This window comes from Sturnira hondurensis, unplaced genomic scaffold (genome assembly GCF_014824575.4).
Source record: "Sturnira hondurensis isolate 20B ecotype Veracruz unplaced genomic scaffold, ASM1482457v3 Scaffold0021354, whole genome shotgun sequence".
In the NCBI taxonomy this organism is placed as follows: Eukaryota; Metazoa; Chordata; class Mammalia; order Chiroptera; family Phyllostomidae; genus Sturnira; species Sturnira hondurensis.
The window spans coordinates 27684374-27756462 of NW_028093985.1; the positions used below are offsets into that span (position 1 = coordinate 27684374).

The 72089-nt window shown below is 34.1% G+C and overlaps 1 long non-coding RNA gene across 1 annotated transcript; it reads right to left on the minus strand.

Annotated features, from left to right (window-relative positions):
* Positions 1 to 6506: 6506 nt before the first annotated feature.
* Positions 6507 to 29734, minus strand: LOC118977415 (uncharacterized). Its single transcript, XR_005064528.1, has 4 exons — positions 29723 to 29734; positions 28497 to 28499; positions 21796 to 21800; positions 6507 to 6590 (listed from the first exon to the last, which is right to left on the minus strand). It is a non-coding gene; the product is annotated as an uncharacterized LOC118977415 (long non-coding RNA).
* Between the last annotated feature and the right edge of the window lie 42355 nt (positions 29735 to 72089).

Genomic DNA, 72089 nt, shown 5'->3' on the forward strand with positions numbered 1-72089 from the left:
CTCTGAGACTAGCTGCTACACCATATATGGAACAAAATGATTGATTATGTCTCCCTTGATGAGGTTGTATAATGTGATAGTGGTAATGAGCTACCACTCCTATGATCACTACTAGTTACATTATGACTGTTTTGCTAGCATATTCCGAGCAAAATTTTTGTTGGCTTAAAGAAGTAAGCTGCTACATGAGAGAGCCCACAGAGGCAACCATATGGCAAGAAACTGCTCCTAGTCAACAGCCATCACAAACACACAAACAAACCAACCAAGACCTGAGTTGTACCACCACAAATAAATGAATTCTGCTAACATGTGTGGGCTTGGAATGTTTTCCCAGTTGTGCCTCTGATGTGAGCACAGACCCAGACAGCACCTAGATTGTAGACTATCAAGACCTTGAAGCAGACAACCCATATCCACACCTCTCCTGTACAGAAACTATGGTATAATAAAGAGTGGGTTGTGTTTGCTTGCCTCTGCCTGTTCATGCTGATGCAGAAGGTAAGATCCTCTTCTTTTTTTTTAATTTTTTAAATTTATCTTTAGAGGGGAGGGGGAGGAGAGAGGGAGAGAAATATCAATGTATGGTTGCCTCTTGTGCATCCCCTGCTGGGGACTGCCCTGCAACCCAGGCATGTGCCCTGACTGGGAATCGAACCTCGATCATGTGGTTCGCAGGCCCACGCTCAATCCACTGACCTACACCAGCCAGGCCCATTCTTTTGTATAGCCACATAGTATTTCACTGTATAAATGTACTAGTTTTGTTTGTTTGTTTGTTTTTACCTACTAATCTACTGATGAATGCTTTAGCTGTTTCCAGTTCTTGGCTTTTGTAAATAACACTACTGTAAACATAGGGGTGTATATATTCTTTCAAACTAATGTTTTGGGATTCTTAGGATATAATTTCATCAGTAGGATCACTGGGTCAAAAGGCAGTTACATCAGAAGATTTTTGAGGAAACTCCATATTGTTTTTCAAAGTGGATGCACCAATCTGCATTCTCACTGACAATGGGAACATCTGTAATAGTGTCAACACTAGATTATTTATAAAATAGAGAAATAAAAAGTCAAAGGACTACTTATGATCTCCCTTGATATACATACTAAATGGTTTCAAGAAATCCCTGGGTAGTTGAGAAAATAGCAAATACCTATTATAATTTTTTTTAAGTTAAAAAAAAGAGTGTACTGAGTTAAGATGCTGTTTGTGGTGATTTGTTTTGCCGCAAAAGAAAAGAAATATATCAAGTCTTGTTTTAATTTTCATTTTTACTTATAACTTTATTGATTTGAGTATTTTGAATATGTTGGCTATCTCTTGCTATTGGCTTCTAGTGATTAATATACCAAGTCTTAATCATCCATTGGATGTCATTCAGTCCATGGCAAATACCACATTGCTGTCAGAATAAACAAAGAACAGTTTAGACAAACTCCCCTTAAGTACTCTGTTGAGAACAAAGAGTTGATTCAATTATTCATACTGAACTGAGAATGTGAAGACTCACCAGCAGGAAGGAAGATGTATCATCGACAATAGAGGCATTACCAGCACCACCAACATGACCTCTGCCTAATATAGGTCCTATTTACAGGGCCCCAGCAATTCTAAGTAACACCTACTTTCTAGGGGCAACATGTGCATTCTTGAGATTGTACTTTTTGTGTGGATGCCAGGCACTAACTCGACTTCCTCCCTAAAACACTAATGGGCACATTATGGCGGTCGTAACAGTCCTGCAATTGTTTAAGGAACACCATCTGTGGAGACAAGCAATCTACTAGATGCAGAGTTCAAAACACTGCTTATAAGAATGCCCGAGAAAATTAGTGAGAACCTCAACAGCATAAAAAAGAACTGGTCAGAAATGAAGGACGTATCATCTGTGGATCATGTACACCTCAGATAACTGAAAAGATTTCTTTTAAATTTGGTAATTCGTGGTCACTTAGTGGAATTTCTGGGGGAGGAGACTGACTTGTTATCCATACACCCAGTGCAGGCAATTGTCTCTACAGTGGGAGTGAGACAATTAGAAAAGGTGTTATGAACTGTGTCCACAACAACGTTAGCTAACAAAATCAATGCTGCCACCTCAGCCCTGGGAGGTACTCAACTCAGACTCAGCTCACTAACCAGGGCAGTTCTAGATAATAGAATTGCCTTAGGTGTCCTCTTTGCAGACCAAGTGAAATCTGTGCGACTACTAATACAGCATACTGTAGACGAATGAATGCTTTAGCCAAGAGGAAAGGTTAATACACACATGCCAATTAGACGGATAAAGCCACCTGTATTTTAAGTTAGATCCTGATGGTTTATGGTATTTTTGAGTGTTTCACTCTGTGGCCCTTCTAGGCATGGTTGAAAAATAAATGCTGGTCGGTCCCATTCTGCAGCTTGAAGTCCCATCGGTGTAGGCTTAATTAAATGCTGAATGAGACTGTTGAATGAATGTGGCCCCAGTCTCTGCCTGTGAGGTTAATTAGAGTGCCTGACAAAATTGTGTAGTCATGGAAAAGTGTTCTAGTCCCATGACAGTGCAGTAGCTAGGGGTAGATACTGTTGGAAAATAATCACAACAGATTTTTCACATTTCTGCACATCTAGCAAATAGAAGCATGTACAGAGATATTGATTAGCAAACAATCTTGGAAGACAAAGAGTCTGTCTCCTTTTAGAGCAAATAGGCATGTTTATTGCTCATTATAAAATATTTGGATTTCCTAAGTTCAAAGCTTTTGTCCTATAACGTAACATGAGTGCAGGCATATATGAAGGTCCCTAACCTCATAGGACTTCAGGTGCAAATATAATGTTCATACTACTTGCTGTGATGTGAAGAACAAATTCTTTCCTCCCATCTAGAGGTCTTGTGCCTTCTGAGAGCATACTTTAAAAACTGTGGCAGGCTAAACAACTAACTTCTAAATAGGGCACAATCTTAAAACTGCTATTATCCTTAACAGATTTTCCAAATACTTTATCCATCACCGAATTAAATAATGCTCATATTCAGGGAAAATTTTTAATATTCAAATTTTAAATAAGTTATCTGTACTAAAGAAATAGGAAAAATGATATTATTTGCATTTGTATTATATCAGAATTTAAATCAGATTTTCCAGCCCTGGCTGGTGTAGCTCAGTGGATTGAGCACAGGCCTGCAAACCAAAGGATCGTGGTTTAATTCCCAGTCAGGGCACATACCTGGGTTGCAGGTCAGTTCCCAGCAGGGGACCCAGGAGAGGCAACTATACATTGGTATTTCTCTCCTCTCTCCTTCCCTTCCTCTCTAAAGATAAATAAACAAAATCTTGAAAAAATCCCATTTTCCAGCTGACTATGTGCTAATCTATGCTGTTTGAGATTCTTTCCTCAATGAAAGAATTTATTCAACTATAAATTTTACAATAACTAACAATTGTAAATATATCAATATATATATATCAATATATATACCGTTAATTTCTCCATTTTTAATTTAAAAAGAATTTCAAAATATTATATGATCACCAGGAAAAATTGTTTATATTATACAAGTTAAAGAGTATAATATTTCTTTCAATACTATTCTTTAGGATGTGATTAAGATGAACAATTTGGAGATTAGGTGTAAACATTTACCTGTAGTAAGGAGATCATAAAATGCATACCATTTTTCAACTCATTTTTCCTATAATATGATCTATCAACACTTTTACATCATTAATTTTATCAACAGCATAACATTCTGGTGTACAGCTTTATTACAACATATTTAACCATCCTCTTATGTTGAATAATTTGGTAGTTGACAGGTTCTTTTTTTAACTAATAAAAACAATACTAAAATTAATATCCTCTTTATTTATATTCTCTGGGATTAATTCCTAACACTGAAATTTCAGGATCAACATACTTTAACTTTTTTTCTCTAATAATTTTTAAATTTATGGTAACTTTTTTTGCATCTAAAAATGTTCTTTCCTTAACTTAAAAAAGCCAATAGCTGTAACTAATGTATGTTTCTGACATAAAGAAATAAACTGAGATGTGGAAATGCACCATAACTTGTAAAAATATACTAAAAATTGAACTAAGTATGAAATATCTTTACAATTAGAAACAATGAACAAATTTCAATCAAAATAATAAAGGGCTCTACCATAATCAGGAATAAGATGACATGACCTTACCAAAACAGTAATTTTCTAAATCCATCTACAAATTCCATGCAATCTTAATTAAAATAAACTATCAAACTAATCAAAGCAAAAATGGCTATTGCACAAGATTTCCTGTTATAAAGTGTTTTAATGAACAAAAATAAACTAATGATCTAAATAGAACCAAAGGTGTGGAAACATGCAACAGATTGACAGCAACCAGAGGGGTGGAGGAAGGGGGATAACGGTGGAGAAGAAGGGAAAGGACTAGTCAAATAATGTGCACAAATGATCCATGGACATGGACAATGGTGTGGGGACTGACTGCAGGAGTTGGGTGTGGGCTGGGCTGAGGAGGGCAAAGGGGGAAAAATTGAGACAACTGTAATAGAATAACAATTTAAAAAAAGAAATGTAAAAACTACTGAGGCATTTTCAAATTCAGGATTATGATAAACATTATATTATTGAAAAAATAGTGAATATATTTTATGTAAAGATAAATAGGTAAAATATTTTTAATTGTATTAGAAAGTAATATGGAAACACATACAATGTTATTGTGTTCCTCAGATTCTTGTTATAAATAGAACAATAACACTGTACATATTTTTGCAGTTGACATGTTTCTGCTCTACTTTATGTCCTATACTTAAAAAGTAGAGGAACTACTCTTTACTGAAGACTTACAATGAGTCATACCCTTTGTTGCTAGCTTTATAAATATTATATTGAGCCTTCAATAGATCAAATGAACTTCATGAGTTAGCCACGTTCAAGATTCTAGCTACTTTACATTGCTGTCTTTTAGGGATTGGCTTGGAGTGCAGAGAGAGGTGGGGCTGGGTGATGGTAGAAAAAAGGAGAAAAAGTATGAAGAACTGTGACAGCACAAATAATATTTTTTTATTATTTGTCAAAAAACTTATTATTGGGTCTTTAGGATAATGTTTTCCTGAAATTCTGATTCTATTTTTCTTTTGATACCAAATGCTGACTCAATGTCTTATTCACTATCTTTACTTGAGAATATTAATTAAATGCTTTGACAACTCGCTGACTATCTCGCTGAACCAGTTACCATCATTTTAACTAATATTCTGCTATGTGCAGCTGCATTCTAGACCAGATTTTCATACCTAAAATAATCTTATTGAGATCTTCACTAATTCATGAAACCAATTTAGAAGTTTAAATTTATCCTCAAGTATTGTTTGTTTAATGCATCTAGAATATTCAAATAGATTAATTTAGTGACCAATGATATTTACTTTGTGTCATATAATAATATTACGAGGAATAATCTGATTTTCCCCAAAATGATACATTCCACTAAGTACATTGATAGAATCTTAAGTATAATCTATGTAAATGTTAACTTCTTAACATAAGCCAAATCTTGTACTGATGCAGGAATTAATTAGTTGACTTTTTTAAAGTACCAGATGAAGATAGTTTTTGAAGTGCATTGATATTTTACATTCATTTTTAAGATTTACAGCTAATAGGGGAATTCATTAATCTGTGAAAATATCACCTAGTTGATAAGCAAAAGCTTAAATGAAAGATGCCTCCTTTGAATTCAACTTGTATAGATTTCCATTTCACATCTAGTATTGATAGAACCTGGTATCTTACTGCCTTTAGTCACCTCTCATTAACTATATCAGTCCATCTCAATACCGTGTATCACATATCACAAGGAAGTGGTACAATGGTGAAAAGAAAAAGAAGGACCCTATCTGAATTGGCATTAAACATTCACTTCAGATTGAGATACTATTTCATCAATATCCAAGAAAAGCATGAAGAGGAAAATGAAACAGGTCTCCATCAATATTGTCTTTTGAAGTGATTCAAAAATGTAATAATTTATATTATGAGTGGATTCCAGTCATATTAAACAACAAATATTTCTGATACCTACTTCACTACAGCAATCTTAATACTCTTTTCTATGTGATTTCAGAGTTGCATGAGACATATTTACTATAAGCCCCTATTAACCAAAGTTTTCTTACTAATTACATTATATCACCCAGATATTGTGTTGTCCAAAAAATCTGTTCTTTTATTTTTCTGTATGATAGCTCTAGTAGTAGTTAGTTGTCTTTAACTTCATTCAAAATAATTTTGTTAGCTTGTATTGTGACAGCTGTCATATCAGCATGCACTAAAAAAACATCAAAATTGGTATATTTTTGTGTAGCCACGTTAATACTGAAGATGTAAGAAAATACACATTTTAGCATGTTATGCCTTATTATTTCAAGAAAGATAAAAATGCAACTGAAATATTAAAAAAATGCAGTGTATGAAGAAGTTGCTGTGACTTGGTTGGTTGAATGTGTCAAAAGTGGTTTGCAAAGTTTCATGCTGGAGATACCTTGCTGAACAATGCTCCATGATCAGGTAGACCAGTTGAAGTTGGTCTACCAACTTCAAATTTACAATCACCAAGGTATGGAACAGCCCGAATGTCCATCAGTGGATGAGTGGGTAAAACAAACTATGGGACATTTACAAAATGGAATGCTATTCAGAGGTTAAAAAAATAGAAGAAAATTTTCTCTTTTGGGATAGTACAAATGGACATGGAGAACATTATGCTAAGTGAAATAAGCCAGTCACAGAAAGACAAGCACTATATTATCTCACTCATATGTGGAACCTAATGAACAAACTGAACTAACACGCAAAATAGAGACAGATTCATAGATAGAGAGCAGGACAACATCTAAGAGGGGATGGGTGGAGAGACTGAGCAAAAAGAAAAAAAGGACTCATGGACACAGACAACAGTGTGGTGATTGTGGGTAGAAACGGGATTATAAAGAGAACAAATCGTAATGGAAAAAATACAATTAATAAAAAAATCGAGGTATTAATTGAGAACAATCAATGTTATATCACAGGAGATAGCCAACATACTCGAAACAGCTAAATCAAGTGTCGAAAACTATTTGACCCCCTTGCTTATGATAATCACTTTGATGATTGAGTTCCACACAAGTTTAACAAATACAACCTTCTTGACAAAGTTTCTACATGCTTTTCTCTATTTAAACATAATGAAAATGTTCCATTTTTAAAACAAATTGTGACAGGCAATGAAAAGTGGATAGTTTACAATAATGTGGAGTAGAAGAGACCACGAGGCAAGTGAAATGAACGCCCACCAACCACACCAAAGTCCAGTCTTCATCCGAAGTAGGTGATATGTGTGTGGTTGTATTGGAAGGGGATCTTCCATTATGAGCTCGTTCCAGAAAACCAAACTGCTACTATTTAGACAGCAACCAGAGGGGTGGGGGAAGGGGGATAATGGTGGAAAAGAAGGGAAGGGGCTAGTCAAAGAACGTGCACAAATGACCATGGTCATGGACAATGGTGTGGGGACCATTGTCCATTATAGGTGAGATCATATAATCACATTATTTGTTTTTGTTTTCTATTGAGTTGTATGAGTTCCTTACATATTTTAGATATTTCCTTTATCAGACAGATGGTTTGATGGTGCAACTGAAAGCAGCACTTGATGAAAAGCATCTAGCGTTAGTCAACCAAAAACACATAATCTTCCATCAGGATAATGCAAGGTCACATGTTTCTTTGATGACCAGGAAAAAATTGTTACAACTTGGCTTGGAAATTCTGATTCATTCAGCGGATTCACCAGACTTCACACCTTTGGATTTTTACTTTTTTGGGTCTTGACAGAATTCTCTTAATGAAAAAAATTTCAATGCCCTGGAAGACTGCAAAAACACCTGGAACAATTCTTTGTTCAAAAAGATAAAAAGTTTGGGGAAGATGATGCCCTGGCTGGTGTAGCTCAGTGGATTGAGCACAGGCCTGCAAACCAGAGGATTGTGGGTCAATTCCCAGTTAGGGCACATGCCTGGGTTGCAGGCCAGTTCCCTGCAGGCCAACTCCCAGCAGGGGACGCACGAAAGGCAACCTTACATTGATGTTTCTCTCCCTCTCTCTCCTTCCCTTCCCCTCTAAAGATAAATAAATAAAATCTTAAAAAAATGAAACTATGAAGCTGCCCGGAATATGAAAAGAAGTCGTGGAACAAAACAGTGAATATGTTGTTGAATAAAGTTATTTTTGAAAAAAAAATGTATCTTTTAATTATACTTAAAAGCTGAATAAACACAATAAATTAAAGTAGAAGAACTAAAATTAAAGGTAATTATTTTTCAGTAATTTGAACATTAAGATCAGGCCATTTTTTTCAATTAAAGTGTATTCAACATATAATATTCTTATTTAAAAGTGAAAATAAAGCTCAATGACTAAATATATAAATAGCATGAAATTCCCTAACTTTGGAAAAGTAATTAAAATGCCTTTGGCATTTTTGTATCATACATAATTGTTTTATTTGGTCACAAGCTTAAATTGAAATTAGCTTCTCTAGGCAGTCTGCCCCAAATTATAATTTTCTAAAACTTATTTACTGATACAACCTATGTTTTAGATAATTATGTTTTGTTTTCTGTTTTGCTTTTCTATTTAGTCAGGGTCACAAGCTCTTTGAGGAGAAACTGATAAAATGAAATTGCACCTCAGAATAATGTCAAAATGTTTTTTTGAACAAAAATAGATTATTTCGTTAGTATTCAACACAAATTGTTCACCTACACCTCTCTTCCATATTAATTTGGAAAAAGTAAATTAAGATTCATCTTCAATTAAATTAATGATTCAAATAAAATTATTTGATATTTTTAAATGAACAAGACTTAGATGCTGGCAAAATTCATCGTCCAGGTCTATTTTGAGGAATGGTGGGAGACTGCTCAAAACATAATATATGAATACCTGGAACAAGCTCTAAAATGGGAAGACTGTCCTACCAGAGTTTTACTTGCCATAGGAACTAAGCCCATTTGATCTAAGTGAATGCCACACAAGAGCAGAATAACTGTGCATGAAAAATAAAATCCATGGAAATGCTTTATCAAAATAAAAATATTCATATTTTTGGACTGCTTGGAGAAAGCAGAAGTTGAATAGAATGTTTAGATATATAATGCTTGAAGCATAAGACCTAATAAAGTTTCTTCACTAATTAAATAAATATTTCATAACTATGTAGTAAAATTTATAACATCTTTACTTGATGGAAGGCAGTATTTGTTTTGTTTTTAAACAAAATCAGGAAATAGGTATAATAATGTATGTATTCTTGGCATTTTTTTAATACGGTTGAAAAATTTTTGCAGTTGTTTTTCAAAGATATTGTTTTTACTTAGCTAAAAACTGGAAAATCTCTGTATGTTTGTTAAACTAACAGGAAAACTAATTATTTATAAAATAATAATAAAAATGAGTTTGCCCTATTTTCTTTTTTTAAGTACAGTTGTCTCCATTTCCCCCACCACCACTCCGCTGCACCCCTGCCACCCACTTTGTTTCGTCCATGTGTCCTTTAGAGACGTCCCTGAAAACCCTTCTCCCTTCCCCCACATCATTATTCCTCCCTCTGGTTACTGTCAGTTTGTTCTTAACTTCAATGTCTCTGGTTATATTTTGCTTGCTTGTTTGTTTTGTTGATTAGGTTTGATTTATAGGTGAGATCATATAATCACATTATTTGTTTTTGTTTTCTATTGAGTTGTATGAGTTCCTTACATAGTTTAGATATTTCTTTTATCAGACAGATGGTTTGCAAATAATTTATTTAATTCCATAGGGTGCCTTTTCACTCTATTTCTGGTTTCCTCTTATGTGCCAAGGTTTTAGTTTGATTCAACTCCAGTCATTTATTTTTCCTCTTTGGTGCTTCTGGTTTTGATGTCATAAAAAAAAATCATTGCAAGGCCAGTGCCGAGGAGTTTCTACTCCATACATTTTTCTGGGAGTTTTGCACCTTCAGAATTTATGTTTAAATCTTTATTTTATTTCCAGTTAGTTATTGTGGGAAGTATAGGATAGTGGTCTAATCTTATTCTTCTGTATATTTTCTCCAGTTTTCCTACCATCATTTATTGAAGAGACTATCCTTTCCAGCTTGAATATTTTTTGTTTCTTTCTCAAGTATTAGTTGACCATTTACTTAGAGGTTTATTTCTGGCCTTTCTATTCTGTTCCATTGGTCAATGTGTCCACTTTTATGCCAGTATCACACTGATTTTTTTTTTAGTTGCCATTTTAAACTTACATTATTAAGAGTTAGCAAGAAGCTGAAAGTAGAAAGAAGTTTCCCCTTAATGTTCCTTTCTTTTAAACAGCTTTATTTGAAATATAATTGACATACCATAAAATTTACATATATTTTATTTTATTTATTTATTTTTAAAGAGAGGGGAAGGGAAGGAGAAAGAGAGGGAGAGAAACATGAATGTGCAGTTGCCTCTCTTGCACCCCCTACTGGGGATCTGGCCCAAAACCCAGGCATGTGCCCTAACTGGGAATCGAACTGGTGACCCTTTGGTTCACAGACCTGCACTCAATCCACTGAGCTACACCAGTCAAGGAAAAATGTACATATTTAAAGTATATAATTTGTTAAGTTTTTATAGATATAGAGACCTGTCCAGAAAGTATCCAGGGGGCAGAGTATAAAGAGACTATATGGTAATAGAAAAATATTAAATAAAGTTTAAATTAAAAAGAAATAGAAAAATAGAGACATTTATTGAAGAAGATACAAGATATAAGAAACATTATACATAAAACAATGACCTTAGTTCCCTTCAGGGTAGGCACCTTGGGACCCTATACAGTTCTCCAATCACCATCAGCTGTCCCATCTCATTTTCCTGAATCTCATCAACAGTCCGAAATTTCTTCCCTTTCAAAGGCGATTTTAGTTTTGGGAAAAGCCTGGAGGCTCAGGGTGTCAAATCTGGGCTATTGAAGGGCTGAGTCACCTGAGTGATTTGATGTCTTGCCAAAAAATTCTTCATGAGACGTGATGCTGAACTGGCACATTGTTATGATGAAGCTGCCAATCACCAGTTGCCCTTATCTATAGCCTTCTGAATCATCTGAATATGTTCCAAGAAAGAATGTTCAAGCTTAATGAAAAAATTGATTCAGATTAATTGCTGTACTCATTCAGTCATTTTAAATGCAACACCCGCACAGTATACATTCTCACTCAACAGTATCTACCACCCCCATTGACTACTACAGTGAAGTCATCATTGTTCATGTATGTGCATTCCAGTCCACTCTTCTTGGCTACCAAGTTACACTGATGTTGTGCAAACCATTCTCATTATATTAACAATGCAAGCAAGAAAAATACAATGAGAGACATTGGAATTAAGAGCAAACAGATGGTAACCAGAAGGGAGATGGGAGGGGATAAAGGGGAAAAAAGAGTGAAGGTTTTGCAGGAACAACTGTAAAGGACACATGGACAAAACCAAGGGTGGGTGGAATCAGGGGAGGGAAGTAGGGATGGCTGGGATGGGAGGGAGAAGTGGGGGAAAAGGCAGAAAACAGTACTTGAACAACAATAAAATTTTAAAGTATTGAAAAAAACCATGGCTGGACTTTTTCCAGACAGATCTCATGTACATCTGTAAAACCACCAATGCAATCAAGATAATGAACATAACCATCACTAAAGAAAATCTGTTTTGTGCCTCTCTGTAATCCCTCCCTACCAATATTCTCCACTCACACCCCAGCAAACACTGATCTGTCATAAGAAAAAATTCATTGTATAGAATTTCCTATAAATAGAACATACAATTTTTGTCTGGCTTCTTTCACTCAGAATATTTTTTTTCTTTTTTAAGATTTATCAGCATTATAACTTATACTGTAGCTTCATGGTTTTTTATTGCTTAGTTATTCCATTTTATGTAAATTCCACAGTCCATTTAACCATTTACCTATGAATGGATATTTCACTTATATCCAGATTTTGGTTATGCATACTGGTGTTCAAATCTCTGTAGAATATATTATTTTATTTTCTTCAGTAAACACCTATGAGTCAAGTAGATAGATCATATGCTGCATATTTGTTTAAATTTTAGAAGAGAAAACTTTTCTAAAGTAGTTCCATCATTAACACTTCCACCCATAGTACACAAGACTCCCAGCTCTTCCACATCCTCACCAACACCTTCTCATTTCTTTTTTTTCCCAATTTTTTTATTTATTTATTTTTCAAGTACTGTTTTCTGTCTATTACTCCCATCCCATCCCACCCCCCATCCTCCCCCCTCCCTCCCATTTCCCCCCTTCTCAGTTGTTGTCCATGTATCCTTTATATAGGTTCCTCTAAATCCCTCCCTTATTTCCCCTGAAATTCCCTCCCCTCTCCCCTCTGGTCACTGTCAGCCTGTTCTCTATTTCAGTGTCTTTGGTTATATTTTGCTTGCTTGTTTGCTTTGTTGTTTAGCTTCCTGTTAGAGGTGAGATCATATGGTATTTGTCCTTCAACACCTGGCTTATTTCACTCAGCATAACACCTTCTCATTTCAATCTTTCTAATAGCCGTATAGTGGTAGTGTCTTGTGTTTTTAATTTATACTTCCTTAATGACAAACAATGCCAAATACCTTTCCATGTGCTTATTTACTCCCCATACATTTTCCTCAGTGAAGTGTTTTTCATATCTTTTCTCCATTGCTTAGGTGGGTTGTTTGTTTTCTCATTACTGAGTGTTGTGTTTTTTAAATATTCTGCATGTAAGTCCTTTATCAGATACAGATTTGCACATGATTTTTCCCTAGTCTATAGCTTGTTTTTCACACTTTTAAGTCTTCACAATTTTAATGAAAAATTGTCATAGTGTTTTAATTATTATAACTTTGTAATATAGTTTCAAATGAGAAAGTGTAATGTTTACAGCTTTGTTTTTCTAAGGACTTCTTTGGTTATTCAGAGTCTATCACAGTTCCATACAAGTATCAGGATTGTTTTGTTTCATTTATTGTTTTTTATATTTCTGTAAAAAATACCATTAAAACATTTAGAAATTATATTGAATATAGTGATTACTATTTATAATATGGACATTTAAATACATTAATTCTTCTAATTATTGAACACATTAATTTTCATTTATTTGTGTTTTCTATTTTCATCAAAGTCATAATTTTCAGTGTACAGATTTTTCATCTCTTTGGTTAAATAATTTCTAAGTAATTATCACTTTGGATGCTATTATAAATGGGGTTGTTTTCTTTGTCAGATGTTTATTGTTAGTGTATAGATAAACAACTGACTTCTTTATGTTCATTTTTGTATCCTAGAATTGTACTATGCTTATTTATAAGATGTTAACAGATTTTAGTGGAGTTGCTTGGATGTTCTGTGGATAAAATTGTATCAGGAAAGAAAAAAATTTACTTCTTTATTTATGATTCAAATGCCTTTTATTTGTTTTTCTTTCCTGTTTTGCCTCAGACATTTAGTAGTATGTTATGTAGGAATGGTAACAGTAGGCATCTTTGATTTATTTCTGATATCAGAGGAAAAGTTTCAACATCTCAAGTATGATGTTAGTGGTGGATGTGTCACATATAGCCTCTAACATGCAGAACCATATGCTCCTTCTACACTGAATTTGTTGAGCTTTTATCATGAAAGGATATTAAATTTTGTAAAATGCTTTTTCTGCACCTATTGAGATGATCATGTAAATGCTACTCTGTAAGTGTGGTGTGTCACACCTACTGATTTGCATATGTTAAACCACCCTTGAATTTTAGAAATAAGCACCACTTGACCATGGTGAATAATGCTTTTAAAGTTCTATTGAGTTTGGTTTGCTAATATATTGTTGAGAATTTTTGCACCTATATTCATCAAGGATATTGACCTTTAGTTTGTTGTTGTTGTAGTGAGATTAGCTGAATTGTATCAGGGAAGCACTGCATTATAAAATGAGCTTTGCAGCATTTTCCCCATTCAAATTTTTGGAATAGTTTGAGAAATACTGGCACTGGTTTTTCTTTAAATATTCTGCAGAATAGACCAGTGAAGTCATCTAGTTCTGGGCTTTGTACATTTGGGAGGTTTTTGAAAAATGACTCAATCTTTTTAATTATTGTTGTTCTGTTCAGATTTTTTGTTTCTTCCAGATTTGGTTTTATAAGTCATATGTTTTTGAGAATTTACCTATTTCTTCTAGGTTATTCAATTTGTTGGCATATACTTGTTCATTATAGTTTCTTATAACTCTTTATTTCTGTGGTATCAGTTGTAATGGCTCCTCTTTTACTTCTGATTTTATTTGAGTATTCTCTCTTGTTTCTTAGTCTATATAGAGATGTGTCATTTTTGTTTATCTTTTTGAAAAGCAGCTCTTGTTTTCATTGATCTTTTCTATTGTTTTCTAGTTGCTATTGCATTATTGCTGCTATTTATTTCCTTCTGCTAAATATGGGCTTTGCCTTCTTTTGTATTTACTTGAAGTATAAAGTTAGGTTAAGATCTCTCTTTTTGCCATTAAAATGTGTTGAAGAAGACAGAATTTGGGCCTGGCCAGATAGCTCAGCTGGTTAGTGTCATCCCCGTGTGCCAAGGTTGTGGGTTCAGCCTCTAGTCAGAGTACATACAAGACGCTACCAGTGACTGCATCCGTAAGTGGAAGAATAAATTGATGTTTCTCTGTCTCTGGCTCTCTTGCTCCCACTCCTTATCTCCAAAAATATAAAATAAAAGATAGATTTTAAACTCTCAATGCAGAGAAAGTCTTACTATCTGGGTGGTTATTATTCTCATGTACAATAAGCACATCCTAATAATATCCACATTAGCATCTAGGGAAAGTGTCTTTACAAAAATCACATCATTAAAAAATACTATGTGAACAACATTAAGACTGCTATGCAGGCTACTGTACAAAAAGAAAATTATCTGCTTTTGTGATTCATTTCACAAAGATTTTAATAGTATATTTGGCCAATAAATGCTAAAATTATATTTATCCAAAACTTACAATTTGAAACAAATAAAAATTTGTATATTCTGTAGTTAGTAATAACTGCAATAATTCTGACACTTCTTTAGTTTCTTCTCTTCTTAATCTGTTTTTGTTTTTGTTTTTTTGGTGAGTGTCAGATTTCTTTTAGAACTTGAGTATTATTGAGAAATTTGTAAAGCTAACATCAAAAAATATATAAAAGTGTGTTTATTGATATAACTATATCCCTTGCTTCTACCATCTAAAGGGAATGTAAGAGAATAACCTTTTTTCAGAAGGAAAAAACTTGCTATTATTTAGCAAGAATTTTTTTAATTATACTATTTTATCTCCCAATTGTGTTTCTCACCTACTGAAAGACTACATTCATTGTTTCTACTACACATTAATGACTGATCTGTAATGTTTATTGATCATGCATAAATAATAGCATTCTCTGAAAGCATAATCCATCAACATAGACTCAGAATATATTATTTATAAACTGATGTATGACAAATATTGCATTTATAGGAAACTTTTTAAAGGTATACTTCATTGATTATGTGCTCACAGTTCTCCCAATTTTTCCTGTTTTGCTCCTTTCCACCTGGTACCCCCTTTCCCTCCAGCAACCCTCACACTTAGTCCATGTTGCTGGGTTGTGCATATAAATTCTTTGGCTTCTCCATTTTCTTTATTATTCTTGAAATCCCCCTAGTTATTTTGTACCTACCAATTATGCTTCTTAATCTCTGAACCTTTTCCCCCATTTTCTCCCTTCCCCTTCCCAGGTGATAACCTTCCAAATTATCTCCATATTTTATTATTCTGTTTCTTTTTTGCTTGCTTGCTTAGTTCAGTTCGTGTTTTAGATTCAGTTTTGATAGTTGTGAATTTATTGTCATTTGAGTGTTCATAGTTTTGATCTTCTTCTTTTTCTTACATAACTCTCTTTAGCATTTCATATAATGATGGTTTGGTGATGATGACCTCTTTTAGCTTTCTTGACTTTGTCTGGGAAGCAGTTGATTTGCCCTTCCATGCTAAATGATAGCTTTGCTGGGTAGAGTAATCTTGATTTCAACACTTTGAATGCTTCTTGACAGTCGCTTCTTGCCTGCAAGGATTCTTTTGAGAAATTAGGTAACAATCTTATGGGAATTCTCTTGTGGGTAACTCTCTGCTTTTCTCTTGCTGCTTTCGTTTCTCTTTTTGTCTTTAACCTTTGGCGTTTTAATTATGATGTGTCCTGGTGTGTTTATCTTGCATCCATCTTTTTGGGGGACTCTCTGTGCTTCTTGGATTTGTATGTGTCATTCCTTCACCAAGTAAGAGAATTTTTCTTCCATTATTTTCTCAAATATGTTATCAATTTCTTGCTCTTTCTCTTCTTTCAACACCCCTATGATTCAAATGTTGGTACATTTGAAGTTGTCCCAGAGGCTCCTTAATCTATCCTGGTTTTTCTGGATTCTTTTTCCTGCTTGATTTTCTGATTGAATGTTTTTTCTTCCTTGTTTCCAAATCATTGATTCAATACTTGGCTTCATCCACTCCACTGTTGGCTCTCTGTAAATTTTTATTTATTTCACTTAACATAACCCTCATTTCTTTCTGTTTTTTTTTTAATGCTATCAAAGTACCTGAGTTTTTTTAGCATTCTAATAACCAGTGTTTTGAACTTTGCATTTGTCAGATTGTTTATCTCCATTTTGTTTAATCCTTTTTATGGAGTTCTGCTCTTTTCTTTCATTTGGGCCATATTTCTTTGTCTCCTCATGGAAGCCTCCCTGTGTTTGTTTCTATGTATTAGGTAGAGCTACTTTAACTCCCTATTTTTGTAGCATAGTCTATCGAAGGAAAGCCCACCCATATTTTACATGGGGTGGAGCCTTAAGTAATCACCTTGGTGGGGCAGCCCATGTGAACCAGGTTGGTGGAGTCTCCAATATGTTGTCACCACTCTGTGGTTTTGTGTGGGGGAGGGTTCAGAAAAGGGACAATGCTGCTGTCTGGCCTCTAGAGTTCTGTCTGAGAGGAAGCTGTTCCCCAGCACTTGCACTGTGCTAGACCCTTCAGTTTCTCTCTGCATGCCACTGCCCCCTTCCAGCTGCTGCCCCCGTGCTGGAGCCCAACAGGAATAAGTCTGTGTAAGTCCTAAATCCACTGTGGATCTTTTAAGAGGATCCTGAGAATCCCTCAGTATCTTCTGCTGCCACAACCCCCACTATTTTTATATCCAGAAATTATGAGGACTTCTCTTTCTGTCACTGGGAACCTGGTCTGGGAGGACTGGTGTGGGATTGGGATCGCTCCCTCCTGAGGTACTCCTCCTGATTTTTTTTTACCACACATGGGTGTGGAACCACCTGTTTTGTGTCTCCAGACATCTCAGCCTCTCCACACATCTCCACCTCTCCACCCCTCCTACTCATCTTGATAAATATGACTTAATTCCTTGGTTGTAGTACTTCCATAGAGCTTGATTTTCTGACAATCCTGGGTGATAGTTGTTTTGTGATCTAGTTGTGATTTTTGCTGTCATTGTGCAAGGAGGTGAGCGCCATTCACCTACGCCTCCATCTTGACCAGAAGTTGGTTTTTAATTTTCTTGCTGTATGCTAGACTGAGATTTATTTCATAAGAAAATAAAGGTCTGTCAGAGAACTCAATACTTACTATTGCCCCTAAGTATACAGTTGTACATTTTACAAAAATAAACAGTATTGCTCAATTATAAGTATAAATGGCCCCATGGTGTGAGAAAACTTGGTTAACTGTCAGACCACAGTAGTTACCTTAAAGCCTGCTGAGTCCTTTTTAAAAAGCACTGTGAACAAGTATGTGAACAACAAAGGCAGAACTGTTTCAAGGGCAGTAAGAACATACCATTTAGTTTAAACATCCCTCTTTCAAGCATGAGAGTCTGAGCAAGAAACCCTTTCTCTTTCCCTTCAGATTCACTCTCCAGTATTAGGCAAAGCCTGATAAAAGGATAATGCACAATATTGTAGACTATCACATTTTACCAGGGTTTGTTATAAGAAAAAATTTTGCGTGTATTTGCTATGAAGCTGTATATAAAGATACATTTTACTACATTATTCAATGCCCTTTATACAAAACCGAAAGCTTTCTCAAATTTCAAAGTGTGATGGGGAAAACTCTTGCAAATAATCTGTTGGCTTTTAAATGATCATACCTGGTATATAACCCCTCCCATGGTCAGTGCTTATAGTTTTAAGGTGAGAGAGCAGGAGGAGAGGAGGGAAGGAGGAAAAGAAGGAAGAATGGAGAGAGAGAGAGAGAGAGAGAGAGACACTCTCCACACCTGACCAGCTTGGCTACATCTTCATCATAACTGTATAATTTAGAACTTTTAAAAAACTACAACATCACAAACCAAAAAGATCAGAAAAACTCAGTACTTCTGTGTCTATTTGTCCATCTGTCTGTCTGTCTCATCATGTAATTTAAAAAGGAAATACTGGTTTGGTTTCAAAGTTGGATATATTGTAATGAGTGAGGAGGCTATAAAAATTTCAGAGAAGCAAAAATATATAAGGAAAATGTGCCAATAAAACTTTGTGGGTGTGAATATTTCTAAAAATATTGAGATGCAAAATTTAGTGGCTAAGAGGTTGGCTTATACTCAACAGGCCTGCCAGGGTTATTTATATTAGTAATGCAATCTTAAACAGATTACTTAACCTTTGAGGTCAATGTCCTCCTGTGTTAATTGAGGATAACTGTTTCTGGCTTACAGTGTCATTGTGAGGAATGAATGGGATCATATCTATAAAACACCAATCCCAGTGCAAGCACTTAAGAAGTAACTGGTATTATAGGAGTGTTTCATCATTTATCTCATACAAACAAGAAAAAAGTATAGCAAACATATGCAAATCCTGAAATAAAATGAAATATAAGCACATACCAAAATAATATCTACTACTGTTTTCAAGTTTTACAGGTAAAATCAGCATGCATCAGTATAAAATTTAGTAAATTGCATAAATATTGAAGATATCATCATTAAGGGGCAAGAAGATCTAAGCAATATTATTTTCATATAACATTATACATGAAACACAAACTAGAGGAAAATTCGTGTAAAGGAAAATATTAATTTTTTAATAAAAAGAAGGAAGGCAAGAGAAATTAGCTGCATTAAGTTTTCAAAAAGCTACTTTGAAGTGTTTAGATGTCAGATGGGCCAAAAGATGTCACAGGTCCTGCTTTAACGTTAAGAGGAACCGGGAACATGTAGGTCCCTTGGGACAAAGTTTAAAGCATCGCAAATGTAAACGGTAATATCCATGATGTTTCATCAGCATCCACTCATTCACTGACATACTTCAAAGTGTGGATTTATTTACAGAGAGAGAACAGCATGTACTATTTAACAAAAGGCCAAATAACATGGTACGTTTGAGAATCTGAAAAGACAACAAAGCTAAAATATAGAGAATGGAGCTATTTATAAAGATATAGAGTAAGCCACACTACAAATTTGGGTTTTATTACCAAGTGATAGAGCATCTTGATATCCCCCCAAACATGAGAAAATAACCACATACCTCACTCAGTACGTGCTGATGAGATTAGGAAGAGTGAGGCATCAGTGTCTAAGTGCTGTGAGTCTAATTTTTGTAATTGGTTTCAGACTCACATAACTTTCAAATTAGGGGTAGGCAGGATTTTGCAATTTTGTTCGTTGCCAAGCAAGTGATCCACTTTTCCCTGTATTAAAATCTCAGAGTGGGAGGAAGTACAGGAGGATTTTCATGGAAGACCAAAGACATTAGACACCTTCACACTCTTTCAAGGCCCTTAAGATAAATCATCTCCAACATTTTTAGATTTTAATACTCTATACTTGCTAGCCTCTTCATTTGTTTACTATATAAATTGATTTCTGTGTCAGATTTACTTCCTCTATTAAATTAAAATGTATACTATATGAAATAGGCTCCTTAAGGATTTTCAATTTCTTGTACAATAACAAAGATTGGCTAGGATGCCAAGCAAAGAGGACAGTCACACACTGCTGTGGGGAATGTTTGTACACCCACTCTGGAAAACAACATAGTATGTGATAATACTGTGAAAATGCGGAAATGATGATAGATATGAAATATAGGCTATTAGTTACCTACAAAGTAATTCAGTGATGGTTACCCTCTGAAGCTTCAAAGGCAAGGCTACAATCCTGAATTTATTCATTGTTTCTCAGGCATTTGCTTTATTAACACTCTTGATATCAAGTGCATATATTTCATAATTAAACAGAAAAATACTTTTTAAGAATGAAGTAATCATTCCAAGCTAAAATTGTTTATCTGCATTTTATACAAATATTCCAGACAAAAGTGCCTCAAAGCAGTGTTTTTTATGGCTTCTGGTAAATTTCTAATTTAAAACTGAACAGTTAAAATACTAGTATAATTATTTTCTAAAATTAATTAATTTTAGTAATTTAATTAGTAATTTAGTAAATTAGTAAATTAGTAATTTAATTTGGTACTTGCTAAATTAGTAAATTAATATGGTAAATTTATTTTCTATATAAATATGAGAACATTTTCTTATTTAAATGAGGGAAAATATAACTGACACTATGCAATGCCCCCAAAGTATACACATTTCTATGTGTATAGCAAAAAAGCTATGAATACAAACTTGTTTTCTTCTCTGAGTCTTCAGAAATATTTATTTCCAGTCTCTAAGTTGTATGAGTTTAAAATTTGGGAGAAAATTAAGAGACAATTTAGGAGAAACCAAATTTCCCTCTCCTGTGACTTTTATATAAAGCACTACTGCTAGATGCAATGATTAACTATACCTAAACGTTATTGGGTTGGCCAAAAAGTTTGCTTGGTTTTTTTTTTTCTGTAAAATGGCTCTGATAGCACTTAATTGTCTTTAACTTCATTCAGAACAATTCTGAACAAAAAACAAAATTGGTGAACCTTTGTGTAGCCATTTCATATTGAAGATGGAAGAAAATAAGCAACATCTTCAGCATATTATGCTTTATTATTTCAAGAAAGGTAAAAACACAACTGAAATGCAAAAAAGAGATTTGTGTACTATATGGAAAAGGTTCTGTGACTGATTGAATGTGTCAAAAGTGGTTTGCGAAGTTTCTTGCTGGAGGTTTCTAGCTGGACGATGCTCCATTGTTGGGTAGACCAGTGGGAGTTGATAGCTATCAAATCAAGACATTGATTGAGAATAATCAGTGTTACACCCTGTGGGAGATAGCTGATATACTCAAAATATCCCAATCAATGAAGTTATTGATGAAAATTATAAATGTGCCTTTTATTTTATAGGGAAAAAAAGACACATGAAATTTGAGGCCAATCCAAAGATTCCCCTAGGGGGAAAATATTAAATCCCAATGACTAGGGCCCTACCTTCAGAGACTGAGATGTAATTGGTTGGGTAGAGCTGATGCATCTGTATTTTCTAAAAGACCTTCCAGATGATTCTAATGCACTATCAGTGTGGTTCTTCAACTTTGATTATATACCAGCAGCATCAGTGTCACCTGGGAGCTCTGAGACCTCCTTCAGCTCCACCCCAGACCTGTGGAATCGGAACCTCTGGTGCTGGAGTCCAGCAGTCTGTGTTTTAACAAGCTCTCCAGATGATTTTGTTGCTCCCTGAAGTTTGTGAACCACAACATTATGCAATAAGGTATATCTTTCAGCTTTCCTTTCCTAATTCACCCTAAGTAGGACAAGAGCTTTTCCAGACTGGCAAATTTGAGAAAAGGAACTGAGCCTTCTGAGCTCAGCTAATTCTGATTTATCTTTCCAGTGGCTGGCCTGTTCACAGGAGTCTGCACTGTGGTCTTTCTTCTCTTTGGCTACTCAGTACATTCAGTATGACCAGCTCTGTTGCCTTCAGTGCAATTTCTAGCTGTTGCAGTGTCTGGCAGCATAAATCTCACTCTGGGGTGAAATATTAGCAAACATCTGTGGTGACAGATCTAAAATTTTCTAATTAGTGTTGTCAAATTTACTGGTATTTTTTTTTTTGCTATGTACCTGACTGTGTCTTAATTATAAATAGACTCAAATAGAAAGGGAATGAGGAGAGTAGTGTTACATTTGTTGTCTCCTGTAAATCATGTCAAAAAGAGAATCCTTTACCAAATAATAAGATGAGGGACAGAATCGAAACCATTGGGGAAGAGTTATGTGGTAGAAGTTGGAAACGATTTCTCATCAAGCTGATATGGTAGAAAAGCTGGATGGGGGGAGACTAGAACAAATCTGAAACAAAAGAAGGTGCTGGAAAATGTAAGCGGCTGGTTTTGAGAGTAATTCCTTGTGAGCATGATGACTCTGAAGGTGGTAGGCTTGTTTAAATAATTTCTTTTGGTCTGTTTCTGGATAGTGAGTACAGAGGACTCTTCCATATCTGGTTGGAAATCCAGGTCTGACCTTTCCTGGGCAATCATTTCCTAACCAGGTGGCAAAGCTTGTCCTATTTTCATTCTTGCGTTAATACTATGTCTTAATGAGTATGTTGTGGATATTTTAATATGCATTTCCTTGGTGACTAATATGGTTAAGATTTAGTCATTTTATTTTGTCATTTTCATTCTTGTATGGAGAAGAGCATTTTGTCCAATTTTCTATTGTCTCATCTACTACTTTGTAATATTTTTAAGCCCATTAAAGTATATGGATATTTTTCTTAAAATAATAGAACAAAATATTTTTAATACTGGTTCCCATCCTTGTTATTATTTTATATATATTTTGCAGACCCTTTATATATATAAATGTATTCATAGAAATACATAGTTTCATTTTAACTTTGTGATTTCACACATATTGTATCATTCTTTTTGCACTGATTTGTAACTTGCTTTTCCCATTCAACAATATGCCCTGATCTTTCCATACCAGTGCATGTAGCCATATAACTTCATTACTGTATGATATTCTAGTGCATAGAGGGCTATTTTAGAAACATGTAAGATTTATAACATTTTGTTATTACAAGCAATAAATGTCGCCTTGCCCACCCCACTTAACATGCTAGAATATAAGGGTTCAGGTCTGTTCTATTCATCCATGGTATCCCTGAGGCCTGGAGTGGTCCTTGGTGCACAGTTGAAACTAGATGATGATTAGCTAACTAAATGACAAACGAATGTACACACCACTTGGCCCCTAGTACTTAGAAAGACTTAAATTATGGGTTTAATTCTTCAGGATCCTATAATATCTACACAGCAAACCAAGAGATCCGTATAGTATTTCACAGTTTCCCAAAGTAATTTTTCCCCAGTCATAGTATAAGAACTATTATTCTTTATGGCCATGGTTCTCAAATTGTCACTGCAGGACCAGCAGCAAGAACATCACCAGGGAACTTGTTAAGAATGTAAATTCTCTTGCTCCAACTGTAGCTATGGAATAAGAAACTTTGCAGCTGGGACCAAGCAAGCTCTGATTTAACAAGCCTCTGCATGATGCAAATTTCCAAGAATCACTGCTTTAATGAATAGCTGGTCTTTCATTGAAGACAGTTGTTTTTAACTAGCTACAGTAGTAATAAAAATTAGCAATACTTTTTCCACTAGGTTAAACACTAAAACATAAAATAAATTGTTGGTCATAATCTACTAAATTATGCCAGTTGAAAAAGATAAGAAATTAGACTGGATTTCATGTGAAGTCTACAAAACAACCACATTAATTTGAATCACAGCTTGATCAGTGCTAGAAATCAATACTGTTCACTCCAATAGAAAACGTTTTTTTTTCCTTATAATGTTTTTATTCTTTTTAAAAATGTGTGTGTTTAGTTTATGGCGGAGTATGTAATAAAAATGTACAAAATACATGGAAGTATTTTTTTCTTAAGAGATTTGGTTTCCAGCACAGCTAATGGAAATATATTTTATAATTAGGGTGGTTATTGTCTCCTTAGTTCCTTTTCATCACTATATTTATAAAAATAATGGAGGATATCAGGAGGTTTAAGGATTTTCCTCCCATTTTCTTTCTAGTCATAGACTCTTTCAGTGTGTTACAATGCAATTTCTCTCTCTAAACGATGGCTACAACTCATTTCTCTTTATAATCTAAATCCAGTGCTGAGAGTGTTTCAGAGGGCCCCAGCGCAGGACTTTAACAGGAGACTGAGAGGGTTGCTAAGTATAGTGGAACGCTAGTTCCAGAAGCCAAATTGACTCAGCTTGCTCTTATAATAATAATTATAGCCTTTCTTAAGTGAGGCCTGTGAAATCTGCCAGAGAGTTAACTCCTTTTTTCTTTACAGATTTAATAAAAGGTCAAATTCTTTCAAAATGAGAACTTATCACTTTTCTTTATTGCTGCCTGCCCTATGTAAATCCACTGGTGTGCCATTAATTATTACTTGATTGCAATTCAGGCCAGGAGTCTACCTATTAGGATATGTAAGAAATACAATGAAAAATATTTCATTTAACAATATTTCCCTTAATCTCTCCTGAAAATGTATCGGCAACTGTTTATATCACCTTGAAGGAATTAATACTTTTTAAAGGAAAAACTTGTTGCTTTCAAATGGTCAGTTAGAATTTGTCTTTATAGTAAATGAAAATGTATTTTTCTAGTACCCAGAACAATTTCACCAGGTTACTTAAAGTCACTGTTTTACTTGAGGCATTGCCAACTTAAATATCTTAAATATTTTACTGAATTACCTCAAATGAAGAAAAGTACATTCAACATTTGCAACAATCATTTATGGTATATTTTTATGTTAAAGTATTGTAAGTCCCTTTAATTAAAGAAGAACTTATGATACCCATGGAGGAAAAAATTTTAATATGAATGCTAAGACATTTTCTCTTCTGCATTCCTTATAGAAAATTTTATTTTAGAACATAAATGTACATGTATTTAATTTAACAAGTACTATTTAGTTATGCACATGTTTAAAATATAGGGAAATAACAAATAACTTAAAGGGTTTCTGCTCTAAGTGCTTTACTCTAGTAACTATTATTAAGGATACTCAAATTTTAGACATTAATATGTTTAAGAGCTTTGTCCAAATAAATATGAGACTTACAGATTTACATACAAAAATTACTTTTGGAGGTTTCTAATAATATGAAAAACTGTTCTCCTGTGGAAATACCTTCCCTGCTTCCCACCTGATATCAGCACCCATATGTATTTTTAAATATTTATTGTTTATGCTGTTATAGTTGCCCCACTTTTTGCCCCTTTACTCCCCTCCACCCAGCCCATGCCCCACTTCCATACGCAGTCCGTGGGTCTTTATATATGTTCTTTGACTAATCTCTTCACTTTCTTGCAGTCAGTTCTGCCCTCTCCTTCCCCACTTACAGCAATCTGTCTATTCCATGATTCTTTGCTCTGGTTCTATTTTGCTCGTTAGTTTCTTTTGTTCACTAGATCCCCCTTATAAGCCAGGTCACATGGTATTGGTCTTTCACCTACTGACTTATTTCAGTTAGCACAATAGTCTCCAGTTCCATCCATGCTGTCACAAAAGTAGGAATTCCTTCTTTCTTAGCTTCCCATATAATTTTTTAAAAAAATACATATAACCAGACTTGACTATATACAAGTAAGTGTTGAGAAATTAAAAGCAGAGAATTAAGTAATGATTCAGATAGGGGCACCCATGTGTGTTCTAGTTCCAGATATATTTCCTAAATGCTGAGCCTGGGGTTCTAACAAGTACACTAGGATGGATGACACAGCCATTGGGTAGGTGATAAGGAGTTTGGAATTGTCTGTTCTATCTCTTGAAAGGAGGGGAATTAAAGCCATCTATGAACACCTGAAATCTCATTCCTGGGCTGCTTCAGCTTGAGGGTTATGAAGTCTAAATATCTGAAAAGTGAGAAAACACAAAATTAATACACAAAGAATTAGTCAGTTTCATAGAAATCTATAAGGTCCACAAAGAAATGTCAGAAATCCATCTGCATCAAGACTACTTTTATGACTAAGGCATATGAAACTCCCATAGACAAAGAATCACCACTAAAAATGACATTGCAATTAAAATACTTATAAAACAAAAAAAGGGAGAAATTTCATGTGAGAATCCACATAACCAATAAACACAAAGATCTTCATATAAAGAAAACAACAATAATCTGAAGTAAGTATGTTTAAAATGACTAAATACATAGAAGATGAGTCAGGAACTCAGAATATGAACAAAAATAAATGGAAATAGTTGAAAAAATAAAATAAAACTCCTAAAAATCAACATAACCATTCAAATTAATAACTAACATAATATTAAATAACAGATTAGGCTTTTAGAATGTTAAAATCTAGAAGGTAGATTTAAGTGAAATTCAAAATGCAAACATAGAATTAAAGTGGTAAAAATTTAAAAGATAGGTCAAAATATTCATAATAGGAAATGAGAAAGGTTGTTGTACATCTAATAAGAGTGTCATAAAGGAAGATATAGCAGGGGAAAGAAGACAATTAGATATGGCTGAAATGTTGCAGGGTTGAAGAAAGACGTGATTCTTTAGGCCCCGGCTGGTGTAGCTCAGTGGATTGAGCGCGGGCCTGTGAACTACACGATCGCGGTTCGATTCCCAGTCAGGGCACATGCCTCGATTGCAGGCCAGTTCCCAGCAGGGGACTCACGAGAGGCAACCATGCATTGATATTTCTCTCCTTCCCTCCTTCCCTTCCCCTCTAAAGATAAATAAATAAAAAATATTTTAAGAAAAGACATGATTCTTTAGGTAAGAAGACAATGGACGTTCAACGAGCCATAAAATGACAAAGCACAAAGACAAAAAGAAAATCCAAAAAAAAATTTGTCCACAATTGTAAAAGTGATGAGATTGACAGTAGAGTTTTTATCAGCAGTAATGAATTCTAGAAAACATGGAATAATATCTTTAGAATGGAAGGGGAGAATAAACACAAAAACAGATTTTTTTATTTACTTAAATATCTATCCAGAACTAAAACATTGTCTGTATCTTATACAAGGGGTATCAAGCCTACTTGCAAAAATATGTGTAAGAAAAATATCCTACTTCTTTAAGATGTATATTGTATTTCACTCAGCATTATTCAGTTTAATGGGAAAAGAATTACATTTAAATTCTGAGTGAATGATTAGAATTAATAAATTAATTAATTAAATGTAAGAAATATATATATTTTATTTTTAGTTATGTAATTATTTACATAAAATTCCAAAATGATTTTATGTGTTAGATTATAGACTTTGGCCACTATTCTGGATGTAAAATCAACAAGCCTAATTAAAAGCATACTTGCATAGTAGTAATAAGCAAACAAGTAATTGATCTAGAAATATTCTGTTGGCACTGTCAATTAAACTATAAGATTCTTGGTCTTAATAAAAATGAGTAAGAATTTTATGGAAAAAATTCTAAAAATTTATTGACAAGGCCTTTTCTCTCTTTAATCTTTGTTTTTCAAACTCAAACACATTGTATGCCCATTTTAAAAGACCAAATAATTTAAATGATTTATTTCTAAACACAAAGATTACAGTTCCCATAGCATCCACCATTCTCAGCTCTATTAACTATTTGTGTTTGCTTTCTCACAGTAAAAGAATTCATGAATGACATATGTAAGTTTTAGGGCATCATACAAAGCAATAATTGTAAACTATTAACAATACTCTTCATAGTTTCCCAGCAATGTAAAGTTACTCACTGCTCTAAACCTTTTATCATTAAAAGAAATTATCTTAAGAACTGAAAAATTAATAAAAGAGCAGTCAATATACCATGTTCATGGCTGGGAAAAAAAGCTATATGGTCGATAGCTTATTTCCATTCATATATGACAGAACATATATGTGTGTGGGTGTTCATATAGAGGTGGGCAAAATTAGATTTACAATGTGTTTGTGAGGAAAAAGACATGTAGGTTATAATTATTACAATAGCTTTATTAATTCACAGAATGTAACAATGGCACTTACAAGATAGTACCTACGTGCCCTGTGCCATTGTGACATCTTGTTGAGTTAATAAAGCCATTGTAATAATCATAATCTTCATGTCTTTTTCTGTGTAAACAGCTGTGCACCTACTTTTTCCCACCCCTGTATTATAGGGAACCTATCCACATGGAATGGCAAATGTAGCACTATTGGAAATCCAATAAGCGTGTGTCAGCACACAGGAAGCCAAATCCACAGATTGGCTTTCCCATGGGAAACCAGGCCTGCATTATACATACACTGCTTTGATTCTCGCTTTTGCTAAAACTCCCTTACCCCGGGTTGAAGCAGCAAATGCTTACTGCATATCTTTTAAGTAACTTCCTGAAGCCTGTGCTTTTTTTCCCAAGGACAGAGTATAACCAGACCAATCACTCTCATCCTTCCCTTGCACTTGCAACATTTTTTTCTTGTTAATCTGTAAGAAATAATCAGTAACATCCTTTCCTTTGTTGTCTGTAAAAGTAATCACCTAAAGCAAACCTGAGCATAATGAATGAGCACCTTCTTTGATGTGTGCTATTAGAAAGCCAATAAAAGCCTGTCAAAGCAAGGGTGCTCTCCTCTTGAGAGTGGCCAAGCTATCCCTTTTTCTCCACAGGACTTGGGTAGTCCATGTGAATCTGTACCATCTCATCCACAACACCACAGACACTGCTGGCCAGAGTCCACATCACTGTATATGATGTTTTGAATTAAAATTATGATACTTTCTGATAACTTGGCAACATGTTCAGAAAAATTTTTAAAAAGTAGAGCAACCAATAGGTAATAAATCAATAAAGAAGATGCTATATTAGAGAAGAGAAATATTTACTCATAGAAATATATAAGATATTAAGCCATATTTTATAACCATAGAGATTGAAAAGTTGTATATTGGTATAGGCAGGGTATATGAATAGAATAAGGAACCCAGAAAGAAATCAAAATAATTTTAAGACCTAGTACATAATAGCAGTGGTTTGAACAATGTTTACTATCCAATTGTTTATTTAATCTTCATATGTTCTCAAATACATACCTAAAAGATTGAAGTTACACAATTGCTGCAATATGCAAAGAAATTGTATAAAATAAATTTTCTTTTTAAAATTCTTAGTTAAAAATTAAATAGTTAATATTTTAAAATTGAAAATAGAATAAAATATTAAGTAAGCACAAGTTGCTTAAATGTTGCAAAAAGAACAAACCACAAAAATAAATATGTCTTGATAAATTAAAAAATAATGAATAACATACTGATAAATTTATAATATGATAAGTCAATTAATACATTTAATATATACATTTCTTAAAATAAAACCATAAAGATAATTAAATGCAATATATTGGGAATGATATCTGTAAACATATTACTAACAAAGAAATAGTTTTCAGTTTCATTGTTATTGACAAAACTCACTCCTAAAATAAATTTTGAAAAAGAAAAGTGAAATGAAATAAAAATGGGCAAATTATATACTCAGGCAATTTAAAGATGAACCAAACTGAAAAGTGACTAAATATATGAAGTGACATTCAATGTCATTTGTAATTTGGGTAATGTGTATTTAAACAACAAGATGTAATTAGACATCTGTCAAACTGAAAATATTGACATGTAAATGATATCCTTTATTTAAATTATATATACATATATATATTAAATTATATATATATAACAAATGGACACATATATATGTAGTAAAGTGTTAAACTGATATAAAGAACAGTAAGGGGTCTGAGATCTTAATCTTCTTGCAGCTAACAATTTATTATGTTCCAATTTTATGGATGCTGGAAGAAAATACTATACTTAGGGTCAGAGAAAAAATACTTTATTAGTAATGACACAGTAGGTAGCTTGAAATTTATATCTGGTGCAACACTTCTTACGCAGATGAATTTTACATACACAATGAGTCTCCCTCACAGCAAAGAGCCCAGATTTTAGGAAATTAGTGTCGACATAAGAACCATTCAAACCTATAAGAATTTCAGAGTTTATTTGAGCTGAACTGATGACAATTACTAGGAAGCGAAATCTCAATAGACAGAAAATGCTCCAGAGAACAGTAGTTTTGCACCTTATTTTATACCTTAGAATCGAAGGAGAAGGGGTTACATGAAATGCATTGGTGGTAGATTAGGGAGGCAGGAGAAAGTAAAGCAGAGAATCTCTGAGACTGGACAAAATGCAAAAGGGAGAGACATATTCCTCTTTCACATTAGTGAGTACTGGGTAGTTAATGATTAACATTTGCAGCACATAGAGATGGTACATGGGGGACAAGTAACAATGAGGGCTTATGTGATCTCTGTCCTGGTGGGAGATTGTGCACTGAGGGGGATAGAAAAAGAGATTGCTCTTGACATCTCAAGATAATATTATAATATCCTAGATGCAAAAGGACAATAGACAGGCTCAGTTCAGATAAAGACTGACCTGTGTCAAGGATGATACTGGCCTAGGACATGACTACCAGCCATGACTCACTTTTAGTTAGGAAGTTTTAATTTCAGATCACATTTGTGTGGCCACTTTAGGTCTCTGAGTGTGTAAGGTCCACGGAGCAGGCCTCCTCTGAGCTCTTCAGGTTTAGTATGTCTCCTGTTTTCATCCACGCTAGTAAACCTGCCCAGCATTTACCCCAAAAGGAGACATTATTTTTATTACTAGGCAGCAAATAGGTCTGTCCTATGCCTTGGAAGTGGACTTTATCTCTACCTTCTCAGACTGTTCATTGCAGAAACATCCTCAAAAAGAAAGATGGACTAAAAACTTAGGCAAGATATGCTGAGAAGCTGTGGAAAATTATCTCTCAACAAAAATGGGAAAGACCACAAAAGTTTCTAGAGCGATGATCTCAAATGGAATAAAAAGCCCAAATATATCAGATTTCTCAAAGGATTTCAAAAATAACACTAATATATTATTTATTTAAAAAACAACTGTGGGAGTTCCACCTCCAGAAAGGAAGGAGTAGCTATTGATAAAATCAAGCAGAAAAGGTAGATTAAGAAACAAAAACTGCCCTGGCTGGTGTGGCTCAGTGGATTGAGCACTGGCCTGTGACCAAAAGGTTGCTGATACGATTGCTAGTCATGGCACGTGCCTGGGTTGCAGGCCAGGTCCCTGTTTGCGGCTAGGAAGAGGCAACAGATAGGTGTTTCTCCCATCCAAGTACTAACCAGGCCTGAGCCTGCTTAGCTTCTGAGATCAGATGAGATCATGCATGTTCAGGGTAGTATGGCTGGAGACAAATCGATCTTTCTCTCCCTTTCTTTCTCCCTCCTTTCCCTTCTCTCTAAAAATAAATAAATAAAATCTTTTAAAAAATACAAACTAATAAAAGATTTCAATGAGCTACTGAAAGGACATCAATGAAGCAATGAGGGGCTAGAAGACACAAGAGTCCAGAGATGGGAGAACAGCGGAGAGGATTTTCTGTAGCTGATTTTTCCCTAGGAGTATCTACTGATTTAGATGTTGGCAGCGAGCTAAGAATCTGAGCTTTGCCCATTAGGAGTGCTACTACTAATGCTAAAAAAAAGCCAAGATTTTGGTGGTTTTGCAAAATTTGAGAGTTGAACTTGGAAATCTACCCAATCTCAAACATAAGGATTGTCTTCTCAAGGCATTTCCCAAATCCCTTTAGAGAGTATCTGACACACATCAAGATCGGAACATATTCAAAGTAGTCGATGTCCCTCGGCCTGAAGTTGAAATATTTGTAATGTATCAAATTAGCTAGATCCCACAGTCAATACCCAGACCCAAAAGCACTGAAGCAATACTAAATAAGATATGCCACAGATATTTGTGGTATATTTTAGGTAATATTACTATGACAATAGATAACTAATAGTAAAATTGGTACTTAGGTGAAAATTTTTATGTAGCACTAGCTTTAGGGCAATGTGCTGAACAGTGAGTAGACCTTTTATAAAATGCTGGAATCAGAGTAATCCACCTTTAGATAGTGGTAAAAATCCTTATTAAACTACAACAATCTGAAAAGAAAATGTATTCCATGATCTGGTATAGTTGGGCGAGGGACTTAAGGAGACACACGGGTTGAAAGGTGAGCTGTCTGCTTCTACTGTAGACCACATATATCTATATACAGAAAACTTAAAATAATATACAAAAACTGTTAAAATTCATGAGAAAATTTATGAAGTAAATATCGTACAAGGTTAAAATATAGTACTTTGTATACATGTAGAAAAGCAAAAACATAATAAAGATGAAATTTAAAAATATTACTATATAAAATAACATTAATAAATTAAATGCATAGAAAAGAGCCAATAGATAGTACACAGATGTGTACACTGAAAACTAAATTACTGAGAATAGTTTAAGACATAAATATTTCATAACACTATAGCAATCACCCCCAAAATTGATCTATACTGTAAGCACAACTCTAATAAAAATTACAACCAGTTTTGATTTCTGAGAGGAAGAAAGTACATCAGGTTTCTAAAATTTATAGTCCAAAGGCCAAGGATAACCCCTTTTGAAAACACAAGTATAAGTGATAAACAGATCCAAAAAGGTGATACATATAAATACAAAATTGTAAATGCTTTACAAACTGGAAATAGTAAAGCATTATGTTTGTAAATATATGTATATATAACAAATATAACAACCATAATATCTAAGGAAAAAAGAAAAACATCTACATTCTACTATATTGCTTTTAAAAATTGAATTGATTATTAAAATCTTCTCACAATGGAAATGCCAGGCTTAAACCATTTTGGTGGTGAATTCTTCCAAATATACTAGAAATAACATCAATTACATAAAGTCATCCAGAGAATAAAGAAAAATAGTTTCCAACTTCTTATATAAGCCTACATATCCTTGATCATTGCCACAACAAAAACTTCACAAAATGATAAAAACTATTAAAATGGGTAAAAATTCTAAAAACAAGATGGCAGATCAAACCAGAGAAATATCAAAAGTATATATACTATATCATGCCTAGGTGACATTTATTCCAGGAATGCAAGGCTGATAGGAAATCAATCAAGATAGTTAAACATACTAACCAAAAAAGAAGAGGTAAATCCTATGATCATCCCCATAGATGAAGGAAAACACTAAATACATCTGAGTGTGAAATCATGACAATGACAAAAGCCGTTTGCATACTGGGAAAAAAAGTGACTCCTTTGATATAATACAGAGTATCTACCAGAAACCTACACAAATATCCTGTTTAATGGCAAATTATTAAAACCCCTCTTCTAAATACAAAATAAGAATACTTGCTTTTAACACTTGCTATTATGTAATTACTCTTGATACTATACTGAATATTTAGGCCAAAGCATTAAAATATTGAAAATAAGCACTGCAATTAGTATAACAATAGAAAAGGAATTAATAACACACTATTTACTAACAAAATTATTATATAAAAATAATTAATGGTAAATAATGTGAATGGTTAAACAAACTGTGATTCATAAGGATTATGAACACTACTTAGCAAAAAAATTATTGGTACACAGCAACTATTTAGATTAATTGCCGGGGAAATTTTGTTGAGTGGAAAAAATAGCCAATCCACAAAGGTTACATATTGTATTATTGCTCAATATAACATTTTGAAAAGACAAAATTTCAGAGAAACATGTGAGAAATTGCCATGGCCTAGGGCTAGGGGTAGGTGGTGTCGGAGGAAAGGCAGGGTGGTCTTGAGAGACAAGCTCTCCTTGTGGTGATGCCCCTGAAACTACCTGGCCCACAGTGTTGGATGCACAGACCTGCACATGTGATAATGTTGTAGAAAGCTAATTAAACTCACAAACTGGCTCTAACAAAGGGCTCCATGTAAAACTGCTGAATTCCAAATAAGATTTGTGGATTATTACTATGAATATCATGGTTGTGGTATACAGTTTTATAACATTACTATTGATGAGAAATGTGGTAAAGTATACAAAATATTTCTCTGTAGTACATCTTAAGAGTATATGTATCCTTACCATGATTTCAAAAATGTCAATTAAAAGAGTTATATGAATAATTGTATGTATAGAACCCTCTATAGAATTTAAAGTTGAGAATTCACTCCTTGGGTTCTGTAGACATTTGGCAATGCTTCCATACCCTAACGCATCTGTTTCACTCAAAAGCCTGCAGATTATTGACATCACATTATCCTACCAACTTTTTCCTGCGAGTATTACCAGTACATCTATTACTCCTTTTATACTCATATTCTACTGAATTTTTCACTTTCTTTAAACTATCACACACCTCATTTTTAACTACTTAATGTATGGATACTATTCTCAATTACTGTTTTTCAAATGTACCAAACTCCTCATCAATGCATTGTCTATATTTAACTCACACTGGATTTATATTAAATGGTCAAACACAGTATTGCCAGTTTCAAAAAGCCCTTTATCCATTTCACTTTTATCACCCTAATTAAGGAAGCTAAATGAAATCTTTGTGACAGCTTACAGATTGGTGAAAAAATATTCACATCTCTACTTATACCATGAAGTAATGATTACTAAACTTAATTGCACCCAAAAATGACTTCTGAAAATCCACTCAATTTCTCTAATTAGCTTTCTCTTTATCTTTCTAAAAATATATTAAGATGTTCTCTTCCTTAGATTCTCTAACATCACACTTCTGATTTACTTACATTAATTGACCTCACTCTTTGAAACATAAAAGATATTCTACGAGAACTAACTTATCTTCTTTCTACATCACCTGCAAATTAAATGCATTTGGAATTTTCCTTTCTTCCTACCCATCTAATACAATTTGACAGTCTCTTCTGCTCACCAAAGGCAAATCTTCACATTCAGGCCCTGCCTTCTTTTAATTGATCACTCACTCAACGGTACGAAGAAGGGCTGACCACTCGGTTTAATTTCTCCAACTGGTTTTCATAACTCTACAATAGTTCTCCTAGTATTCCTTCTGCTTTTCCACTCAAAGTAGTTTAGAACCTTTTGTCATCTTCAAGTACTCTATTAATGCTTAATATGATTAATTGCTTCAGGGCTTGAGTCTATGTGATTTTTGAAGTCAGTACTCTTTTCTAAAATGCCCTAAATTGCCAACTATATGCCAAACACTTCCAAAGGTGTAACTAAGTCTCAGCTAACTCCCCATGTAGAATCTCCTCTTGAATGTAAAACTCCGATTGTCTGAAACCGATGGCAGCATTCCTACTCTAGTGTTCCCTGTGTTAGCAAATAGCACACCGACTCCCTATTCAGGAGAGTTTCCCCCACACATGTTTCCAGGTCTAATAAAATCGTTCTCCCAGATGTATTTAAATAATCACCACATCAGTATATCCTATTGGTACCAGTTCCAAAAGATATGTAAAATACTACAACTTCCTATCTTCAATACTACTAACCAATTCTAAGAAGGTGTCATAACTGACATGTGCTGTGGACAAGTGTCCAACCCATTTCCCTAATTTAATTATTCTTTGCTTATATTACTGCACACTTCCCCATTTGCTCATTTTCTACTGATTGGCCAAAGTGATCTTTTTAAAAAAACTTATCAAATATTATATCTCTGTTAAAACCTTCCCTTCCTAGACTAAAATCCAGACTCCTGGGATCATGGCTTACAGGGATTTATCTGATCTACCTAGGAAATTAAAGATCATTTGACTTCTGCTTTTTAATTCCCATTTACATACCTCTAGCTTTTTATTCACTTAACTCCAGACACTCTGGCCCTCTTTTTATACCAGAATGATCCACAAAATTTATATATTTGATATCCCAAATTTCTGAAAAGTTCTTTATAAATTCTTAACATTTCAGATTTTGGAAACTGAATCTCAGATCAAAAGCCATCTTTTCAAAAATCTTTTTCTGACTTCACTGCATAAACTACCCTATACAAAGGTGTTACACTTGATTATAATATATATATATACATATATATATATATATACACATACACACAATGTTGAATATGTGTTACAGAAAATGTATAGATTTTCTACATATATGTGTGTATGAATATGTGTGTGTGTGTTAGAAAATAGAATTGACTGCTCTGTTTCATACTGACTATTTTGGAGCACTAGAATGTGAGTATTATGAGCATGTACACTATTTATCATATTCACCTCACCTTCAAGTACACAAAACAGGATCTGGAACAGAAGCACTCAATAAATATTTTGAACATATACTAATATCAATAGCTTGTTACTCTTCAGTTATTGCCACTTTTTCATCTGAGTTCTAAGAGTAGAAAGATATAAAGACTATTTATATATCCTCTTAGAATCTTCTAACCAACCATTGACATATAATAGTAATAATTTTAAAAACAAGTTTGAATAAAGCAACTCATTTCTTAAGTATTTTCATCAGCTTCCTATTACTGTTAGGATAAAAACCAACAACTGTTGTCTTTGTGACAAGATTTTGAAAAGATTGTATTTTGCCTTTCTTCTCTAATTTCTCTTCATCATCCTAACCTTATCATTATGTTCATTTCAAAACCAGCTGAATTTTGTTTTCCTCATTTTTAAATGTCCTAAATTGATTAGCTTTATAAAAGCTCAACTTATGTTTATATAAGTGATAAAAATAAAGTATAGCATAATAATTTACAAATAAGATGGAAAATTAAAGTGAGTGCAGCCCTAATAGTATTTTAAAGCATTTACTTTGGAAATTAAACATGATTTTCAAAATATTCTCACTATTTCAAATTAAGAGATTTGAAATGTGCTAAAATGTACACAGATAGAAGAGTTATCCAGCGGGATATTGTTTTAATATCTGTTAACTAAAGACAGAGATGTAAAGTAACTTTTCTTAAAATATTACCTTTTTAATCTATATAATTTTTATGTAGACCATAGTTCTATAACATGGTATAAAATTATTAGTTCTTAATAGAATCAAAATAATATTATTTCAGTATTATGCTAACCCTTTTGGCATGTGCCATCCATGAATCAATTTTATATTGTAATTTAAGAGCTTTTTAACTAATTTAATCCAGCAATTCCCTTAATTTTAATAATGTAATAAATGCACAAAATTTATCACTTAAACATTGGATTAGGGTTTTTTTAAAAATACAGTGTGAATCAATTGAATAATGGCAATGGTTTTAGTAAAGAGATTCAAGGTTAAGTTATGAAATTTGATATGATATTACTGACATGCACTGTATTGCTTATTTTTCCCCTTGGATCTAAATGAGCAAAATATGTTGCATCTCCTGAGGCCAATATTATGAAGAAAACATCATAATGAAAAAAAATGCTTTAGCAAGAGCCCTAATTTCTAAACTCAAGTTGATGAAGATGTAAGCAATATATTTTGGAATTCAAATAGAAAGTAGTAAGTTGCTGGAATGTGGTTTGCAAAGGAGTCTGATTGACTACAGCTACATATTGCGTGACAGAGAAGGCAAACAATCTGGTAAGAGCAAATAGATAGGGAAGCAAAGTTTCAGCTTGTGTATCTTAGATCTGAGGGAGAAATTTCAGAAAAGGAGGAAGAAATTTCTCTAGACTCATCTACAGATTCATGACACTTCCATGTCAAAATGAGATATGCTTAGGCCCTAGACCTTAGGAGTCTCACGAAGTATTATTTCACATTCTCTCATCTTTTACTATTAAAAAGTTGATTCTTTGAGTCTGTTGTTTTGTTTTTTTAAAGATAAATGGTTCCATCTTAGGCAAGAAACAGACTGAGAGAAATTTGAAAAAGGACACCAGTGCTAGATTTGCCCCCAAATTCAATAAAGACTATAATTAAAAATATAATTTCAAAGCTTCAGATGTTTTTTCTCTAAAATAATAAACAACATATTGCATATAGTAATTGTACTATATATATTCATTTGAATGTATTCATTTGAATGTTATATATATTTATATATTATATATTCATTAATTCATCATTCGTTATATATATGCATTGGTATATATTTATATACCAATGCAGATATATTCAAATGAAGTAGTAACAATAGTATGCTACATGCACAGATGGACAGAAGAAGGTTTATGGTTTTGTGTAAGGAAATTACAGAGTTTATTCTTATTTGTTTGTATTACAATTACAAACCTATTTTTGCCAACGCTTGTATTTTTAAGTGCTTTCTATGGATTAAAGTTGATTCTAAGCCAGTTCTATGTGTATATGCATGTGTTTAATTCTTAAACTCTGTTAAATTGGTACCATCGTTATCTATGTCCACAAAAGAGAACAGTGAAGTATAGTAATTTGCCTACAGTCATACAGCTGGTGAGTGGCTGACACAAGTCACACTAGATACTGTAAAAACAGATGGAAAAGTCACTTTTATAAGATATTGTTATGAAACTTGTGAGAAGTCAGTTTGTTTCACTTCTCTTAAAGTCTTTAGGGAAATCTCTCTGTCATTGGGATTCTCAGAGTCTGAAATCCCTGTCCTAGAATGAGGCAGCTTTAGAATTTCATGATTATATTTTAAGAGAACTATGTCATCCTGAAATTCTAAGCCAAGTTACTTTGAAATAATATGTGTGTTTGTTGAATGAATATCATATGGAGACTGGAAGTATTCTTATGATGTGTATAAAATTTCTCAACCCAATCCTCATGTACTCCTGAAGGTTTTGAAGTCTAGGAAATAAGGCTGCTACCGAGTGTTTCCCTTGACTTGGCATCTTTGCTTTTCAAAATATCGGTGTTGCTTTATTTTTACCTATGAACAATTGAATTTTCATATTATTTTGAATAAATTTTGAAGTTATTGCCTTCATCAAATAAACTAAAATGAACCTGAAAGGAGTTTTAAGCATTGTGTTCTTTCAAATTCTATTGCTCTGTAGTCTCAGAGGTGTGTTTGTTTCTAACATGAAGAAATCAGTCTATCATTGCATGGTTCTATTTTATTATGCTGTGTTAAATGATCCTGAGCTGACTAATTTCCTTAGTCATGGCTCTTCTGTCAAATAAATATCTACTGAGAAATGTGCTATGTACAAAGCTTTCTCCTTAGGAAAGGGCAGCAGCTAATTAATTTAGTTCCTAGAAAAACTATAATTATCCACTTATCCAAAAGCCATTTTGCTGGTGGTAGCCATTGTTTTTAATGTTTTAGAATTCACAGAGCATTTCTGAAATTAAAGTCATTTTCCAAAAATTACTTTAAAGCCAAAATTACTTTACCAGCCAAGATGGTAAGCAGATTAGGTGCCTAATTCAGTTTAAAACTATTGCCACTGAGAAATAGAGCCTTATTTGTAGTTATTCCAGTGCACTTCTAAATTAGCTAATAAAAGAGGAATTGTTAGTGATATAATAGGTATAAGAAGTTCAATGTATGAGGTCTGTCTGGAAGGTATCCTGCCATGTAATATGAAAAATAGAGACATCTACTGAGGAAGATACAAGAAACATTGTGCAAAGTGTAATGACACCTGAGTCCCCTGCAAAGTAACCACCTTGGGATCTCACACAGTTCTCCCAATCACCATCAGCAACCCCATCATATTTCCTTGAATCTCATTGACAGTCTGAAATCTCTTCCATTTCAAAGGTGATTTTAGTTTTGGAAAAAGATGGAAGTCTCAGGATGTCAGATCTAGGCTTTTGGCAGTGGGGGATGAATCACCTGGGTGAGCTGGTGTTTCACCAAAACTCTCTGCACAAGACTTGATGCATTAATGGGTATACTGTCCTGGTGAAGCTGCCAATCACCAGTTGCTTACACCTGCAGCCTTCTGAATCATCCAATAATTTCCCCATAGGAAAGTTCAAGTTTAACACAAAATTTGATACACATTTTTTGCTCTACTTGCTCAGTCATTGTGAATAAGATGATCCCATAGTACACATGCTCACTCAACAGTGCCTACCACCCCTACTGACTAGTACAGTGAAGCTGTCATTGTTCACGCATGTCCATTCCAGTCGACTCCCCTTGTCCGCCAGGTTACATTGATGTCCCACAAGCCAATCTCTTTATATTAACAATGGTTGGACTTTCCCCAGACAGACCTCACATTGTACCTAACATCTATTTTAACTATGAGACTCTCTAGTGAAGAGATAGTCATAGTGAGCCAGATTATAATAACCCTCTCTGTCTCTCATCCTTGAAACATAATAATTAGCAGCTGCCTGGCTAGGATCCTCTAGAAAGAAAAAATACAAGAAACTGAATCCTGCTTTTATTCTTAATTTGTGTCCAACAAAGTAATATACTTTTCTCTTTATAAATCTAATCAAAAGCAGGCCTGACAGAGTCATCAAGGCATCAAAACAGAAGTGAATGATTCTGTTCTGAGGAAGCATTTGGGGGGGAGATGTAAGTCTGTTGCACACATTGAGAAGCTCCCTTTCATACTGTTTTACTAAACAGGCTTATTACTAGATTATATAGAAAACCTGTTGTAGCCACTTTCTGTTTAATATGCCCACCATTTTTCTTATCACATAAAAATCTCATAAAATATTTAGAAGTTTACAGGGCTATAAGTTCCCCCCAAGTTATTGTCAATTTTTCTTTTCAGACTTAACAATAGAAAAATTTGAAGACATGTTTTTTTCAAGAAATTCCAAGCCTAACTGTTAAATCAAAAACAGTTTAGAAGTTAAAAAATGGGTATGGCCTTAATGTATTATAGCGTGGTGTCAAAGAAACTCATGTGCAAATTTTCCATGACCATTCTTGTGATTGTTTTTAAGGATAGAGGAAACTCAATATCCAAACACACATGAATAGTTTTTGACTTCTTGTTCTCATTTTTATTAATGTTATGGAAATAAGTTTTGTGCCTTCACATGTTTAATAACAAAACAAACTTCTTTCTCACAAGAAGGGGAAAATTACTGAATGCAAATTATCTTAAGATTTTATTTATTTATGTATGGAGAGAGGGGAAGGAAGGAAGAGAGGGAGGGAAGCATTGATGTGTGGTTGCCTCACCTATGCCCCCATCTGGGGACCTGTCCTGCAACCCAAGCATGTGTCCTCACTGGGACTCAAACCAGTGACCCTTTGGCCTTTGGTTTGCAGGCCATCACTCAATCCACTGAGCCACATCAGCCAGAGCCATACAAATTATTTCAAAAGAGGCTTTGACAGCTTTTAGAATAACATATATTTATGTTAAAATATGCCTTGATAAAACAGGAATAGATATTGCTGTTATCTCTGATTCATCTATGATCCATTGTTTATTGTCAATCAAATGTGTCTAGTATTAAATAGAAGGTACGTATGGCTTTGTGTCCTGAAAAAGAGTTACCAATCTTCTTCAACTATGGTGCATGTTTTTCCAAAAACAAAAAGTATATTCCAAGAGAACAGGCAAGTAATATTTTATGTACAAATGACTGGGGCATATTTGAAATTGTTGGTTTATACATTCAGGTTACTCAATTCAGCATTTCTCAAACTTTTGGTATCTGTAGGCCATTGAATAGACCATTGGAAAACACATGGACCGTAACATTTAGGTAAATTAAGAAAAAGAGACTTATTGCAGTGGAACACAAAACATTATAAAATTGTTAATAATAATAGTTTCAGTAATAGTAATGTCAGTATAGTAATAATGTTGTTTCCAGCTTATGATAACTCATACAGTTCTAATTTAATTATAAATAGGTGTAGTTGTAGGGAAATTTCAACATCCAGATAGTTTCTTGCCCTACAAGATCCTGACAATTACATGTCTTATCTTTTACTTGAAATGGAAACACATATTCAGTGCTTCTGTCAAATAGTTATATATAGGGGGTCCAAATGTGGATAGGGGTATTATGGAGAGATTTCTCCTTTAGGGAAACTTTCAGCACTTTGTCAGAGAGGGTGATGTCAAAGGATTGTCTTAAATTCCCAGTTTGCTGCCTTGTATCTGTAATGGTGTTTTTCACTAAAATAGGGAATAAAAAAATTGAGAAACAGGTCTTGTTCTTCTTTACAAAGGGAGGGAAGCATATAAATTGCACTCCATGTGGAATGCAATCTATATGCTAACTAATTTATTTATGTATTCATTCAATGGGCACATATTAGGGAATCCTTAAAAAGTTTTCCTCTTGCCTCCTGGTTGCCCCTCCTAAATTGCTTTTATGGTATCTTCTTTATTCACTGTCTGTCTGCGCTTTATGTGTGATGGCATCTAGTCCCATGACTTAAAATATTATTTAATATTTACTGCCAAATTTAGACTTCTAATTTCAGCCTTATTCCTGAGCTCTATAGAGATATGCGTGGTGCATGTCAATGTATTTGAACTTAGCATTTTTAATATAAAAATTATTGAAACTTTCCCAAACTATGTTTTTATTCTCATCTCAAGAAACTGTACAATAATTCACCTGATTGCTCTTTAAAAATTTGTACAATTATCTTTGCCTCCTCTCCTTCAATCATAGCACACACCTAATACAGCAGTAAATGCTGTGCATTCTACTGCCAAAATGTGTATATTCTGAATCGACTCACCATTTTACCTCCTCCATTGCTCCAACCTATGTCACATATGTATCTTCTCAAGTTGGATTATTGCATACTCTCTGAACTTGCTTCACTGTTTTTATTCTTATGTTCCTATAATTTTTTATCTACAAAGGGTCCAAAAGACAGCTTAAAAATATCAACAACAAATTGCTGCTCCCTATTCTCAACCAATTAGGGTTTCACACTGCACTGGGTTGAAATACTGTCCTTAAAACAAACAAACTAACTAACTAACTAACTAAACCTGCATGATTTTTAACCCTTCTACCATCCTTTTCTCTCCCTCTATGACCTAAACTCCTATTATGTTATTTCGTAGTTTTTTTCCCTCCTGCCTGAGGTATTCTTCCTTATTGTCTTTTCACTTTCATGTCACTCTTCTCAAAGTTTTCCTTAACTGTAGCCCACAGAAATTCAATAGCATCACTACTTACTCTTTTTCCACCTGCTTTGCCTCAGTATTTTCAAAACATACACTGCCACCTGACATTTCATTTTATATTTACTTCTTGATATTCTATGTCTTCCTTTACAGAATGTAAGCTCTGTTAAATTGAGATGTTTTAAAAGTGTGCTCACCTCTGTGCTCTTTGTACCTATGAAATGACTGCATGTATCTGGCACTCAATAAATACCTGTTAGATAAATGAAGAAAAGGGCTAAGCAGGAAAAAAGACAGTAGTATGCACAGATTTAGTTTGAGACTACTACTCTGTAATGTGGAGAGTGTGCTTTGGCAGGGAAAGAATGTCCGTGAGGACAGAGTTAAGTAGGTACTGTATAAGCCTGGCAGGAGAATTTCATAGTTTGAGCTGTGAAGAAGCAGAATTGAAGAAAAACAAAAATGGGAGAGCAATTTATGACATAAATTACAGACCACAGTGATAAATTAGATATTGGGCTGTGAAAGAGGAAATATATGGGGTACCTCTTAGATTCTCTATCGTAATAACACAGATAGTATTTCTCGTCACTATCATAAGAAATAAAGGAAAATGACTGTATGGGGTGGGGGTTCTCATGGATTCATTTTGAGGTATGATGATTTACCACCTAAAAAATGTAAGAAGCTATTGCTCTGGAGCATGTGGAGCAGGACATGAAGTATGGGCTAGATACTTTTTAGTTTCTGTATGTAAGTCACAGTTGAGGCTATGATCTTAGACAATATGTCTTAGACAGTCCAAGTAGAAAAAAGGGGTGATAATTTAAGAGAAATCTTGATGAACTAAAATATATAAGAGGTGAGTGGAGAATGATGCATTTGTCAACAAAAAAGCCAGGACATAGCAAAAGATAAAAATAGAAGATAAAGGTAATATCTAGTATCAGGTAAAGGTAGTATCATGGAAGTCAATTTTTAATAAAGGAATTTTAAAAAGGATAAATGATTAACTTTAGTGAATAACAGTGAGACCACTGTTTTAAGGAACAGCAGGTTAGTTGATATTTCTCTAAAAAGAGAAAATATTGCTAAATTAAAAAATCAAAAGTATTGAAATATGATAATGTAAAAAATTTGAGGTGAAAGATTTTCAGAGAACAAATGAATGTTATTTAAAGAGGTAATGGCTGAGTATTTTCAAATGCTATTGTGAACTCAAATATTTAAGTGCTAGAGAAGCCCTGACAGGTTTAGAGGAATACACATTACTGGTTTCCTTATAAGAATTGTTGCAGAAGCAATACTGTGCCTGAAGCCAAATTGAAATAGTGGAGAGATAAGATCAGATGAAGAAATGAAGATAGTGAATATTACCATCTCTTTGCAGACGGTTAGCCAGGAATTGCCAAATAATTGACTAATAAAGAAATAACTATCAAATGATGTGAGGTGGTCGGGTGTTCTTATTTTTCCAGGGAAAAACACTGGGGATGCTGAAAAGCCCTGCCTGTACATTTAAACATTCCGTTGCTACTCATACAACTGTATCATTTATTTTCTTCCTATTTACTGCATAGGTTATACGATGAAGAACTTCTCCTTTATAGTGCAGATAATTTTGTTAACAAATAGAACACTTCTTCAAATATAGATATCCACATAGAGATATGCACATGTATGTTTATATATAATATGGAGATATGCTTTTTGTGCATTCACATATGAATAAACATACTGTGTACTTCAGCATTATCAATCATCTAAAAATAAAGCAAATAAATATATTTATATAACAGTAGTTATTTCACATATTTCATTGATCTAACAGTGTTGATCTAGCATTTATGGAAAGAATGTTTTCCAATAGCCATTCCTGTATTTGTGACTATATGTTTGTGACTTTGTGACTATAGTATTTGTAACTAGTATACTATTTATAACTTCAGAATTATTTTTATATATTTCTCTTGCAAAAATTGATTTGGTGACTTTTCAACTTCTATTTCCTCCAAGGAATAAAAATGTGTATGAAGCCTCTGTAATTTTGTTCTTTTCCTCACATGTAATGACTAATTAATCATTTGTTGTTCACACTCAGTGCAGTGTGGGCAGGTGGGCTCCTAAATCACCCATCATGAAATGTAAAAACATGTTGAGTCTTCAAAAAAAAAATTCCCTGAAGCCAGACGCTGATTCTGACGACAATGGCAGCTGGCACACTGATACAGATGAGTTCCTAGAACACTCACCTAGCAGGGGAAGCCTGTACTGCAAGGGGCCCGCCCTCCAGAACGTACTTCCAGTTTTGTTTGGGTCTGCCCTTATACTGCCTATCTATAAACTAGAAAACATTCTTCGACGTTTGTTGTGTAAATATCGACTTGTTCTAGAAAAGTCCTTTGAATTTACTGGGAAATTATACAAACCTTTAGTGGTTTCATGTTATTCTTTGAGAAACATTTTTAAGACACAATGAAATTATCCAATAGAATCTAGTTTTAATATATTCAGCCTTAGATTTTCTATTTTTTAAAGATCACATTGAATGGCTGCTTCCATGAAATTGAAGTTTTCCCAGCACGTGGTTTGCCCATCCTATATATGCACTCATTTCCTATGAAAATTATTCCGAATTTATTTTTCACATTATGTTGTCCCCACCACTTTTAAATAAACCATTTGAGCCAGTGATTTATATCTGATATAAGGTTAATATTTGGTAAATTCTTAAGCAACAAAAAGTAAATGATGTGAAAACTTCAGACCAAAATCATGGAGCCCTGTGTAAAACAACTTCAACCATGTGATGCTATACTTAGTTCATAGGAAAACTTCAAGAATGTACAGATTATTAAGAATACAAGGCTGAATCCAAATCTGAAGAATTACATATTTCCTATTTCAAATTTGGGAAACATAGATAAAGAAAATTGCTTCTTCCCTTCTGTCCCTCACTCTACCGCAAACAGAAGCAGCTCCATCTGCAGAGACTGTGACAGACCAGAGAGAATTGCGATGGTCCATTTACCACACTTCACAAACACTGTACTAACGACTCCTTCCTTATCACTCTTCACCTATTAAGATGTGTAATAAACATCTTTTAAAGTTTTACATTAGAGTGCTTCAAATACATTTTTTATGTGCAGTAATGATTTTCTAATGAATGTGTATGCCTCAATGTCTTCTAAGTATTGATTAGTGTAAGTGGGCTAATTTTAATTCCTAGCAATTTCCATTTGTCAACAAGATCTTTAACAGTTTCCTATTGTACACCTAGCCTCATTAAGAGCAAAAAAATTGATCCAGATATATAAAACTGTGATTTTTTTTCTAGATGAACAGAACAAAAAGTAGTGATTAAATGTTATTTTTAATTTTGAATTCCTTTTATTTAAAATAAAAAACATTCTCAATAAGAATATAAAACATTACATTGATTCTGGAAAAACTAAAATACCAGTGATAGTGATTCTAACACTATTGCTAAACTACCTTCCAAAAGTAGTAAACTTGACATGAATTTAGTTTAGCTCAAATCATATGTATTCAATACAATACAATATATTTGATAGTAATTAACACATTTCAATACAATTCATATTCAAAACAATTTTACTGACCTTAATCACATAACTATTTTTATCATTCTAGATCTCGTTAACCTTCTGTAACATTATAAATGTGAATTTTTAAAAGTCTAACGATTTGCTTTTGCATAAACATATTCCTTTCTCCTTCATATCTGTAATTTTTAATATCTACATAATAGCCCCTTTGAGTGGTATATCATTACACCTAAAAAACTCCTGATATTAAATATTCAATCTTATGATTTTATAAATAAAATTTGATCAAACAACTGAGCAAATAGCATTGTACCTTTGGATAATTGTTTCTTCAAATCAAATTTCCAGAGACTGTGATTATATATTTTGATTTAGGGTATATACCATATGGTTTTCAGAGAAAGATACATAACCAATGCATAACAGTAGGTTTCTTACATAGAGAAAGACTTGGAAAAGTTACTTTCCTACACTGAAGTTGTCTTGGGATAATAATTCCAAAATAAATTATCTGTTATATTTAAGTTGCGGTTAAAATTTACTCCTCACTTCTTACAACCTAAAGTCTGTCCAGAATCTTTTCTTTCCCTCATCTCTGCATGTTACTATAAATTAATATTTCATTGATATCTTGGTGATACAGGAATATTGACTCATCTGCTATTCTGAGATGTTAAAGAAAACACGCTTGGGTGTAAAATGCTTCTAAAACTAAATTTTAACACGTGAAATCCAATGAGCAAAATGAACTAACAAGCAAAATAGAAACACACAGAGAGCAGGATGACAGCTATTGTTGGTAGAGGTCAGAGGTGGAAGGATCCAGAAAAATGAAAAAGGTCTCATGGGCATGGACCACAGTAAGGTGACTGCAGAGGGGAGAGGAGTCGAAGGGCATTCAATGGTAATGGAAAAATAAAGTAAAATTTAGAGTCAATTGTAAAACAAAAATGCTCCTAGTTAATGTCCCTGAAGAATAATATAAGTATTACTATTCCAAAGAAGAGCTGAGCACAGGTAAATACACCGCCCTGCTGTTTTGAATATCAATAACCATACCTGAAAAAGTTAACTCATCTTTTCAAATAGTATTCTCATGTGATTCTTTGCTGATATTTTATATTTTGAAAGTCTCAAATTAATAGTGAATACCATAAAAATATTAAATGAGTCCCTTGCTAATTTTTATTTACAGCAAAGAATTGAAGTCTTTTAAGAGACTAACACTACCGGCCCCTTTTTGTGGATAAAGAAAAATATGTAGAGGGCTGTACTATGGCAGACCATCTAGAAATTAAACTGTATATAAAACTATGTATGAAGACTTTGGTCAAAGGAAGTCCACACATGTTTGAAGCTAACAAGTAATTTAAACAGTATATTAAATGGCAGAGGCTCTAACATTGACCTAGCTTACAGGGAAATTGCAACTAGTTTTATTCAATTTCTCCATGGAGGAAATAGGGAAATGTTTCTTCCATGTCCTATAGCAATACAGAATATCCAAGATGCCTCTTCACATTTAGATGGGTATAGTAGCTCAAACTGCTAGACGGCAAGTGTTCCAGAGGATGTGAATAGACAGGAATCCAGAAATGAGTCATACTCTGGAGCTTCTGTCATTCTATGTGCAAAATGACTCTTACTTCTCTACTCCTTCCTTTCATTCTGCATCTCCCTTATGCCGCCATTTTCCTCCTCCTCACCAAACTATGTTTTCCTAGATAGAATAAAAATAATGTTGACACAAATACTGTAATATTTAATTTATTTAATAGGCAAATATTATATTTAATTTAGAATTCCTTTTACCTTTGGGTAGAGAAGAACTTACTCTCCAATTACATTTTAGAATCTCATTTTATCATTTAAGCCAATGCTTTCTCTAAGTATTTATTTTTTGTTATATATATGAGAGAATCAAAACAAATTAAGATTCCAATGAGATATTGGAAGATATGAAGGGAAATACAGGAAACACATAGGTTAGTACTTCTAGATTTAACCTTGCCTACAAGATAGCTTCAAGTCCTGGTTTCCCTTTTTAATAGGGTTTGGAGCTCTGAGTAATGTAAATAATATTTATGTAAAGGGTAGGCAAGAGTTGAATCTAGTTTTCATTGTTCCTTTTATTTTTCCATTGAATGAAATCTAGGTCATCAAGTAGTCCTATTATTAATAGGACAGACACAGTTACTAATTCTCAAGCTAACAGCTGTAAATTCCATTATGTTTTATGCTATCCAAGAAGATTTCAGAGTTATTTAAGATCCATGCTAGACAAATAGTTAAAAGTCCTTCAGTTTAAAACACTCTTTTTAAGTACCAGATATAAAACTGTGGATTTTAATTTAACTATAACATACTCATGATTAAATAAGTTTGAAACTTTTCTATGTTTAAGTTTTTAAAATGAAATTGTTTATGTCATTTATGAACAACATAGCCTCTCCCAAATTTGACATATATAAAATCTTGGGCTTGCTTGCAAAATAGATTTCACACATCCTATACTTCATATTTTTTATGGAAAACATATATCTTTACAGCTGGATCGTTTGGTAGTTACAAATGGATTCTTAGCCTCAGTTGTAATATAATTTGATTGGTTTTATTTATGATTATTTATATACTTATACTCCATTACACAATATATTGATCTGTAAAACATTGCCCTGACTAGGAATCCATGTGATTTTATATGGACATGAAAGTATAGGGGGAAACTAAGTACCATTTTCAAGGTTTATTGAAAAACACTTCAAATAAACTTTTGTGTTGTCTTGCTTCTTTCATAACTATGCAGCTTGTAAAATTCTTATGAATTGTCATAGGTTATACATATGTAAAAGAAACACGAGAAAGTATCAACAATTAAATTCTACTTCACTGTCTTTTTCATGCCTTGCTTTGCTTTCACACGTCTTCTCATATCCAGAGTCATCCTCTATCCTACCACAGGAAGGCACTTAACTCTCTCATTAACACTTGTCATAATATCTCGCCATTCTAATCTACTTTGTTTTTCTTTCAACTGGCTGTCACCTGCTAACAAAATGGACTCCTTCATGACCAGAACCCTCTCTCCCTGTCTGTGTCTGTCTCCCCAGAGCTGATATCTCATGAATCATTTATAACTTCCATAAACTTTTGAAAAGTATAATTTTTCTTTTTATAAATATTTATTTTTCTCCCAAATAGCTTCCATTATCACATATATATATATATCTCCTAAACAATATATTCTTTGCTTTGTTGCTCCAAAGTGCAGCTCAAAAGCACATTTCCCTGATGTATTTGTTGGCAATAACACATCTGATCGCACCGAGCTCCTTTTTGCTTCTTTTAGTCCAAAGAAGCCAAAATTGTATTTAATGCTACAAATAATTAATTAATATAAAACAAAATCAATATGCAAAATAAGAATATATCATAAACTAAATTTAAAATAATATAAAGTAAAAATTATTTCTTCAAGATACTTATTTTACTTCATATGAATGCCATCAGGATTAGTTGTCCAAACTTCATATACTATCCCAAAGCATAGCTTTATTTTAAAAACTTATAGCTATATTTATACCTATGGAAACTTAGATTTAGTTTCTATATCATAAGATAAACATGCATTAATCAAATTCTATAAGTATATCAGTAGGATACATTTCTTCCTAAGTAATTAAAATAGTGCTTATTAAATATAAAACATAAAAATCTCCCCTTCCTACATCTAACGTTTGATTTTTGCTTTCATGAACCACAGGGCCAATTACTGAAACCAGTACATGATAATATATTACCAATAGAGCCATCTGTCTATCACTGGCTTCCTGTACTTCAGTATTAATGACTGCACAGCACTTAAAGTCAAAGCACATGATAATTTCGAATTTTTTTACCTACCTGTCATTAATAATGCCTCATCATCAAGATAAACATCTGTTACAATTAAGATAATTTTTTAGGAATAGGTAAAATAGAAACACAAATAATATTCTTATACTTTACTTAGATATTCAGATTTTTAAAATGAAAAAATTTTCAATAGAAATTTGTCTTTAGTTTTTTATAACTTATTATGTTCCATCCAATTGCCTATATTTTAATCTGAGCCTTACCATTTACTAGAGGTAGAATCTTTGGGAGTTGTTTTAACCTTTCTAAGCCTTAGTCCCTTTATTTGTATAATGATATGGTTTCTTGGAGAATTAAAAAATCTATGTATAAAACAGTCTAACAAATTATAAAAGCTTTATAAATATTTTTAGCATATGGACTTAATGTTAATGGCATGGTGATTTCTCTTATAACTCCCTGCTGAAAACATATTGAAATAAATATCTTCCCAAGAACTCTTACTCTTTTCTCCTTTGGGGACATCCAGCATTATATGAGCTAAAACCTTCTGCCCTTGGAGAAGTTCAAGCAGTACCTGAGTGTCAGTCAAATGGCTGTTATCACACATCCATTACAGTTAGTGCCTTCTAAGACTATACTCTCACAAGCCCAAGGACTACAATTATTGTGATAAAGATTTTGACCTTAAAATTATTATGCTTTAATTTGTTGGAAAGCAGGAGGTCAAGTAATATTTAAATTATAGTCTATATTTCCTTCACACTCAGAGAGTTCAAACGTTTTTTTATAGAATGTTTTAATTAAATAGGTCTTCTTAGACTCTAAAAATAATAGAAAAATGCCATTTGGGTTACTATTTACCCAATACCAGATGATAAAGTTATGACTTTATCATCTGACAGCTCACCAAGGACCTGTTGGAAGCAGTGGCTCAGAAAGAGGTATGGGCACTCAGGGCTCTTATTTTTCTAGTGAGCTTCTAGCTCTTTGAGTCATTCTTTTTTGTTCTGTGCATTCTAGCAGTGAAGCCCTGGGAACTATTGTTTGTATAAATGTTGGCAAAGTAAAATTCAGTCTGCACAAGCAATCGTATGAGAACTCTGTAGCATTTTATTTCTAAGACTAAGATTTTTACTAACATCAATTTCAGAGAAAAGCATTTGGGATTTTTATTAAGAAATACTGTTTTAAAAATCAGTTATAAATTCACAATCTCTACCAAGTTAAAGGCTATTGTGGTACAAAGTTTAAAATATGAAGTTATGCCTTACATTAAGTCACAGTAAAGAGATGTGGACTATCAGTAGTTCGAAATCACGTAGTTCCATTTGGCCAAAAGCAGACTGTGAGACAAATAAACAGAATTACACACAGTGTGTAGAAATAGGAGTTGCACGGCCCGACCAAATAAAAGTCATTTTATGCTCATGAGGCAGGAGGCAGGGCGCAGAGGATGCTAGTTAAATATTTTTTGCAGACTCACACATCTGCATACCAATCATGGTCAAGAGCAGTACCTAACCCAAGGGGCATGGAGATAGCTATGCTGCTTAGATTGCCAGAGGAAGTATAAAAGTACAAAGGAAGCCAAAACCTGCCTATAACGTCCATATGTACACCATAAAGCAGCAGGGGTTCAAATACTGTCAGCAAAATTTTGAGCCATGGGCCTATTTCCAAATATAAAACATAGTAAACTATTTTTAAATGCATTGACCTAGTAGGAGAGACTTGCTCAACCCTCTTATTTTAAATCTGTTGAGTTCACTTCCAGCACTTGGCTATTGTAAATTGTGCTGCTATGAACCCTGGGGTGCATAGGTTCTTTTGGATTGGTGCTTCAGAGTCCTTAGGATATACTCCTAGCAGTGGAATCGCTGGGTCAAAAGGCAGTTCCATTTTTTAGTTTTCTGAGGAAATTCCATACTGTTCACCACAGTGGCTGCACCAGTCTGCAATCCCACCAACAGTGCACTAAGGTTCCCTTTTCTCCACAACATCTCTAACACTTGTTTGTTGCTTTGTTTATGATGACCATTCTCACCAGCATGAAGTGGTATCTCACTGTGGTTTTAGTCTGCATCTCTCTGATGGTGAGTGATACTGAGCGTTTTTTCATGTGTCTCTGTGTATCCTCCCTGAAAGCTTTAACTGAAACCTAACCAACAAAACAAATAAGCAAGCAAAATATAACCAAAGACATTGAAATTAAGAACAAGCTCTGTGGGGGTGGGTTGGGATGGAAGTAAAAGACAGAAAACTGCACTTGAACAACAATTAAAATAAAATTAAAAAAAAAAATTAAGAACAAGCTGACAGTAACCAGAGGTGAAAAGGGAAGAGATAAGGGGAGGGGGAAGGGGAAAGGATTTGCAGGAACAACTATAAAGGACACAGGAACAATAACAAGGGCGGGTGGAAACAGGAGACGGAGGTGGGGATGACTGAGGTGGTGGGTAGGGGGGAGGGGGAAAGGCAGAAAACTGTACTTAACAATAACATTCAAAAGTACTTACATAAATAAATAAATATATATATCTGTTGAGTTCATATGACAGGGAGTGTATATTACTCCATATCTGATCTTTGGCTTTATTTCTGAGCTATCTCTTGCTAGTTTAGTTTTAGATACATTTTCCAGAAAAATTGCATAATTGTTGAGTGTTTACAGTGAGGTAGAGCAAGTGGCCAAACAGTAAACACAAACATCACTGTACCAGCTCTTGTGGAGCCAAGTAATACAGAAATACAACTATGACAAAATAAACATACATACTGTACATACTTATCTCAGAAATGTTTGTAAAATGTATAGTTAATTTTTAAATCAAATTTATACATATATTTGTTTAATTGATCTCACTGCCAACTATGTTTTCATATTCAATTGTTCCAGTCTGGGGGTCCATCACGGGTAGGCTTCTCCCTTCCTCACTCCCACCTTTCCTTTTTTCTTTTCTTTCTTACAAATTAATTCAAACCCAGTACATATACATCTACTTAATTCATTGTCTGTATTATATCCTATCTATGAATCTAAAATGATGGACTTCATGGCCCTAAAAATAAATAAAGAATACTCATGAGATTTTTGCTATTTCTAGTAAGGTCCCATATACCAGGTCTGCTTGGGAAAAGTCCAGCCATTGTTAATATAACAAGAAAAGTTTACAGAACATCAATGTAACCGGGTGGCCAAGGAGAGTGGGCTGTAATGGGCATGTGCGAACAATGACTTCACTGTACAGTCAGTGGGGGTGGTAAACGCTGTTGAGTGAGCATGTGTACTGTGTGGCCATCACATTAAAAATGACTGAGTAGAGCAATGAATCCATATCAAATTTTGTGTTAAGTTTGAACATTCTGCCACAGAAACTATTGGAATGATTCAGAAGACCACAGCTATGGGCAACTGGTAATTGGCAGCTTCATCAGGACAATGCACCTGCTCATATGTCATGTCTCATTTAGAGTTTTTTGGTGAAACATCAAATCACCCAGGTGACTCAGCCTCCCTATGCCACAGATTTGACATGCTGAGACTTCCAACTTTTCCTAAAGCTAAAATAACTTTTGAGAGGGAAGAGATTTCAGACCATCAACGAGATTCAGGAAAATATGAAGGGACAGTTGGTGATGTGGAGAACTGTGTGAGGTCCCAAGGTGCCTACTTTGAAGGGCACTGAGGCATCATCGCCCTATGAACAATATTTCTTATATCTTGTATCTTCTTTAGTAAATGTCTTTATTTTTCATAGTACATGGATGGATACATTCTGGACAGACCTTGTATTCTGTGTTTATGAATTCTAGTACATCTTATTAGTGTCTTCCCAGGATAAATTTCTAGACATAAAATTGCTGGTTCAAGGTACACTGATTTTGCCCTGACTGATGTGGCTCAGTGGTGTGGTTTGCTGGCCTGCAAACAAAAGGGTTGCCAGTTCGATTCCCAGTCAGGGTACATGTCTGGGCTTCTGGCCAGGTCCCCAGTTTGAGGTGCTCTAGAGGCAATCACACGTTGATGTTCTCTCCTTCTCTTTCTCCCTCCCTCCCCCTCTCTAAAAGCAAGTAACTAAAATCTTTTTAATTTTTTTAAAAAGTACACTAATTTTAAATTTGGTTGCTCTGTTAACATGCCTCACTCTGAAAAAATGTTATGCAATTTACACACTATTATAATGGAACTGTAACCATTTCTTCATTAATCCACTTATGCATTTGTTCAACAACTAGGTATTGCATACTGATGATATGCCAGGCACAACTGTAGCTAATGGGGTATTGCAGTGAACCAGCCAGGAAAAGCTGCTTCCATATGAGAGCTTATATTCTAACAAATAATTAGTGAAGCTTGTTCCACAATACTTGATTTTATGACAGCCTTCTGGCCTGAAGAAAAAAAATAGATTGGATTTTGAGGAAGAAGTCCTCTGAGCTTTGCCATCATGTTCAAATAGATACTATGTCCTGGTGAGAACTGAAAATACACAAGATTTATTTATAAGTAAGGAGTCTACTTAATTACTGGAAGTCATTATAATTATCTCACACATCTTATTTTTGCAAAACATCAAAAGGTCAGTGAGAAAATTACACTCTGCTTTAGAGCCACAATTTGGCATTGTAGAAGCAGAACGCAATTGTAGATTATCTTACCCCTAAAAATTCTCTAATGATAATTCCATTTCTCCTTTATCTTCACATTTGACAGTATAATTTTACATTGTTATTTTAATCATTATTTCTGTGTTTCATAATAATTCAATTGTATAAAATCTTATAGAAATAAGTTTGAGGAATTAATTTCAAAAATTTTATACTAACTTATGAATTGGCAATCTATAAACATAGTTATAATACATGTTACCTAACAGATGCATAGATTAAATTAAGTGTTCTTTCCACCCAGACCCATATCTATCTTGGTTGCTGCCCTCACTGTATTTCTTCTGCATACTTCAAAAACATTCTAAGCATATTCTAAGCATTAACCTAAATATAAGTTATATAAATTAATTTATCAGTCTAACCAACACACTTTTGAGTATGAAAGAGAATACAAATGTTAATTATGCTAGGACAATATGTGAAAATCAGAAATACAGTGGGCAATCTGAAATAAGTGGTCACCCTAACTGTATATCTTATGTATTTTGGTAAAAGTATATTTAATTTGATTTATATGGCGTTATAGTGTATACTCTTCTTCATCTTCTTTTTTCACAAAATGATATATTTTTGGTACACTTCCAGATGATAATCCATAAAATTACTAATTCTTTATCATGTCTACATGAACATATCACTGTCTTCCTTGTCAGTAATTAGATCATTTCTATATTTTACTATACAAAAAATAATGTATTGAACATCCTTATATATAGGTCATTTTGCTTACATGCAAGTATATCTGTATGAAAAATTATTAGAATTGTTGGGTTAAAAGCTATGTGTATATTTTTTTAATTATTATGGATATCACCAAAGTTTCATCTTACAAAGTTCTGACAGCCATGTATGAATTTGCTTGTCTCCTCTAATGCTTGCCAGTACAGCAGATTATCACAATTTGTTATATGTGTTAAATTTGTTAATATTGGAAAATGTATCATTGATTTTTATGCAACCTTCATTTAAGAACTATTTTAAAATCCTTTTGCCCATTTTTAAATGAAATTGTTGACCTCTACCTTATTGATTTTTAGATGCTAAGACATTAGACATTTTGCATTAATATGAATTCTCATCTATTCAGACATGGATGGAATAATTGATCCCCACATTTTGAATTCATCTTTATTTTGGCAATCTTGATTTTCTATCAAAAGAAATTTTAGTGCCCTAAAAGATTTTGTTCCTGAAGTCATCTGAGGATTCATGTAGGCAGTGTAGACAAAATGCAACAAGATGTTTTATGATGAATGACTAAACATCTTCATGTCTTTCATCCATGCATGTATCAATTATTTATTTAGCAGTAACTTTGTAGCAGACTGTACCAGGTGCTATAAGTAAAATTTTGAGATGACTCTCAGCTGCTTCTTAGTGAGCTGTTGGTAGGGTATACTTTGGAATACACAACCTCAAACCCTTAATAGCTTGAAACAGTAAAACGTATTTCTTGATTGTGTTACATAAAAGCAGTAGCAGCTGCAATGCACTTGTATCTCTACCCTGGTAGTCTTCGAGGGGCCCTTTTCATTCCTGCAACCAGGCAACAGCCTATATTTGGAGTATGATGTTATCATGGCAGCAGGGAAAAGGGAGAAGTGTCGAACAATATTGTCACTCTTAAAGTATTTTTTTCAATTTGGTATACTGATTAATTCTACACACGTTTTACTGGCCAGAGCAAGTTACACTGAAACCAGAAGTCAATGGGGTGAGGGAATAGGCTCCTACCATACAGAGGTATTATATGGCACATGACGATGGACAGAATTACAGAATTCTCTTACAAATCACAACAAACAATTGAGAAGAATATTGTAATGTAACATAGGCAATGCTTTTGGCCATAAATGTTCACTTTCTATTTTAATATAGTAAAACATCCTCATCTGCTTCCTTCAGACATTTCCAAAAGTATTATCAAAGCATGCTATAAGGCTCAGTGTCCAAGATCTTGACACAAATTTCACTTGTTCCAGATATAAACCTCTTTATTTATGTTTAATAAATGTATTTTTATGGTGGTAGAAATGCATAACATTAAATCTCAACAAACGTTTAAGTGTACAGTCCAGCATTGTTAATAAAGCATAAGAACAGTATAAAACAATGTTGCACAGGGAATCTCTACCTTTTTTGTCTTGCATGACTGAAACTTTATGTGTTAAGCAGCAACTCTCCATTTTCCCATCCCTCTAATCCCTGGCAAATACCAATCTTCTTCCCCTTTCAATGAGTTCAACTACTTTAAATACCTCATTTAAGTGCAATCATAACTGTTTTTCCTGTGCCTGGCTTATTTCATTTAGCAGAACGTTCTCAAGGTTCATCCATGTTTTAGCATACAGGATTTCCTTCTTGGTATGGCTGAGTAATATTTCATTGTGTGTATACAATACATTATCCTCTTATTTATTTATTTTTAGGGAGGGAACAGGAAGGAGAAAGGAAGAGGAACATCAAATATGTGGTTGCCTCTCAAGTGCCCCCTACTGGGGACCTGGCCTACAACCTAGGCATGTGCCCTGAATAGGAATCAAACCAGTGTGACCCTTTGGTTCACAGGCCCATGCTCATTCCACTGGGCCACACCAGCCAGGGCACAACACATATTCTTTATTCACTCACCCATTAATGATTATTAGGTTGCTTTCAACTCTAGACTATTAACAAACATGAGAGCATAAATATCTCTTCAAGATCTTGATTTCAATTATCTTGAAGAAAATACCTAGAAATTGATGGCTGAATCACATTTTTAATTTTTAATCATTGTTACAATTTTGAGAAACCTCTATACGTTCATCAGTTTCAATTTATTATTTTTATTTTTTCGATTACAGTTTACATTCAGTGTTACTTTGTATTAGTTTCAGGTGTACACCATAGTAATTAGACAATCATGTACTTTACAAAGTGTTCCCCCTGATATTTCCAGTACCCACGTGGCACCATATGTAGTTATTACAATATTTCTATTATATTTCCTATGCTGTACTTTATATCCCTGTGGCTATTTTCTAACTACCAAGCTGCACTTCTCTCTTTCATCACCTTTTCTACCCAGACCGCCAACACTCCTCCTGTCTGGCAACCTTCAGTCTGTTCTCTGTATCTATGAGTCTGTTTCAGTTGTGTTTGTTCATCTATATTGTTCTTCAGAATCCACATATAAATGAAATCATATGGTACTTGTCTTTCTCTGACTGACTTATTTCACTTAGCATGATACCCTCTAGGTCTGTCCATGCTATTGCAAATGGGAAGATTTTATTCTTTTTTTTATGGCTGAGTAATATGAGTACTATCCTGTTGTATATGTGTACCACCAATCTTTTAACCATTTGTCTATTGATTGGCACTTGGGTTCCTTCCATATCTTGACTATTTTAAATAACACTACAATGAAAATAGAGGTACATGTATTTTTTTAAATTAATGTTTTGGATTTCTTTGGATATATAACCAGAAGTTGAATAACTGGATTATAAGTCAGTGCTATTTTTAATTTTTGGAGGAATCTCTGCACTTTTTTCCTTAGTGACTGTACCAATCTCATTCCCACCAAGAGTTCATGAGGTTTTCCTTTTCTCCACACCCCCACTAACACTTGTTTCTTAATTTACTAATGATAGACATTCTGACAGGTATAAGGTGGTATCTCATTGTGGTTTTAATTTGCATTTCTCTGATGATGGGTGACATTGAGCATCTTTTGATATGTCTATTGGGCATCTGTGTGTCCTCTTTGGAGAAGTGTCTATTCAGGGCCTTTGTCAATTTTTAATTGAATCATTTGGGGGTTGTTTGATGTTGAGTTGTATGAGTTATTTATAAATTTTAAAGATCAACTCTTTATTGGATGTATCACTGGCGAACATCTTCAATTCAGTGGGTTGTCTTTTTGTTTTATTGATGCTTTCCTTTGCTGTGCAAAAACTTTTTAGTTTGTCAGTCACATTTGCTTATTTTCCTTTTGCTTTTCTTGCCCAAGGAGATATATCTGAAAAATAGTGCTAAGAGAAATGTTCAAGATTTTACTGCCTATGTTTTCTTCTAGGATTTTTATGGTTTCAAGCCTTATATTTAAGCCTTTAATCCATTTTTATTTTATTCTTATATATGTTGTAAGAAGGTAGTTTACTTTCATTTTTTTTTGCACATATCCACCCAATTTTGCCAACATTATTAACTACACTATTTTTGTCTCCTTTGTCTAGTATTAATTGACTATATATGCATGTTTTTTTCTGGGCTTTCTATTTTGTTCCATTAGCCTATACATCTGCTTTTATGTCAGTACCATGCTATTTTGATAACCTTGTATACAGTTAAGGTATTAGCATGATATCTCTAACTTTGTTCTTTTTTCTCACTTCTTTCTCAAGATTGCTATGGCTATTCGGGGTATTTTGTGCTTCCATATAAGTTTTTGGATTATTATTTTAGTTCTTTGAAATATGCCATTGATATTTTGATAGAAATTTTGTTGAATCTATAATAACTTGGGTATGATGGACATTTTAATGGTTAGTTCTTCCTGTAACTGAGCAAAGGGTATACTTTTATCTGTATATTCTTCAATTTCTTAAGTGCCTTATTTTTCAAGTACAAGTCTTTTACCTCTTGGTTGCATTTATCCCTAGGTATGTTTTAATGTAATTTTTAATTGGATTGTTTTCTTAGTTTCCCTTTCTGATAGTTCATTGTTGCTGTATTAAAATGCAACCAATTTTGCCTCGACCAGAGTGGCTGGCTCAGTTGGTGGGGGGCATTGCCTCATAGACTGAAAAGTTGTGGGTTCAATTCCTGGTCTGGGCACATACCCAGGTTGCAGGTTTTTGTCCCCCCAGTTGGGGTGTGTATAAGAAGGTAACCAATAAATATTTCACTCATATCATTGTTTCTCTCTCTCTCCCTTCCTCTTTCTCTAAAGTCATGAAAAAATTATCTTGGGTGAGGGTAAAATATGTTTAAATGCAACCAATTTCTGAATAGTTATCTTCTGTCCTAGAACTTTACTAAATTTATGTATCATTGTAGTAGTTTTTTGGTAGAATCTTTAGTATTCTCTATATACAGTAGAATGGCATCTGCAAAGATGTTCTACTTCTTTTTTTCCATATGGATGCCTTTTATTTCTTTTTCTTGTCTGTTTGCTGTGGCTAGGGCTTCCAGCACTATGTTAAATAAGAGCGCTGAATGTGAACCCTGTCTTTTTGCTGATCTTAAGAGAAATGTTTTTAGTTTTCCCCATTGAGTATGATGTTAGCTGATGACCTTTATTATGTTGAGATATATTTCCTCTGTTCCCATTTTGCTGAGATTTTTTATCGTAAATTAGTGCTGAATTTTGTCAAATGCTTTTCCTGCATCTGTTGAAATGATCATATTTTTATTCTGAATTTGGTTTATTTGATATGTTGGGGTGTGAATCTTCTTGATACAGAGATCGCAGTTTGAAAAAGTCAGGTTATCTGCACACACATGTCTCCAATACACACACACTCCACAACATGGAACAGGAACCAATTAATCATTCAACCAATCCTCCTTCAGATAGAAAAAAAAGACAAAACATTGAGTTGCCATTTCATAGGAATGCTGATGCTAAATTTGGAAGATGGGTAGATGGGTAATATTATTCTACTCCTTGACAGTATCTCCAAAAATTCTTTTTGCTCCCTTTCTCTTAGTTTGCCTGCTGAGAGGCCCATTCTTCTCCCCTATTCTCTTGAGCCACATCTGAAGAAAGCCTTGAAGAATACTGCTCACTTCAGCTTGCCACCAGCATGTAGACTATTTGGTACTCAAAAATAGTTTTAAATTTTACAGTCTTTTTTTTTTTTTTGACATAGAGTGTTGTGGCTGTTTAATGGCTTGATTTTTTTATTTATTTCCAGTCCATATGCCAATGATCAAACCAACAATTCTTTTTAAGATAGTAATCTCTCTCTCTCTTCCTCTCCCTTACGTATTTGCATTTGTGAAGCCGTCCATTCAATCAAAGTTAAAACACTAACTATCCTTTTAATTCCCAAACAGTAGACAATTTGTTCTTTGAAGGAGTAATGGGATAATCATGGGGTGGTTGAAATGTGAAAACAGTGTTAGTGTTTTTTGCAAGTAACACATAATCCTCACCTTTCTCACCATGCACCCAATCCAAACCAGAGACTCAGAGCTGGCCTTCGGAAACCATCCTGAGTTCCGAGTGTACGAGTGTCATGACGGCAATGACAAGGAGAAACCAGAAGCAGCAACTCAAAAAGAGAGCTCACATGCTGAGATTCAGTGGTTCTGAGAAGAGATCTCAATAAATATTGTTTAAGAATTACTCATTTTAAAAAATTGTAACTGTCGATACCTTTGTTCTTTGCATTTTCTAGTAGTTAGAGATGAGTATTATGTTAGATGGGCTTGTAATATCGGTTCTTAGTCATGTAAGCACCAGTTGTTCACCAACTTCTCCAAAATGGGAAAATAGAAGACATACGTTTATAGCTAAGGATTTTTCTCCTGTAAGTTCTGGCTAGCCAAAGAAGAATTTTTAAAGGGATATCATGTATCAGTATCCATCATATTAAACAATTTAGAAAGTTTTCTTATACTATAAACAAGATGAAATTCTTAGGTATTTTTGATGGCATTTATTTTCCTCATCACTACTAAAATCACTCTACATTTTTTGTCTCTTTCCTCCATCAATATTTATTGGGTGGTTTACTCTTTGTCCAGGACTGGTATTCACTTGAGATGAGGAATGTAAAATGCAAAACTCCTTACATAGTCTCGAGTAAAAAAAGAATGACTAAATAAGCAGTACCTAAACAACAGGGTGCACATTGATCAGGAACAATCTGAGTGCTGAAAGGCAAAAAGATGCTCATGCGGAATATGGGAATGATTAGCAGAGAAGGTGCCTAACAGAGTCTTCAAGAAGAGGAAGCAGGTAGGTACTGTGCACGGACGTGACAGCAATGCAAGCACAATGAGCGTGAGAAGATAAGGACACCACGAATGCACTGGCAATCCTGCAGTTTAATTGTCTGAAAGGGAGACCTGAGTCCCAGAATGGAGAGCCTTGTAAAGTGACATATGTGTAGTGTGTGCATACACACATACACACACTACACATAATATATACAAATACTCATATAGATATACATATACATATATATGTATGTATATACACACAATTTTTTGTTTGTTGAAGTGTGGTGTGGTCAGATGAGGGACTTAAATCAGTAAACCTGACAGGACTGGAAAAGGGAGTGACCTGACTGGTGCTGGCCACAGGGAGACCAGTTGTTGCAGGGTTTGGTAAACAAAGGACTGAGATAAGATTGTGGCCACTTTCTTTTAAACATTATTTTGAAATATTTTAAGCATTTTAAATAAAATAATTATCTCTCCTGATTTCACTAAAAATGTTACTATAACTTTCTGTTTCTACCATGTTTCTGAATTAACAAAACTGGAATTTCAATGTTTTTTGCTTGAACTATGCCATAGGCAAATGTACAGGATGGAGCCACAGCTGGTTTACAGTTTGAGTGCCAGAAACACAGGAACATATCCTTCTATTACTATTTATAAATTATTGTATTATTTTTCGTCAATCGTCTGTAAACCTGCACTCCCCCCACCCTGTATAACTGTGTTGATCGAGTGTAATTGATAGATACAGATGCACAGCTCCTTTAATTCATTCATATGAAGAGAATGACAAATGTTTGAAATACTTCCTGAAAAGTATTAAAGCCCAGCAAGCCAATGGTTACGATTTTTAATTCAGATGGCCATTTATATTTAAGAAGGACACACAATAAGATGGAGGGAAATTTATTACAAATACCCACTGACGCAGGGACCTAATCCAATGATTTTACTATCCTAATAAATGTAACCTCACATAAGAGCTCTCACTATATGCTGTTCTAGACAGAAATTTTGACAGAGCCAAATTAATTTGCAATAAATCTGCCAGAATCCACTAAAAATATTCTCCTAATTAATCAGAATAGGAATAAATGAATTGAAAAATGTTATTATCTCATGAAAGAAATCTTATTAATTTCTAGGGTTACTTAACTAATTTGTCTGTCTTTACCCTGGCATATCTATCAGTCTCTGCCTTTCAAGTCAGTTAAAAATGTTCTGATTATCTGAGATGAACAGATTGTAAAACTTTCTAGAAACACCAAATAAATGTGATTCGTAGCTAGTTTGTATTTATTTGTTCAAGTGCACTTGATGTTGTAGTATAATTCATCTTTCTATTAACACACTGAAATAGTTACCTCTGAGGTTCTTTAATCTTTAAATGACCTTTGTCCTTTCAGAAAATTTTCATTTACTTTTTACTGTTTGTCTCTTCATTGTAATAATTCTTTTTAATTTCTTCTTCCACAATTTCCAGTGGATGTTTTCAGAACACTTTCATCAATATTTTAAATGTTCTTTGCATATAGCGATTAAACCTCATTAAGGCACAACAATCTAAATCTTTACAGCAATAATGAGCATTTCATGAAACAAAGACAACCTTCCATTTGAAGATACACAAACTGGCATTACTTCTTTTCTAGGCAGAAGAAGTACACTCTGACCTTTAGTGAGAATTTGACCTTAATGATTGTGACTTTATTGCCCTATTCTGCACTTTCAGAGCTTAGATATCATATTTTTTCTCTAAACCTCTGAAGGAAAAACATGTTTTGAATCCCCGTGAGTTTTCCAAAGTGCAGAGCACAGAAAAGTTGGGAGAGATGTGACTGTATTGGAGAAACACGCAGACACAACCTAAGCTAAGTGATCACGGCTAACATCTTCAGTGCTCAATTATGTTGACTGTGCCTATCCTTGAGAATATATGATGAAAGTGGCACTTCTCCCTAAATGGGAGAAGTCTTCTCCCTAAAATGTTATCACCCTAGTCTAACCATGGGCAGAAAACAAGCAAACAAATAAAAAACAGAAAACACCAGCCTAACTCGAACTGAGGGTATTCTACAGAAAAACCTGACCAGTACTCCTTAAATGTGTCAACATCACCTTAAACAAGGGAGGTTTGAGCAACTGTCACCGATCAGAGGATGCTAAATAAACATAATGATTAAATGCGATGTAGTCTCCTTGATGGGATTCCTGGAACAGAAAAAAAAAAAGGCATTAGGAAGAAACTAGGAAAATCCAAATAACATGTGGAGTTTAGTTAAAGGCAATTGTTACCAGAGAAAGTTCAGTTGCTTATAAAATGTTGGTAAGCAAAAGAGAATAACGAAAAAGTTTATACATTATTAAAGATTGTATCTCACATGAAGCAAAGATGTAGTAAATAACATGGCAGCGTTTAGTGTTGCTCACTTAATGTTTCTGATTCCCAACCTTTCAAGCACAGTACACGCTTCTTTGGACCTTATTATCTCAGGAAGCCAACTGGGCAGTTCTGGACAAGACATTTTATGTGTGGATGATTTGTAACACTGCTTGGCCAAATGTTTAATTGGTGTACAAATTGCCAGAGATTTATTTTTTTCTGACAAAGTGACCAACAATATGCCAAATTGTGATTCTGAAGTTACAATGAAGAGAGTTGTTCTGATGGTTATTGTGTGTTTTTTGCATGATAAAAAATGAGAAAATAAAAAAACACAAAACAAAATTTTTGTCATAAGTCACTGAGGATTTAGAGTTGTTGGTAACCAGTTCATAACTTATGCTTCCAGAGTAACAATGTAATTTTTTAAAATGAGGAAACACTATACAATTCTAGTCCCACATATGTGGCTATTTTTTAAAAGATTTTATTTATTTATTTTTAGAGAGGGAAAGGGAGAAAGACAGACAGGGAGAGAAACATCAATGTGGGGTTGCCTCATACACGCCCCCCTACTGGACTCCTACCCCCCAACTCAGGCCTGTGCCCTGACTGGGAATTGAACCAGCAGCCCTTTGGTTTGCAGGCCAGCACTCAATCCACTCAGCTATACCAGCCAGGACAGACTACTATTTTAACTAGACTCATTGAACAAACTAAATAATTTTTTCTTCACAATTGATTATAAGGGGTGGGGGGAAGGGATTTGTTTTAAGCTTTAAAAAGTATACATTTAGTTTTCAAATGTTAGAGATAATATTCCAGCTACAATATTCTCAGAACCTACGCTAAAGTCCAACATTGATCTAATACCAATATTTCTTCAAATAATAGCATTTAAAATACTTTAACAGCTAGGACCCATGTATATTTAAGATTAAATAACAAGATTAGCATTTGTTTCAAAAAATACTTTTTTACATTCTTCTCTTCTACCAAAATCTCTCTTGCCTTATCTTTATCCATTGTGGAGTCCAGACAAATCACTCCAAATGTGCTCCTGTGGCATGAGGGTTGTTTTTTTTTTAACATTTTTTTATTGTTCAAGTACAGTTTTGTGCCTTTCCCCCCACCCCTCCCGATCACCCCAGCCCTCCTCACCTCCCTCTGGATGGTTTCGAGCTAAAGACAGCTTTGACTACAGGTGCAGGAGAAACTTTTGCACCCAACTCTTAACTGCCAGAAAAATTTGAATTAGAGGCCTTGTCCCTAAGAAGTTATTAGTGACCTTTTTGACCTACCTACGTGGCACAGAAAACTTTTATTTACTAACAATCTTCTGGTCTTCTTATCATCCTGCAATGACTCTATGAAGCCCCCACAGCACATTACTTTATCCCTAGACAGAATGTCTTCTATAATCAATTCCTCTTTCTATATATGAATCTCTACTGCATGTGGGGTCTTTAACTCTCATGTATGTGGGATTCCTGTACATATGTATGAATTGTTTGGTTATTTGCTCTTGCTAGGCTGTTTCAAGTTTATTGGATAAGATTAGCCAAAAGAACATTGAGGGATGATGAAATCTTGTTTTTTCCCCATACCATCCATACCATTTACCTCTTTTAAGATTCTTTTACTTATTTATTTTACCACTGTTCTATTAAAGTTGTCCCAATTGTCCCCACATTGCACCCCCTGCCCTGCCCAACCCCAACCTTAAAAAGAAGGGCACCTCTCATCCCATCTTTCTATTCAAAGACAGAACATCTCTCTAAACTCCTGTAATAGAGGGTGCATTAGAAAGTTAATTTATATTCTCTAATTTTTTATCATTGTCTTTAATTATCTATAATAATCTTACTTCATTAAGCACATCAAATAGCAACACCAGAGATTTAGGAAATTATTTTCATAGTTTATCTTTTCCAATTACTTCAGATGGCCCTGGGTACTTTGCTAATATTTGATAAAACTATTTTTTATAATTAGAAGATTCAAGGCTAGCTTAAAATACACATTTTCCATGAAAATTTTACAAACTGGTTTTATTTGTTAAGTCTCCTACTTTACACAATATCTTCAGGATTTTATCTATATATTTACAGAATATCAGTTCAAATACGTTAACTGTGAAATAAGTTAGTTTTACTTACATAGACATTATCTTTTCTGTCTTTTGTACTCAAGCACATTTGCTAAATCTTTACTAAATGCATTGAATTCTATAGAAGCCTTAACTACTTAATATAGGAATATATATGAGTCTAACAAGAAGCAGATTCACCAACAAACTCTTTATATGAGAAGGTTGATTTTTATTTGAAAGACAAATTTAGCTTCAACAAGTATGCTTTATCAATTAATTTTTATAAAGATAAAAATTTAAATTTAGACATAACAGAAAAGAAGGAATCACTATCTCTCAAAGACATGTGAAAAGTGTTTCAATTTATTTAGTTATTAGAGAAAAACTAATTAAAACCACAATTAAATTCCCATAAAAACTCACCAAATTCATAAACATTTATTTTTAAGTATATTTTATTGATTGTGCTATTTTATTTGTCCCAATTTTTTCTCTCTTTTACCCCCCTCCTCCATGCAACCTCCACCCTCCAGCAATGTCCCCCTTAGCTCATGTCCATGGGTTGTACATGTAAGATCTTTCGCTTCTTCGTTTCTATACTATTCTTAACCTCCCTCTGTAAATTTTGTGCCTGCCTATTATGCTTCTTATTTCCTGCACCTTTTCCCCCCATTCTCCCCCTCCCCACTGATAACCCTCCAAGTAATCTCAGTTCCTATGATTCTGTTCCTGTTCTAGTTGTTTGCTCAGTTTTTTATTTTTTTGTTTTTTAGGTTCAGTTGTTGATAATTGCCTTTGTTGTCATTTTACTGCTCTTAGTTTTTGATTTTCTATTTCTTAGATAAGTCCCTTTAACATTTTATATAGTAGCAGCTTGGTGATGAAGTTAAAGGAGTTGATAAGGTCAACTCCTTTAACTTGACCTTATCTGGGAAGCACTGTATCTGCCCTTTCATTCTAAATGATAGCTTTGCTGGATAGAACAATCTTGGATGTAGGTCCTTGCCTTTCGTGACTTTGAATACTTCTTTCCAGCCCCTCTTGCCTGCAAGATTTCTTTTGATAAATCAGCTGATAGTCTTATGGACACTCCTTTGTAGGTAACTCTCTCCCTTCCTCTTGCTGTTTTTAAAATTCTCTCCTTGTCTTTAATCTTGGCTAAAGTAATCATGATGTGCCTTGGTGTGTTCCCATTGGGTCCAACATCTTTGGGACTGTCTGGGATTCATGGATTTCCTGGAAGTCTATTTCCTTTGCCAGATTAGGGAAGTTTTTCTTCATTATTTTTTCAAATAAGTTTTCAATTTCTTGCTCTTCCTCTTTTCCTTCTGGCACCTCTATGATTTAGATGTTAGAATGTTTACAGTTGTCCTGGAGTTTCCTCAGCCTCTCCTCATTTTTTTGATAGCTTGCTTCTTCATTCTGTTCCAGTTGGATATTTATTTCTTCCTTTTGTTCCAAACTATTGATTTCAGTCCCAGTTTCCTTCCCTTCATTATTTGTTCCCTGTATATTTTCCTTTACTTCACTTTGTGTAGCCTTCATTTCTTCTTTCATTTTCAAACCAAACTCAATCAATTCTGTGAGCATCCTGATAACCAGTGTTTTGAACTTTGCATCAGACACACTGCCTCCTCATCACTTAGTTCTTTTTTCTGGAGTTTTGATATGTTCTTTTATTTGGACCATATTTCTTTGTCTAGGCACACCTGTTATGCTGTAAAGGGCAGAGCCTTAGGTATTGCAGGCCATCCCACAGTGCTGTGTTTGGTGCTATCTGTGGGGAAGGGGTCTGAGAGGGAACAATTCCACTTGCTCAGCTCTCATCCCTCTTTCTGTCATTTCCCTAGCTTCCCACAAGCCGTTTGTGCTCTTTTAGGTCCTGATTCTCACGTGGGTGGATTTGTGTACATTTTTTGGATCCTGAAGGCCTCTCCAATGGACTCTCATGTAAGACTGGAAGTTTCCAGTGCTGCAACACCCATGGATTTTTAACAGCCAGGGGGTTTGAGTCTTTAGTTTCCCATGCTGAATCTCTGGGTTTCACACTCTGTCTTGTTCCCTCATTGTTCCTCCCAGCTTATCAGTGTGCAAATGTGGGGTCACCCACATGGTCTGCAGCCTTGCCTTACAGCATGTCCTCTCCACTCTGGCTGCGGTCTCCACCCTCCTACCAGTCTGGGTGAATGTTTCTTTAACTCCATGGGTGTTGGGCTTCCATAGTGGGCTTCCACTATATATATATATAGTTTTTGCATACTACCAATATCTAGATTTCAGTGAAATGAAAACAATAATATATATATGAATACACACACACACACACACACATATATATATATAGTCTGTCCAGAAAGTGCCTATCTATTATTAATATAATGAGAATGATTTGTGTGACATTTATTTAAACTGGCAGCCAAGGAAAGTGAACTGGAACGTGCATGTGTGAACAATGGTAACTTCACTTACTGGTCAGTGGGGACAGTAGATGCTATTGAGAGAGCATGTGTACTGCCTGGCAGCTCCATTCAAAATGACTGAGTAGAGCAATTAATCTGCATCAAATTTTGTATTAAGCTTGAACATTTGTCTGTGGAAATTATTCAAATGATTCAGAAGGCCACGTTTCAGACGGCCACAACTATGAGCAACTGGTGATTGGCAGCTTCATCATTATACCACACCCACTCAGGCATCACGTCTTGTACAGTTTTTTTTGAAAAACATCAAATCACCCAGGTGACTGAGCCTCACTACAGCCCAGATTTGGAGCCCTGCAACTGCTGGCTTTTCTCAAAACTAAAATCACTTTGAAAGGGAAGAGATTTCAGACTATCGATAAGATTCAGGAAAATACAAAAGAGCACTTTGGAGAACTGTGTTTATTTGTTTATACTTTAAGCAAATAAAAGTATAAACAAATAAAGGTACCTACTGTGAAGGATACTGAGGCATCACGGTTCTATGTACAATGTTCTTTTTTATCTTATATCTTCTTCAGTAAATATCTCCATCTGTTATATTATATGGGTGATACCTTCTGAACAGACTATATGTGTGTGTATGTGTGTATGTGTATTCTTTCAATATATATTGAGATAGAGCTAGATGGAGAAAGAACATACACACATACATACATACACACACACACCTATTTCCTATTGTTTTGTTTCTCTGGAGAAACTTGACTAACATAGGCAGTATACAACAACATGCAATAAACGCACAATACGTAGCACAGAAAGCAAGCCACACTGTTATACACAGTAGGGGTTCATCAGAGACTAAAACCAGGCACACTAAAACAATGCTATTAATAAATAAAAAAGATAAGCAAGGAAACTGAAATTATTGTAATAGAGATTAGAAGACTCATCATTTCTGCAGGAAGAAATACTTAGGAAGGAAGCATACAAGAGTTTCAAAGGGATGGGGGCTGGGATGGGATGGGAGTAATAGACAGAAAACTGTACTTGAAAAATAATTAAATAAAAAAATTGGGAAAAAAAAAGAGTTTCAAAGGGGCTGGAAGCATTATTTTTAACACATCATGGTGACATGGATATTCAGTAATAGTTACCATTTAAAAACTACACATGTATTTTACATACTCTCATGTACATGCGATATTTCAGACAGTAGTAAAATCAAATTCAAATTTTACACAACAAAAAGGGGTAGCAGAGAATAGAAAAAATTAAGAATATAGAGAAAAGAATTGATTTATTTTTCTAGGATCTCAATAAAATACATACTATCTAAATATTCTTGGCTTAGTTCAAAATTATAAAAGTATAAACAAATGACATTGACTTCTACAATAAAGAGACAAGATACCTGAAGAGCCATAGCACAGACAGCTTAGTTTGTTTCATTAAGCTTTTTATTACATTGGCATGTATAGTTATGTAATGTGGTATATGATACTAAGACCATCAAGCTAGTAAATGACTTTGGTATTGACTGTGGCTTTTGGAAATTAGGTGATTAGTGAGTTAAAGGGAACATGGAAATAAAAAATAAACAAAATAGGAAATAAATGAATAAATGATTGTTAACATTTTATGTAGTCATTATAAGATAGTAATCTTTGCCATAATATCATTTTGTTTCATGTAGACTATACTCCCTATTTAAAAAAATAAAAATTAGACATTGTATAAGAATTCAAATATTCATTTTTGTACTTGCTATAAAAGGTTTTATATTTATAAAAATTATTTTTCGAGCTGGAATTACAGGTAATCTTATCTTAGGTTTATAGGTGTTGTTCCATAGGTAGTCAGTACTTAACTCCCAAAGGCTTCATTAAGAATCCAGGAGTTTAGTCCTAAACTAATACACAATTTTTTTAAAAAACAAGTAAAACTTAAAATGTCATTTGAAGCCCATTTGCTTTTTTCACCTACTTAAGCCAATGAAACTTGTGAACTTTCTACTGCATAACCATTTCTTTAAAAATTTTTTAATGTATTTTTCCATTACCATTTAACCCCATATACACCCTCTCCACGGCAATCATCACACTGCTGATGGCATCCATGAGTCTTTTTTCCTTTTTGTTCAGTCCCTCTACCACCAAACCTCCCTCCACCAATAGCAGTCATCCTGCTCTTGTCTATCAGTCTGGCTCTATTTTGCCTGTTGGTTCAGTTTGTTCATTGGATTCCACATTTAAGTAAAATCACATAGTATTTGTCTTTCTTTGACTGGCTTTTTCGCCTAGCATAATATTCTCCAGGTCCATCCTTGCTACCACAAGGGGTAAAGTTTTCTTCTGTTTTACAGCTGAATAGTATCCCATTGTGTAAGTAAATATCCCATAGTCATTTTTCCACTCATCTGCTGATGGACACTTATGGTGCTTCCGTACATCACTGAGTGTAAATAACACTAAAATGAACATAGGAGTGCCTATGTTCTTACAAATTAGTATTTTTTTTATATTTCCAGAAGTGGGATGACTGAGTCAATGGCAAATCCATTTCTAATTGTTTGTAGTATCTCCATACCGCTCCCACAGTGGCTGCCCCAGCCTGCATTCCCACCAACAGTGTAAAAGGGTTCCCCTTTCTCCACAGCCTCACTGGCACTTGTTGATTGTTAATTTATTGATGATAGCCATTCTGACAGGCACGAGGTGATATCTCATTGTGGTTTTAATCTTCATTTTTCTGATGATTACTGATGCTGAGCATCCTTTCCATATGTCTTTGGAGAAGTGTCTGTTCAGGCCCTCCATCCATTTTTTAATTTGGTTGTTTGTTTTTTTTTTCATGTGGAGTTCTGTTAAGTTCTTTATAAATTTTGGATATTAACCCCTTTTCAGATGTATTTGCAAGTATGTTCTTCTATTCTGTGGGTTATCGTTTTATTTTGTTGATGGTCTTCTTTGCTCTGCAAAAACTTTCAGTTTGACATAGTCCCATTTGTTTATATTTTCATTTCCCTTGCCTGGGGAGATATATCAGATAAAATACTGCTAGGAGCAATGTCTGAGATTTTACTGTCTATGTTTTCTTCTAGGATTTTTATGGGTTTAGGTTTAATATTTAAGCCTCTAATCCATTTTGAATTTATTCTTGTGTGTGGTGTAAGAAGGAATAAAACCCCACTTGTACATGGTGTCTGATCT